Source organism: Schistocerca nitens, chromosome 6 (assembly GCF_023898315.1).
Source record: "Schistocerca nitens isolate TAMUIC-IGC-003100 chromosome 6, iqSchNite1.1, whole genome shotgun sequence".
In the NCBI taxonomy this organism is placed as follows: domain Eukaryota; kingdom Metazoa; phylum Arthropoda; class Insecta; order Orthoptera; family Acrididae; genus Schistocerca; species Schistocerca nitens.
In genome coordinates this window covers 26230134-26302222 of record NC_064619.1, presented here as the reverse complement: position 1 = coordinate 26302222, position 72089 = coordinate 26230134, and positions in this window count along the sequence as shown.

Genomic DNA, 72089 nt, shown 5'->3' with positions numbered 1-72089 from the left:
ACTATCGGTCGCTCCAAGGACGGTACGACAGTGCGCTTATCAATATGCGCTGCTGCTGCCACTCATGGGCAAGTAAGTTAGTGACGCCAGTAAATGGAATAAGAAAACGAAGCGGTACTACCACAATGGAATATGACGAACAGTTAATGTGATAAACACGAGCCGTGCACGGATCAAGGCGTTTTGTCGTGTGAATAAAGCTGTATATATCTTGACACTTTCAGTTTTGATTTGCAGAATTAGCCATAGGTTTCTTATGTCTTTTGTCTTCTCTGATTTTTACTTTATTTAGGAAATAGTATCTTGAACTTAATACCAGCGAACTTGTTTCAGTGGCACTATTTTCCAGCTTGTATAGTGAGTTATTGGCAGGCTTGTTGATTTCCATTATGCTGCTCTCTTATTGTTAAGATTTGTTTCAAGTATTAAGAATTATGTCAAGTGACGTTAAATGTAAGATATATTGTTTGGTTTTTGTTTGTTTCGTTTGCACACAAGTAATAACTCTTTCTTTTGTATTTGATGTGCTCTGAATGGCGGCATTGTATTATAAATAAATACTATGGAAGTCGACTACTACACATGCCCCATATCCCTGATACACTCATTCTCTGCGCTATACGAGATATTTCGGTAGTTGGTCCAATATAGGTATGTTCTTAATATGCTGATTTGTTTTATGGAGACATAAAAACATTTGACATTTTTGTATATTTGAGAATAGTCTTTCTCGGAAGTTCCATGTGTGTTGTAGTAGTGACGTAATAAAAATTACGATATTCATTTCGTCATCGTGATACGATTTTTACGCGCACCCACTGGAATGGTAAGGACGTGAGGTAGCAGAGCTGTGTTGTAATGTACTAGTAGAGGGAAGACAGCTGAAGTTTGAGGTGTTACACTGAAACACCATTAATATTATTACAATATGACGAAAGAAATTTGTTATATCAATTTACTGCACCGAAGAACCATGCGTTGCTACTGACTTCAAAGCTCTGCTGCAATTTATATAAAGTCATTTACTCCATTCTGCAGTCAATGGGTATCCTTCTAATATTTGTCGAGGTTGAGAAGTACCAGTCTTTCCACTTTTTTCGAGTTAGTATTATGCAATCATTACTTACAGAAACGTTTTTCAGTAATATTGGCACCTTTTTCAGGTGCTTGCGTCCTTGGACCTGGTATTATTAGACTCTACCTGAAATCTAACGATATACTCCTTGCACTATAAACAGAAACACGTGGCTTATGCGTGATGGGCCTCTAGCAAATTTCACGTTATTTTGTGATATCACACTGGTTGACATGATTTTAGGAACGGCTGCACTAAAGGCAATATATTTATGATTTAAATATTCCTAATGAAAATGTAGTGTGACTAAGGTATCCCGTCGGGTGGACCATTCACTGGGTGCAAGTCCCTGAGCGGAGAAAATCTCCTACTCAGCCGGGAATCGAACCTGGGCCTTTAGTATTGACATTCTGTTGCGCTGACCACTCAGCTTACGGGGACGGACAATATTTCCAAGGCGTAGATGCTTGTTCAGTTTTTCACAGAAACGTGTATATGTGTTCGTCATAGTTCAGAGGGTTTCACATTGGTTGTGGCAGTCCGCGTCTTCTTCCCCCGAATCTCTCGCCACGGCAGCAGTAGAGTGGGAAACGGACGGTGGTGCAGAAATTACTGTCACCCCTGTCACCCACACATCTTAAGGTGGCTTGCTGGTTACTGATATAGAGACAGATAACTTTGCAGGATATTTTTTTGTAAATTACAGGTGGTGTGGGAGAAAGGAAGGCTTGCTCGGCACATACGTAGACATAGATCACTTTGCAAGATCTTTTTGTAAATTAAAAATGGAGGGGAGGAAATAAAGAAAAGGGAACGAATTATACATGTCATTTGCATCGGGACTTTATACAAAATCAGCGGCGGTGAGTGAAAGTTTGTGTGGAACCCGGCTTCGAACCCGGAATCTCCTCCTACCTAGGCAGTTACGTCAACCGCTGCACCAGCAGGACACAGCTTTTGTCGTAATTTTGCGGACTGTCTCGTCACGCCTACCACTCAACCCACACTCCCACCAGGCGGCACTTATCCGCAGTCGACCATGTCCTCCATGGTCGCTACTTTGAGACAGATGTAGGCGATTGAAAGGAACTGTGAATCCGCAATAAAGGTGGCGGATTCATGTCCCGTCGAGGTGAATCAATTCTATGATTGCGTGGTGTGTGTCCACTCAGACAAATCGAATGAACAGACACGACGCATTCACATAATGCAAAATACTCCGGTTTTAATATCTCAAAAAGGATTATACAACATACCTTATAAGCACCCTTATTGTTGTTTTGAAGTCATCAATCCCACCAAAGATTTTAAAAATGATTGTAATGCAACCTACATATCGTATACCACCTCCACCCAGAATTTCAGATTCCTGACTTTCCTATTATGACCAGATCATTTTGAATTCGCAGAAGATCAGCCTATTAGTTTTTTTAACCTAAAATGGAAAGGAGGGATAATTATGTATAAGATGCACATTAGAAAACGCATGGAACATTAATTTCGGATAAAAACTTGAAGACCAACACAATAATACTCTAACTGATGGTGCAGAGGTGAACTGACGTGTAAGTGTGAGCCATGACTTACGTTTCAGTAAATGAAATGTATCGGTTGTAGATACTACGTAATTTAGATTTTTACTGCTTCCGATTTAATTTTTATTCATATACAGTCAAAGATTTTCTAACAGATATTAATTTAAAATTCATCGCAAATTACGAAGCTTGAAAATATTTGAAATATTATCGATGTGCATACCAGAGGAAGGTTTTCGTTTGGAGACAATATCAAAACGTAACTAACAGTGCCTCCTAATTACGTCAGACGAATGAGATGAATTCTTTACACACATGGTTTTGTACTTGGAACGAGCTGTAAGCGAGCATTATGAGCCATAGAGGAATTCTTTGCATTCCAAAAGCACTGTTTGTCACAGATGCATCCCTGTTTTTTGCGACTCTAGGCGTTACTGTTTCGATTCCAGAGTGAGGGGAAACATTATCACGAAACCAAAACATAAAAGTACAGTGTTACGAACTGTTCCACTCGTTGAAAAATTTCGGCAGACCTGTGGAAATCCGCATTTCGTTAAATGACACTAAATTATCAGCACCTTAGAAAACGTTATATAGTGCTTGTACAATGTATTACAGGTTTTCTTGCTGTTTCTGTTTAGAGTACGTAGTCGAGCTTTAAAGATAACGACAAAGAGCAACGGACTGTTGTAAGTGCTCCTCCGAGACTTTTCTGTTACGAATAATATATTGTCCCCTGATCGGTCGACTAATCTCACATAACGCTACAGCGGAACTTGTCAATGTCTGCGACGCTAGCAGAAGCACAACTCCCGTTGTAACTTAAACGTCTCGGCGAAAATCTGAGTAGCGTCTCTACGTCGAGAGGCCTCTTCTACGTACCACTTAGATCAGGGCCGGCCAGAAATTCTGCACGCCGCAGCCGTCAGCGTTCATGTAGTGCATGTTTCTACGCACAGATGTCGCTTTATCCACTTGCTGGGATACTCTGTACCGGCGAATTCTAGTGCTCTTTCCACAGCTTGCAAGCCAACGTATTAAACATTACTGTCACTGCTCATTGAGACGTCTACTTTTATGTTAACAGCTTAACCCAGTAAGACAAGCAATACAGTTAACAACCGTGGGTTTTTATTAAGGCAGCTTGACTGACGGCACGTAAATACGTGTAATGTTTTTGAGCTAGTATTTAAGAAAGAGAGCACTTAGCGACTTCCAGCGAACCTTATTCTTGATTTCAAATAACATTAAACTAATGCAAGGTCTCCTATAACTAATTCTCAGTGCCCTGAGATACACCCACATAATTTCTGTCTCACTGATCTTTGAACAGAATGATAACCGCACACCTCTCGATGATGACCTGTTATTTCGGTACCATTATTGCTATATCCTTCATCAGTTACGTATGAAATCAGCATAATAACCGACAATTAGATGAATGTTACGTTTTATCGACTTCAGTTGAGCGTAGCCCTTCACACATTAATAAAAACCCCTAAATGTAAGTATACATTGGAACAATCGGTTTAATGACCAATTTTCCTTATAATAATGTAACATGAAGCAGAATGAGGCAATAATGCACAATTAGTTAACAGTAATTTTTAATTATGAAAAGAATAAATCCGAACACGCTTATCACTGGTCATGAGAAATGATATAGTTAAAATCGTGCGCAAAAGCACGGCTCATTGACAAACGCAAGCAGTTGCGAAGATTTTCATCACTTATGCTTCATCGAAACCTTGATTTATTCATTTTCATCACCGAGAAAAATCTTTCACAAACAAGCTCTTGCTTGTACCACATAATCAGGGAAGTGGAGCCGCCGCCGTTCATTTAGGATGCATGTCTAATAACAGATGTCGCTGTCGCACACGTGCAGCACTTCCGCACGTCTGCACACTGTGCAGCGTTTGGCCGGCACTGACTTAGATTATCGCTGCCGCTAGAATCAGAAACACTAAAATATCTCAGCCAGCACATCACAATGACGTACACTAAGAAATCATATGCTTTTTTTTCTTTATATTTTAAGTTATCTGTCTTGTGACAGGTTTGGTGCGGCTCACCACAGGAGGCAGGCAGTTTCTGAAAGAAGAAGGTTTCTGTTGATGGAGTCACGATTGATGGTCCCTGGAAACGCGAATGGTCATAGTATTCCTGTTTGGGGCTCCCGCAAGACATTGTGGAGGTCATACACGATTCACATAAAGTTGACGTCTTTCCTGTCATGCTCTCTTCAAAAGTTTGTACACTTGATTTATTCTTATGAGATTTTCCTGTTTCACCTAATATGTAAATTACAAATTTTGCAAAGAATGGCAACTGACGCAGTCGATGTGTCGACCGTGGCGTGTTCGAACATATATGATAGGAGTTTGACTATCGTCTTGAGTTTTCGGCGTGATGAACTGTGAAAATGTTGAGCGCCTGAAATTTGGCTTAAAATCTTGGAGAGTAGCTCTGCGTATTGACGTGTGCCTATGCCTTGTAGTTTTTGTGCAGTCTTCTTCTGAAACCTTGGACTTAGGGATGACACTACATATGTCTACATATGGAGAACAGTAGTGGCTCTTTGGCGCTTGGTTATGGTACCGCTTCCAACTATGCCTCACCATTAAGAAAGACTTACTGTGTTCACCTTACTGCAAGGTATCTTCATAACAATAAAGCTTTGACTGGCGTATTGTACGAGGTGCATTCAAGTTCTAAGGCCTCCGATTTTTATTCTAATTAACTACTCACCCGAAATCGATGAAACTGGCGTTACTTCTCGACGTAATCGCCCTGCAGACGTACACATTTTTCACTAAGCTGACGCCATGATTCCATGTCAGCGGCGAAGGCTTCTTTAGGAGTCTGTTTTGACCACTGGAAAATCGCTGAGGCAATAGCAGCACGGCTGGTGAATGTGCGGCCACGGAGAGTGCCTTTCATTGTTGGAAAAAGCCAAAAGTCACTAGGTGCCAGGTCAGGTGAGTAGGGAGCATGAGGAATCACTTCAAAGTTGTTATCACGAAGAAACCGTTGCGTAACGTTAGCTCGATGTGCGGGTGCGCTGTCTTGGTGAAACAGCACACATGCACCCCTTCCCGAACGTTTTTGTTGCAGTGCAGGAAGGAATTTGTTCTTCAAAACATTTTCGTAGGATGCAACTGTTACCGTAGTGCCCTTTGGAATGCAATGGGTAAGGATTACGTCCTCGCTGTCCCAGAACATGGACACCATCATTTTTTCAGCACTGGCGGATACCCGAAATTTTTTGGGTGGCGGTGAATCTGTGTGCTTCCATTGAGCTGACTGGCGCTTTGTTTCTGGATTGAAAAATGGCATCCACGTCTCATCCAATGTCACAACCGACGAAAAGAAAGTCCCGTTCATGCTGTCGTTGCGCGTCAACATTGCTCGGCAACATGCGACACAGGCAGCCATGTGGTCGTCTGTCAGCATTTGTGGCACCCACCTGGATGACACTTTTCGCATTTTCAGGTCGTCATGCAGGATTGTGTGCACAGAACCAACAGAAATGCCAACTCTGGAGGCGATCTGTTCAACAGTCATTCGGTGATCCCCCAAAACAGTTCTCTCCACTTTCTCGATCATGTCGTCAGACCGGCTTGTGCGAGCCCGAGGTTGTTTTGGTTTGTTGTCACACGATGTTCTGCCTTCATTAAACTGTCGCACCCACGAACGCACTTTTGACACATGTATAACTCCATCACCACATGTCTCCTTCAAGTGTTGATGAATTTATAGTGGTTTCACACCACGCAAATTCCGAAAACGAATGATTGCACGCTGTTCAAGTAAGGAAAACCTCGCCATTTTAAGTATTAAAACAGTTCTCATTCTCGCCGCTGGCGGTAAAATTCCATCTGCCGTACGGTGCTACCATCTCTGGGACGTATTGACAATGAACGCGGCCTCATTTTAAAACAATGCGCATGTTTCTATCTCTTTCCAGTCCGGAGAAAAAAAAATCGGAGGCCTTAGAACTTGAATGCACCTCGTAGAGCGTGGTAGAGGGCGAGGAATGGCCCTAGACCTTTCGGCCCCGCGCGGAAGATGGAGCTACAGGGAATCGGCGCCTGGCATGCTGACGGCAGTCGGAGGTGGAAGCGAACCGCCATCGACCGACAGCCGGCGTTCGGCGTTATCTGCCTGCGGCCGCGCGGGCCTCGGTCGCCGGCAACTTGTGGGCGGGCGCGCCGCCTCTGCCTCCGCCGAGAAACGCCTGCCGCGCGCGCGCTCGGCTAGCAAGTTGTGCGGTCGCCGCCTCTGCCCGGCAAACTCAATTCCGGCGTCTCTCCGTGACCAGCGGCCGTTCCGTGAGGCCAGCGTAAACCGTGGCGCCTCCCGCGGGCGTCAGAGGTGCCGAGTTGAACTGAATTCTCGATTTACTATCGATCCTTTCAAACACGTGTTTCAAAGCCCCTGCCTCAGACGTCTAGAGACGACAGATTACGGCACGGGGAACAGCTTTCCTTTCAGACTGAATGTTGGCTGGCGCTTACGGGTGGCGCTAGGCGTCCTTTTATTCAATTCACCGTCCCTGGGACTGTGAGATTTCTTCGATCCAGTAGGGTCTACTAACCAGATGTGCTGCATCGTCGTACGATCTACTCCAGTGAATTGCTAATTCTCAACAAGAGAACCTTTAGACTGAGTACGATATAACAGCGCCCGTGTTTTGAGAAATACGGCGCGGATATGCCTGTCGCAAGGAACATTGTATACTACATCTGAGCAAAACAGGCACTGCTGACAACTGCGACATTCGATTAAAATTTGTCGCTTGTACAGGAATATACTCAACAACCGAGCTAGGTTAATAATTGGCTCCTTTTATCACCCTCTCGACTCAGCAGCATTAGTGGCAGAACAACTGAGAGTAAATCTGGAAAACATTTCACATACATTTTCTCAGCATGTTATAGTCTTAGGTGGAGATTACAATTTACCAGATATAGACTGGGACACTCAGATGTTTAGGACGGGTTGTAGGGACAGAGCATCGAGTGACATTGTACTGAGTACACTATCCGAAAATTACCTCGAGCAATTAAACAGAGAACCTATTCGTGGAGATAACATCTTGGACCTACTGATAACAGACGCACGCGAACTTTTCGACTCTGTAAGCGCAGAACAGGGAATCAGTGATCATAAGGCCGTTGCTGCATCCCTGAATATGGAAGTAAATAGGAATATAAGAAAAGGGAAGAAGGTTTATCTCTTTAGCAAGAGTAATAGAAGGCAGATTTCTGACTTCCTAACAGATCAAAACGAAAATTTCTGTTCCAACACTGACATTGTTGAGTGTTTATGGAAAAAGTTTAAGGCAATCGTAAAATGCGTTTTAGAGAGGTACGTGCCGAGTAAAACTGTGAGGGACGGGAAAACCCACCGTGGTTCAACAACAAAGTTAGGAGACTACTGCGAAAGCAAAGAGAGCTTCACTGCAAGTTTAAACGCAGCCAAAACTTCTCCGAAAAACAGAAGCTAAACGATGTCAAAGTTAGCGTACGGATGGCTATGCGTGAAGCGTTCAGTGAATTCTAAAATAAAATTCTATGTACCGACTTGACAGAAAATCCTAGGAAGTTCTGGTCTTATGTTAAATCAGTAAGTGGCTCGAAACAGCATATCCAGACACTGTGGGATGATAACGGCATTGAAACAGAGGATAACACGCGTAAAGCTGAAATACTAAACACCTTTTTCCAAAGCTGTTTCACAGAGGAAGACCGCACTGCAGTTCCTTCTCTAAATCTTCGCACGAATGAAAACATGGCTGACATCGAAATAAGTGTCCAAGGAATAGAAAAGGAACTGGAATCACTCAACAGAGGAAAGTCCACTGGACCTGACGGGATACCAATTCGATTCTACACAGAGTACGCGAAACAACTTGCCCCCCCTTCTGACAGCTGTGTACCGCAAGTCTCTAGAGGAACGGAAGTTTCAAAATGATTGGAAAAGAGCACAGGTAGTTTCAGTATTCAAGAAGGGTCGTCGAGCAGATGCGCAAAACTGTAGACCTATATCTCCGACGTCGATCTGTTATAGAATTTTGGAACACGCTTTTTGCTCGCGTATCATGTCGTTTCTGGAAACCCAGAATCTACTGTGTAGGAATCAACATGGATTCCGGAAACAGCAATCATGTGAGACCCAACTGGCTTTATTTGTTCGTGAGACCCAGAAAATTTTAGATACAGGCTCCCAGGTAGATGCCATTTTCCTTGACTTCCGGAAGGCGTTCGATACAGTTCCGCACTGTCGCTTGATAAACAAACTAAAAGTCTACGGAATATCAGACCAGCTGTGTGGCTGGATTGAATAGTTTTAGCAAACAGAACACATCATGTTGTTATCAATGGAGAGACGTCTACAGACGTTAAAGTAACCTCTGACGTGCCACATAGGAGTGTTTTGGGACCATTGCTTTTCACACAATATATAAATGACCTAGTAGATAGTGTTCCATGCGGCATTTCGCGGATGATGCTGTAGTATACAGAGAAGATGCAGCATTAGCAAATTGCAGCGAAATGCAGAAAGATCTGCAGCGGATAGGCACTTGGTGCAGGGAGTGGCAACTGACAATTAACATAGACAGATGTAATGTATTGCGAATACATAGAAAGAAGGATCCTTTATTGTATGATTATATGATAGCGGAACAAACACTGGTAGCAGTTACTTCGGTAAAATATCTGGGTGTATGCGTGCAGAACGATTTGAAGTGGAATGATCATATTAAATTAATTGTTGGTTATGCGGGTACCAGGTTGGGATTCATTGAGAGGTGGCTTACAAAACACTCGTTCGATCTATACTTGAGTATTGCTCATCAGTGTGGGATCCGTACCAGTTCGAGTTGACGGAGGAGATAGAGAAGATCCAAAGAGGAGCGGCACGTTTCGTCACAGGGTTATTTGGTAATCGTGATAGCGTTACGGAGATCTTTAGCAAACTCTAGTGGCAGACTCTGCAAGAGAGGCGCTCTGCATCGCGGTGTAGCTTGCTGTCCAGGTTTCGAGAGGGTGCGTTTCTGGGTGAGGTATCGAATATATTGATTTCCCCTACTTATGCCTACAGAGAAGATCAAGAATGTAAAATTAGAAAGATTCGAGCGCGCACGGTGGCTTTCCGGCAGTCGTTTTTCCCGCGAACCATACGCGACTGGAACAGGAATGGGAGGTAATGTCAGCAGCACGTAAAGTGCCCTCCGCCACACACCGTTGGGTGGTTTGCGGAGTATAAATTTAGATGTAGATGTAGAACCTTCAGAATGAGTACGACATTACAGCGTTCATGTTTTCAGAAATACGGTGCGGACATGCCTGTCGCAAGGAACATTGTACAGTACATTTGAACATAACAGGGACTGCTGACAACAGCGACTTTAGATTAAAATTTGTCGCTTATAAATGAATATACATATCGGAATTACGAATGCAGGTTGTAGAAACATGTTTGATGTCATATGGAAGTTTGTATCTGGCTGTGAAGCGTGCGCAGATAGCTCTATTGTGTGACGAGGAATCCACGGTTTCTCACAAATTTTCATTGCCCTCATTCAATTATGCAGATGATGGCTGTTGGTACTGAGAATCAATCTCTGTAAGCAGAGAAAGATATTTTGTAAGTGAACAAAGGAAGTTCAGTTTTGCTCGGCCCACGCACTTTTAACGTGTATAAGATGACTGGATCGTAGGCACATCACGCTACTTACAGACATCGCAGAGCGCCTACACCCTGCTGCCTCTCCGGGGCATACCCATAATAAATGACGCCTATCTTCGCAGTGAAGCGTCAGCGAACATTTTCTCTCGAACAAAACTTGTTAACCATGATGTGATCCATCCCCACTACATACACTTTGCAAATACTTTGAAATGCCCCGTGCAAAGAGAAGAAATAAAATCGAGAAAGTGTGACTAGCTCTCACGACCAGAGAATTGCGTAGGAAACTTAATCATTTATGTAGATAGTTCATCAATATGTTCTGATGAGTTTTCGATTTTCAAAATACGTTAAATAAATGACCGTATATCTTGACTGCACTTAAATTTTATTACATCACCCAGAACCGTAGACCGTAATACTTTCTACTCGATACTGCTACCAATTCCAGAGTAAAAGGGGTCTTAACATATGGACATACAGAAGGACAACTAAGTGACTCTAAAAGAGTTTCGCTTTTAGTGTTCGAGGTACGGAAGTCTAATGAAAAAAACGTTTATACAATCTTCATGACTTGTGCGGTAGGTTCGTTTTGTCTCCAGCGGCGAAGGGAAAACTGTGACTTGCGTACAGTGTTGAGCCTGTTACCACACTTCGAATGGATATCTCAAGCTTAGACCTTAACGAATATCGTCAGTTTAGGGGAAAAAATGTTTTCAGTAAGTGGACCACCGAAATCATTCACACCACAGAGACATCACGCGAACAATATCAGCTACCTACATATTACTGTTCACAGCTCTCCAGAGCATAATGCAACAGGTACCCGGGCGCAACCTTTTTGAGCATTTTGTATCAGAGCCGAACATGATAGAAACTGTATGTACACTTTGTTTTCCTGTTGTGTCGATGTCATTGGCGACAATTAGAAATGATTTTTTGTACTGGTTAGCATCGGCTATGACTTGCGGAACACCTAAGGGAGGTCAAAACGAGTGTAAGGAGACAAACGTTAAATGGATTCGAGAGTAAAGGTTTGCAGATCGGTGAAATCAATTCTCCTAAAAGTTTCCGTCCGACGTAAAACAAGCAAAATGATTAAAATCGTCCATCATATCGCTCACTGATCTTAGTGGAACCTAAACAGAAGATGGCAGACAGAGGGCTGGTTATTGCATCCAGTCTACGGAAATGACATCACTACTAAAATCTGTTACACGGGTTCCACTTTGCAGTTATCACAAGAGTATCGAGGTAAATAACCAAGAAATACAGAATCAAATAAAATCATTTCACAGAGACTTCTGGACCTGATGCGGTACCTGTCTATCTGTTGTTTTATTATGCAGCAAGTTCGATGCTTTCGTGGTATATATGTATTACCGGTATTGTGTGAAATCCCTGTATTCGACAGAATGCCTAGATAATGTATCGAAAGCGTGATGGTTTTAGACAAATTGTGAACCATACGTTTTTTGTGGATATGTTACACACATTTCCTATACATTCTGTACAATTCCTGTGCATTATAGAGAATGGTCAGTACCATTTACGCAGAGTGCTAAAAGTCTATAAGTTGAAAAACCTTTATTAATTAATATTAATTTGAAACTGAAAGAAAAAGCTACGAAATACGGCACTAGATATTCTTACCCGAAAACCGTGAAAGCAGACTGAGATTGAAGTACTTGTTACACTAAGCACTCACTTTCCTTCTTCACAAGAAAAAACTTTACATTTTGACAATTTCATCTTGTATATACGAGAGTTGTTCGGAAAGTAAGGAACCATCGGTCGCGAAATAGAAACCACAGTGAAAATCAAAACTGTTTTGTTTGCACTTTTAGCTACACATTCCAGATACTTATATTTCGTGTAAAAATACAGCAACCAGCCACTTTTTAATGCGTTTTTATTTATGCCAATATGCATTTCGGGTTTGCACCCATCTTCAGCTGGCAAATTACATGGATCTTCAGTTACTACAGTAGTACAATCTCGACAGCAGTTTGGATGCTGCAGCACGCCTGTGCAAAAGCAACGATTCCAATCATTTACTTCCATTTCACGAGTTTAAAGTTATGCACTATCAGTTGTTCATTTTACTTACATTCTCCTCTCCTTGTTTTTTCTTGGCTTTTCCTCTTTTTTGCAACAACACAAACACTTTTTATCACGCATTTTACACAGGCGCACTGCGTTATCCGCCATGTTGTCGACTGACAGTTTTTGTTCACATACAAACGGTTTATCTATGGACAGAGTTATATTTTATGAGAGTTTTGAGGTTCTAAGATAAGCTACTGTTTTCTAAACATTGACTTGGGTGATAGAAGTATTCTAAGTACGATGTATACAATTTTTTTTTTGCTGTATTGAAGATAATAAACTAACATAACACATTTATACAAAGCAGTAATTCATACATTTACAATACAACAAAGATAGAATTAAGATTTTTATGTTTTATATTATTACATGCATTTGTTGGGTTTATATTAGATTATGTTATTTCTTGATTGTGCTTAGTAAGTGGTTTGAGAAGTAGAGTGTGGAAGTTTTTCAGAAATATTCGGTTTGGCAGCTCTGTTTGGTCGTTAAGTATGTCAGAAGGGGATGCGTGTTTATGTGAATAAATTTCGATTTCTTCTAGGAGGTTCATTCTTTTTCTTTGTTGGCTAGGTGGAGAACTTGTAGGTTATGGGATATGTCTGTTACTTGATGTTCTTCTTTTGCTACTTGTTGGGAGAATGTGGATTTATTTAAGTTTTTTAAACGAAGAGCATCTATGTGTTCTCGAAACCGTATGCTGAAGTTTCTCCCTGTTTGGCCTATGTATGTTTTTGGACATGAGTTTCAGTTAAGTTTGTATATTCCTGATTGATTGTACGGTTTGGTATTATTTTAATGTTATGGATAGCTTTGTCCTTTATTTTGTTATTTGTATAGTAGCTGATTTTGATATCTGTTCCTTGGAACAGGTTTGCTATTTTATATGACAGCTTTCCTACAAATGGCAGCTTACATATTTTTCCTTTGGCTGTGTTGTGGTATTCTTTAATGATGTTTTGTTATTGTATTTGTTTATGTGTGGATTTATCTTAGAGTTTAGTTCATCTGTTAATTTTGGATTGTAACCATTATTGTAAGCAATTGCTTTGATGGTGTTTAGTTCTTCTATTTGGTCAGCTGGTACTTCTCTAAATAGGCGCCGCTCAGACATCTGTCGGAGCGTTATACCAAATTTCCAACACCATCCTCATAGACAGCAGCCGCCTGTGCTTTCCGATAATTCTTTACGCTGGTCTACAGCGCGTAGCCTGCACCAGCTTTCATGTGAACAGAGATGATAATGAGGACGAGCCATTTATGGCTGTATTGTGGGTGATCGAAGACTTCCCATCGGAAATGCTGCAGGAGCGTCTTCACTGCCCCTGCAGAGTGCGGCCGAGAATTGCTGTGAAGAAGGAAGTGCGTGGCAGTTGTGTTCGGTGGGCTGCATTCATTAAGGCGAAGCCTTTCAGCTGGCCCTACTACTTGGAAGGAGACATTGTTGTTCTAGGCACCTTCACTCGCTCACAGTGCGCTCACAACGGAAGAGAGCTTCTTGATGCGATCGATGGGCATACTAGAGTCACTGCCCAAAACGTCTGTGACAAGCGTTGTCAGGTTTTCACAGTGGTTTCCATTTCGCAACCGATCGTTCCTCACTTTCCGGATAGTCCTCGTACATTTCACAACTTAAAGAAGAAAGCGAGCAGAATATTGCTACCGGTAAAACACAAAGCAGAACTGGTATAACCTGCTAGTTGCATGAGGGAAGGATAGAGTCACACTTTTAATTGCACTTGCTCTCCTTTTCGACACAAAGGCACCTCCTATTTTTTGCATTTTGTGTTGCACATAGACGTGAAGAAACCTTAGCCAATTCCCGTGGACTGCAGATCGGAGAGGTATTTTGTGGTCAGGAACATTTTCAGTTCTCATTAAGGGGCTCCGGAAAGGCTCAAAATCATGAAAGGTTCAATTTTTACTTTTTTGCGTTTTCTGAATCTGCAGACTATTACCTTTTAATAGATATAAAATTTATTCAATTCCGAAGACTACAACTATTTTTTAATTTTTTTTAAAAATGAGTTCTACATGGGCGTGACCAACTGTGGTGCTGTTAAACTGCTGTCAAATGGTGTTATTATTAACGTCCGTGTTCATCAGGTACATTTTAGTGATGTGAGATAAAGTATGTGTTGTGGCTAACCTGTGATGGTTCAATATATATCGCTGGTGTGATTGTCGATTGTTTCATGTTTATTTACTCTGTCGTTATCTCGAAAATATTCGTAATTAATTCTGTTTCTTAAGTCTCTGTTTTGTTGAAGTATAATAATGAGTTAAAGTAAAGTTATTAGAAATCCTCTGAAGGCTTTTAAGAAAAGGAGAATTGTTGGAAAGCCAAAGGTATTTAGAAATATGGGAATGAAGGTAGGTTCTAACATGGTACGAGCGATGCTTGCTTTAGACAAGGAACGCCTTCGGGTTGCAGACAGGGCTGTAAAGAGTCTAGAAATACAAGCAAGAGTAAACAGGAGGAGGAACAAGAGGAAGCTGGAGGAGGAGTTTGCAGAGGATGAAGATAATCCATCCTATGGACCTGGAATGCACTAAAAAGTTAATCCAATCTTTGTCGCTCGATTCCGAAAACTTTTAATTTCTCATACTAATTACATGTTTTCTAAGGATCTTCCAAACATATTTGTTTCAAACTTTCAGTAAATGTTACACAGTACCTTCTGCATAATTTAACACAGCCTTTTTCCAAAAAACTGTATATTTTTGAATATATAAATAAAAAATTGCAAAAAAATGTTGTGAATTTTCATTACAATTGAAAAAAATCATCTTTAATAACTGAACTAAAATTTTGTAAAATCCCTGTGTTAAGTTGTAGCCCATATTCCAATTAATAATCTGTAAAAAGTTCAACTTCCTACCTCAAATACTTTGTGAGCAAAGATGTAATTTATAAGCGTTATTTTAACATTGCAAGTATAGGGCGTTCCGGAGCCCCTTAAGTTCTTTGCACATCCGGCGAAGTATGATCTTGCGTAGTACTCCTTCAAAATTCCTTCTGCAGTTCCCAGCCAGTAAAAGTCATCATCTGCTTAATTCATAATGCTAACGTGAGACACATCGCCCTTTCTCGACGCCGTGAATCGAAACCCGCACAGTGGCACGGAAGGCACAGGAGGATTTTTTTTAATCAGAATGTCTTTTCATTTTTTAGCCTGCATGTCAAGGCTCAGGTTCGATTCCACTTTACTTTGGGTAGCTTCTTCAATATTGAAGCATACACTGCACAAATGCTAACCCCATAACCTTCTACTTCGTCGCCGTCAATGTCTTTAGGAGAATGTCCTCAGATGGCATTAACGTTTCACACTTTCCACATGTATGAGCACCTCTGGTTTTTCTTAGCAGACCCTATAGCTATCAGAAAAAGAAGGTTTTTTCGGTAACCACAGGAACGGAAGGCTCGTCGGTAGTTGTGGCTTCATCACTTTTTTTGTTTCCTCCATCATGGATTGTATTCTTATCTATGTCTTCTGCAGGAATCTGTGCCTCCTGTAGCTATTCACCTCGTCTTCCTTTCTGCTGTTTATTACTTTTTCAGCTCTTCTTCAGTCTCAACGTCTTCTAAAACATCGTCAGATAGGGACAACATAGATGGATCTACTCTAGCTTTGCACCCGAAGAGATCTTTTAGAATGAAAAAGTTTTGTTGTTCGCACTTGGACGAATCGCAGTCCGCCACTCTAGCAGCTAGATTTTTCGTTTTGCATCCAACCACGCAGCATATTTTAAATGTTCTGATTTGCTCTTTCGACGTTCCCCTAACTTTTGAAGAGGCGCGGCTTACGATCTACGAGGTGGGCTGAAACTCCTTTAGGCTGCTTATCACATTGCTTGCAAATTCCCTGCCGTTACCAGACTGTAGAATCGTAGGGGAACGAAGCAACGTAATCATGCCGGTGAGACTGTAGGCTACTTCCTTCGATCTCTTTGTTTTCAGAGCCCTGATTACTACAAACGTAGTGAGATTATCTTGGTAGACCATTATAAACTTGTACTCTCTATCTAGATGGAACTGAAAACCGAAGAGATCGACCTGAGAATGGGAACGAATTCCGGAAAAATGATAGGCTCGACTTCAGCACCTATTTAACACATTTTTGCTGCTTCTGGCAAGGTTGACAATGGTGAATATGCAGCTGAGTATCATGAAGGGTAATTTTCTTATAGTTGGGTCAAATTCCTTTCAATATGTTGTCCCGTCCTCCATCACCAGTAGCTAAATGGGCCATGTGGAGTACGTCAAATAATTCAGAGTCCGCGACGTACAACTGAGTAGCACACGTAACTTCTGTAACAGTATATATCAACTTATTCTTCTTCGCGACCACCTTTACGTTATTTTGTTTCAGCAGCCAATAGTCGCATGGTTCCTTCTTAATGGTCATCTTAGAATTTTTCACATCGTTGACTGACTTTTGGTAGCTGGATTCGGTTAGGAAAACACAGTTTTTAGCAGAATTGTATCTTACTTGAGATAATTCATCGCAGAAGCGTCGTCGCATATCAGCATGGCGTTGTACCTATCTTGGCAGTACAGTCCCTTCTAACATGATGAGGCAACAACAATGGGAAAAGACAACGTGAGAGCATCTGTGAAATTACAGGCGGATGATACACATTAGACAACTATTATGGCCATATACGTGGCGTGATAGCTGAAAGTCTTCTCAAACATTAAACAAAGACCCGATCGTCACAGATAACAGAGGCGGAGAAAAAATGGCAGGATTAGCTGTTTTATATGGTTTGCCAGCAAACAGTCTGGTGAAGTACACAATGCTTAAGCAATGTGTAAAATACTAACATTTTCGTAATATGAAGTTCGGTTTTAGACATTCTATACATTACCTAGGCATTCTATAGGCTGAGCGATTTCACACAATGCCGGTATATATATACATTCACCTGCACACAAAATGATACTAATGCAAACCTGCCTTGCGTCAACGTTTGATCGAAAACTGATTCTGACCATATGTGGTTAATGTTTTCATTTATTTTACTACAAGCTGAGAAACCCAACGTCACCTGATAATTTATTGGCAGCTACGCCCGAGACATCGTACGCGTTTACTTTATTTTTGAACTACAAAGCTTTTTGTATACAATATTTGACGTACTATGAATGGGGATCTGAACGAAGAGCATGTTTGCTTCAATAGCACCTCTTATTTGTTTCTTACACGGGTCACTGCGAATTGTTGACGTCAGCTGTATTATATATTAACATATAAGGTTGGAAGAGGATGTAGATGAAGATGAAATGGGAGATACGATACTGCGTGAAGAGTTTGACAGAGCACTGAAAGACCTGAGTCGAAACAAGGCCCCGGGAGTAGACAACTTTCCATTAGAACTACTGATGGCCTTGGGAGAGCCAGTCATGACAAAACTCTACCATCTGGTGAGCAAGATGTATGAGACAGGCGAAATACCCACAGACTTCAAGAAGAATATAATAATTCCAATACCAAAGAAAGCAGGTGTTGACAGATGTGAATATTAACGAACTATCAGTTTAATAAGTCACAGCTGCAAAATACTAACGCGAATTCTTTACAGACGAATGGAAAAACTGGTAGAAGCGGACCTCGGGGACGATCAATTTGGATTCCGTAGAAATGTTGGAACACGTGAGGCAATACTAACCTTACGACTTATCTTAGAAGAAAGATTAAGAAAAGGCAAACCTACGTTTCCAGCATTTGTAGACTTAGAGAAAGCTTTTGACAACGTTAAGTGGAATACTCTCTTTCAAATTCTGAAGGTGGCAGGGGTAAAATACAGGGAGCGAAAGGCTATTTACAATTTGTACAGAAACCAGATGGCAGTTATAAGAGTCGAGGGGCATGAAAGGGAAGCAGTGGTTGGGAAAGGAGTGAGACAGGGTTGTAGCCTCTCCCCGATGTTATTCAATCTGTATATTGAGCAAGCAGTAAAGGAAACGAAAGAAAAATTCGGAGTAGGTATTAAAATTCATGGAGAAGAAGTAAAAACTTTGAGGTTCGCCGATAACATTGTAATTCTGTCAGAGACAGCAAAGGACTTGGAAGAGCACTTGAACGGAATGGACAGTGTCTTGAAAGGAGGATATAAGATGAACATCAACAAAAGCAAAACGAGGATAATGGAATGTAGTCAAATAAAATCGGGTGATGCTGAGGGGATTAGATTAGGAAATGAGACACTTAAAGTAGTAAAGGAGTTTTGCTATTTAGGGAGTAAAATAACTGATGATGGTCGAAGTAGAGAGGATATAAAATGTAGACTGGCAATGGCAAGGAAATCGTTTCTGAAGAAGAGAAATTTGTTAACATCGAGTATAGATTTAAGTGTCAGGAAGTCGTTTGTGAAAGTATTTGTATGGAGTGTAGCCATGTATGGAAGTGAAACATGGACGGTAACCAGTTTGGACAAGAAGAGAATAGAAGATTTCGAAATGTGGTGCTACAGAAGAATGCTGAAGATAAGGTGGGTAGATCACGTAACTAATGAGGAGGTATTGAATAGGATTGGAGAGAAGAGAAGTTTGTGGCACAACTTGACTAGAAGAAGGGATCGTTTGGTAGGACATGTTTTGAGGCATCAATGGATCACAAATTTAGCATTGGAGGGCAGCGTGGAGGGTAAAAATCGTAGAGGGAGACCACGAGATCAATACACTAAGCAGATTCAGAAGGATGTAGGTTGCAGTAGGTACTGGGAGATGAAGAAGCTTGCACAGGATAGAGTAGCATGGAGAGCTGCATCAAACCAGTCTCAGGTCTGAAGACCACAACAACAACAACAAGGTTACTCTTCCCTTACATCCCGTATTTCTGTGAAAACATCCTTAAAATAAAACTTTAGTGTTCAAAGAAGACAAGTTAAAAAGAATTGATATTATGCGAAACATTAAATAGATGACCATTCATATCACGTATTAATGCACTATGTGATCAAAAGTATCCAGACACCGCCAAAAACATACATATGTAATATTAAGTGCATTGTGCTGCCACCTACTGCCAGGTACTCCATATCAGCGACCTCAGTAGCCATTAGACATCGTGAGAGAGCGGAATGGGGCGCACCGCGTAACTCACGGACTTCGAACGTGGTCAGGTGATTTGGTGTCACTTGGGTCATAGGTCTGTACGCGAGATTTCCACTCTCCTAAACATCCCTAAGTCCACTGTCTCCGATTTGATAGTAAAGTGGAAACGTGATTGGGCACGTACAGCACAAAAGCGTGCAGGCCGACCTCGTCTGTTGACTGACAGAGACCGCCGACAGTCGAAGAGGATCATAATTTGCAATAGGCAGACATCTATCCAGACCATCATACAGGAATACCACACTGCATCAGGATTCACTGAAAGTACTATGACAGTTAGGCGGGAGGTGAGAAAACTTGGATTTCATGGTCTAGAGGCTGCTCATAAGCCACACATCACGCCGGTAAATGCGAAACGACGCCTCGCATAAACTTTGGACAATTGAACAGTGGAAAAACGTTGTCTGGTGTGACGAATCACGGTACACAATGTGGCATTCCGATGGCCGGGTGTGAGTAAGGTGAACGGGCATGTGTAGTGAAAACAGTAAAATTTGGAGGTGGGGTTGTTAAGATGTGGTCGTGTCTTTCATGGAAGGGACTTGCAACCCCTTGTTGTTGCTTTGTGTGGCACTATCACAGCACAGGCCTACACTGATGTTTTAAGCACTTTCTTGCTTCCCGTTGTTGAAGAGCAATTCGGGGATGGCGACTGCATCTTTCAACACGATCGAGCACCTGTACATAATGCACGGCCTGTGGTGTAGTGGTTGCATGACAATAACGTCCCTGTTATGGACTGCCCTGCACAGAGTCATGACCTGAATGCAATAGATCACGTTTGCGATGTTTTCGAACGCCGACTTCGTACCAGGCCTCACCGACGTACATCTAACCTATCCTCAGTAAAGCCCTACGTGATGAATGGGCTGCCATTCCCCAAGAAACCTTTCAGCACCTGACTGAACGTACCCCTGCGAGAGTGAAAGCTGTCGTGAAGCCTAAGGATGGGCCAACACCATACTGAATTTCAGCATTACCGGTGGAGGGCGCCACGAACTTTGAAGTCATTTTCAGCCATGTGTCCGGATACTTTTCATCACATAGTGTATATTTATCGGTAGCAAAGTACCAACCCTATTTGTATACTATATTGCATTCACATGATTTATCGGAGATAAATGTTTTATTGAGATGTGGGACACGCCAAATATGTAATTCAGCTGAAATGATATTTCCTTTCACTAGCAACATTATTTTTATACCGATTTACTACTGTCATTTCAGGAAAAACTCTGCAAATTGTTCCAAATATTGAGATGTGGGGCATATTTAAACAGTTTGTGGGGTGACTGGTTGGTTAATAGTAAAATATATTGTATATAAATATTATGCTTCGCCGTATTTTGCGAGAGCTATAAAACTATTTTTGCGGTCAGCTATAAAGCTACGGGAAACGTACCATAGTTTCCAGTCTATAAGACTACATTATTCCTTTGCTCTTCGGAATAAATGTTTCTACTCTCTGTTGTTGTTGTGGTCTTCAGTCCGGAGACTGGTTTGCTGCAGCTCTCCAAGCTACTCTAACCTGTGCAAGCTTCTTCATCTCCCAGTACCTATTGCAACCCACATCCTTCTGAATCTGCTTAGTGTATTCATCTCTTGGTCTCCCTCTACGATTTTTACCCTCCACGCTGCCCTCCAATACTAAATTTGTGAACACTTGATGCCTCAGAACATGTCCTACTAACCGGTCCCTTCTTTTTGTCAAGTTGTGCCACATACTCCTCTTCTCCCCAATTCTATTCAGTACTTCATCATTAGTTATGTGATCTACCCATCTAATCTTCAGCATTCTTCTGTAGCACCACATTTCGAAAGCTTCTATTCTCTTCTTGTCCAAACTATTTATCGTCCATGTTTCACTTCCATACATGGCTACAGTCCATACAAATACTTTCACAAACGACTTCCTGACACTTAAATCTATACTCGATGTTAACAAATTTTTCTTCTTCAGAAACGATTTCCTTGCCATTGCCAGTCTACATTTTATATCTTCTCTACTTCGACCATCATCAGTTATTTTGCTCCCCAAATATCAAAACTCCTTTACTACTTTAAGTGCCTCATTTCCTAATCTAATTCCCTCAACATCACCCGACTTAACTCGACTGCATTCCATTATCCTCGTTATGCTTATGTTGATGTTCATCTTATATCCCCTTTTCAAGACACTGTCCATTCCGTTCAACTGTTCTTCGAAGTCCTTTGCTGTCTCTGATAGAATTACAATGTCATCGGCGATCCTCAAAGTTTTTATTTCTTCTCCATGGATTTTAATACCTACTCCGAATTTTTCTTTTGTTTCCTTTATTGCTTGCTCAATATACAGATTGAAAAACATCGGGAGAGGCTACAACCCTGGCTCACTCCCTTCCCAACCACTGCTTCCCTTTCATGCTCCTCGACTCTTATATCTGCCATCTGGTTTCTGTACAAATTGTAAATAGCCTTTCGCTCCCTGTATTTTAGCCCTGCCACCTTTAGAATTTGAAAGAGAGTATTCCAGTCAACATTGTCAGAAGCTTTCTCTAAGTCTACAAATGCTATAAACGTACGTTTGCCTTTCTTTAATCTTTCTTCCAAGATAAGTCGTAAGGTCAGTATTGCCTCACGTGTTCCAATATTTCTGCGGAATCCAATCTGATCTTCCCCGAGGTCGGCTTCTACTAGTTTTTCCATTCGTCTGTAAAGAATTCGCGTTAGTATTTTGCAGCTGTGACTTATTAAGCTGATAGTTCGGTAATTTTCACATCTGTCAACACCTGCTTTCTTTGGTATTGGAATTATTATATTCTTCTTCAAGTCTGAGGGTATTTCGCCTGTCTCATACATCTTGCTCACCAGATGGTAGAGTTTTGTCAGGACTGGCTCCCCAAGGCCATCAGTAGTTCTAATAGAATTTTGTCTACTCCCGGAGCCTTGTTTCGACTCAGGTCTTTCAGTGCTCTGTCAATCTCTTCACGCAATATCGTATCTCCCGTGTCATCTTCATCTACATCCTCTTCCATTTCTATAACATTGCCCTCAAATACATCGCCCTTGTATAGACCCTCTATATACTCGTTCCACTTTTCTGCTTTCCCTTCTTTGCTTAGAACTGGGTTTTACATCTGAGCTCTTGAACTTCATACAAGTGGTTCTCTTTTCTCCAAAGGTCTCTTTAATTTTCCTGTAGGCAGTATCTATCTTAACCCTATTGAGATAAGCTTCTACATCCTTACATATGTCCTCTAGCCATCCCTGCTTAGCCATTTTGCACTTCCTGTCGATCTGATTTTTGAGACGTCTGTATTCCTTTTTGCCTGCTTCATTTACTGCATTTTTATATTTTCACCTTTCGTCAGTTAAGTTCAATATTTCTTGTGTTACCCAAGGAGCTCTACTGGCCCTTGTCTTTTTACCTACTTGATCCTCTGCTGCCTTCACTACTTCATCCCTCAGAGGTACCCATTCTTCTTCTAGTGTACTTCTTTCCCCCATTCCTGTCAAATGTTCCCTACTCTCTATATGATTATAATTGTAAGGTTTCAGTTCTAAGTGATTAATGTATTTAGTGAAGTTCAAATGCACAAACATAGCAGTATTCCTGATATTAATAATAATGATGTCTCTATCATAGGCAGCACTACAAGGCGTTCAGAGGCGACCTGTACGGAAAGTTCCAATTAAAAAGGTCTTTCGCCCTGACTTCTAAGCATAATAATAATTGCTCGTCACAAAAATGGAAAATAATCTCAGCAGTTGCCACGCGATTTTGTTAACGTTACGAGCGGCACACAAACAGTCACTTACACGAAATCTAAGGGATCCAGTAGCGTGTACAGTCCTCGCGAGTTCACTTCCTATTTGTACCGAAAACATACATTTAGCTGCAGATTGGCTGCGATATCACCCGACGCAGCGCGTAAGCAGGCGTATGACTGATGCGGGCGGAGTGATAGCTCGGTGCGCAGTGAGCCCATCTCTGCCTCTCTGGCCGCATTTATATACGGGCGCAGAGGATGGCCAAAGGGAACATCTGCTGTCATGTGCTGTATGCCCAGGTAGCGGCATCTAAATGTCCGTTTCCTAGGACACACATTATTTAATAGCTGGGTAATGAAACAATTTACAACCTTCGTAATTTTTGTACGAATGGAGTTGTGTTGGCTTTAATTGCTGGACTGCTATTAAACTTCGCCGGCAGGAATTTATAGAACGGAATCGACGGTAGCACTTGACTTCTGAGCTACTTCTTTAAGAGACCTTGTATCGATTATTATTTACATTAAGGTCTTGAAATTTCTTACAACTTTATTATTTAATAGTTGCAATCAAGTGCTGTAGTCAGAATTTTCTATCATTAATGTAAACGATACTTAATCTACACTCCTGGAAATGGAAAAAAGAACACATTGACACCGGTGTGTCAGACCCACCATACTTGCTCCGGACACTGCGAGAGGGCTGTACAAGCAATGATCACACGCACGGCACAGCGGACACACCAGGAACCGCGGTGTTGGCCGTCGAATGGCGCTAGCTGCGCAGCATTTGTGCACCGCCGCCGTCAGTGTCAGCCAGTTTGCCGTGGCATACGGAGCTCCATCGCAGTCTTTAACACTGGTAGCATGCCGTGACAGCGTGGACGTGAACCGTATGTGCAGTTGACGGACTTTGAGCGAGGGCGTATAGTGGGCATGCGGGAGGCCGGGTGGACGTACCGCCGAATTGCTCAACACGTGGGGCGTGAGGTCTCCACAGTACATCGATGTTGTCGCCAGTGGTCGGCGGAAGGTGCACGTGCCCGTCGACCTGGGACCGGACCGCAGCGACGCACGGATGCACGCCAAGACCGTAGGATCCTACGCAGTGCCGTAGGGGACCGCACCGCCACTTCCCAGCAAATTAGGGACACTGTTGCTCCTGGGGTATCGGCGAGGACCATTCGCAACTGTCTCCATGAAGCTGGGCTACGGTCCCGCACACCGTTAGGCCGTCTTCCGCTCACGCCCCAACATCGTGCAGCCCGCCTCCAGTGGTGTCGCGACAGGCGTGAATGGAGGGACGAATGGAGACGTGTCGTCTTCAGCGATGAGAGTCGCTTCTGCCTTGGTGCCAATGATGGTCGTATGCGTGTTTGGCGCCGTGCAGGTGAGCGCCACAATCAGGACTGCATACGACCGAGGCACACAGGGCCAACACCCGGCATCATGGTGTGGGGAGCGATCTCCTACACTGGCCGTACACCACTGGTGATCGTCGAGGGGACACTGAATAGTGCACGGTACATCCAAACCGTCATCGAACCCATCGTTCTACCATTCCTAGACCGGCAAGGGAACTTGCTGTTCCAACAGGACAATGCACGTCCGCATGTATCCCGTGCCACCCAACGTGCTCTAGAAGGTGTAAGTCAACTACCCTGGCCAGCAAGATCTCCGGATCTGTCCCCCATTGAGCATGTTTGGGACTGGATGAAGCGTCGTCTCACGCGGTCTGCACGTCCAGCACGAACGCTGGTCCAACTGAGGCGCCAGGTGGAAATGGCATGGCAAGCCGTTCCACAGGACTACATCCAGCATCTCTACGATCGTCTCCATGGGAGAATAGCAGCCTGCATTGCTGCGAAAGGTGGATATACACTGTACTAATGCCGACATTGTGCATGCTGTGTTGCCTGTGTCTATGTGCCTGTGGTTCTGTCAGTGTGATCATGTGATGTATCTGACCCCAGGAATGTGTCAATAAAGTTTCCCCTTCCTGGGACAATGAATTCACGGTGTTCTTATTTCAATTTCCAGGAGTGTATTTCAAACATGGTCGTCTTTGTCCCACATCTAGTTTTCAGTAGCTTACTTGACAAGTATTAGACGTAGCTTAATGGGGTCAAATAGTTATTGTTTTTACATCAAACTGAAGCTTAATAGGAAATTTCATATTTCTGAGTCTACTGTTTAATGCTCTCAGTTTTTCTTAAAAACGCCGATTTTGATCAAGATATTGCTCTGTGCAACTTGAGGCTTGTAAAGGTTGATTGCGACATACATATTCATGTTCTGAACAATATTTCGCTTTCTGTCTTTATTTTTAATGCCACTTGCTTTATATTTATTGCCATGTATTTAGGGAAATATATTCATATGATCAGTGTGATATTGAACATTTTAAACATTAATATACTGAAGCATATATCGTTAAGGTTAGAAAAAGCTACTTTCATTTTTAATTTCACTCTTACATATGGGGCAATACTCTGTACGCTACGCACAGGCGTGTTATGGTGATGTGGCGCTCCTAGCAGTGAACTTGGGTAAGTCCCGGCACACTCACTCGCCTCTGTATCTCTCAAATGATACAGCGCTTGTTTCGCCACAAATTTATGTATAATCCTTCTTTCTCATTGTTAATTGTATCTGAATTATTAGATGCTATGTATAGTAACTGTTCTGGCTACAACTCGAAGCAGTATGGAAAACGCTTTAATTTTACTCTTCCCGCGTATTTTCCTCACTACAGCAGATATTTCAGACTATAAGCTAAACTAAACAATCAACCAGTAGTTGTTATTAATTGTTGTATTCTGTCCTCGGCAACTCGAAAAGGCTTCAGGATGTACCTTAGTTTCTCTACTCAGAAGTACTTTCTGTACAGCAATATATGCCTGAGATTTCAAATGATGTAAAACAATGTGTATGTAACTTACTTATCATCTTATTTTATTAACTTCATTTTAACCACCCCTTCATGAACTGTTGTTTGCTACTCTATTAAATCCTGGTAAATAATGCCAGTTATTTATTGAATCTAGTCACCTAATTGTGTTCTTTGACAAATTATATTATTTACATTTATTTAATCTTGTAATCGCTCTGAGACTGACCTTATGGAACAGATTAAGCTAGCCCAAGACAGCTGTGGAAGAGTGTGTCAGCAGTGATAGGTGGTTCGTGTGACGTTCGTGCCCAACCAGAAGCCTGCCACATCAGTTGAAAACAATCTTGGACTATCAAAACTGTCAAGATTGTACGGAAATTTTACTAGTTCGCGAGAAGAGAGAAAACATGGAAACAGTAATCTTGTATAACAGTTTCTGTTACACAACGGTGGAATGCAATTACATTTCATGCCTTGTGTGATACGTCTTGACATTTTCTTGGGTTATGTAAGTCCGATTTACGTATGGTGACTAAAAACCTCTAGGATCAATATTTTGAAGATGATGGAATATCTAAAGTTGACTGCCTTCATTTAAAGGATGAATGGTCGCAGATGAACATTTAGATTCCCATTCATGTAAGGAACTGGCGTATTAAAGTACCAACTTCTGATTTTGGTAACTGTTCAAAATGGTGCCTGTAATTCTTAACGTGTGTTTTACAACGACATTTAAATATAGCCACACACTGTCAAATATCCTTTTTTTCTGTTTTATAAACAACCACAATCTAGATCTCAAACAACAAGTTCCTCATGAGGTTCTGTTTTGTTTCCTCACATCAACGACTTCGTGTAACCCTATAGGGGAAAAAAACCAAGACTCTGAGATAAGTGGAATACATTGACCATGGAGGAAAAACCTCTCTTCCCAAATCAATGACTATAGCATCTGGTTTTCGAGGGTTCACGAACATTAACGTCGAAACAAGGTATTGTACTGTCGTTTTCACACCACATCTTATAGTGGAGAAGATTTGAAGTCTCTAACGAGACAGGGAGAGTAATTTGGATAAACGCCAGGTATAGCATATCGTTCAAACTACATGGTGTAAAATAGGTTCCTGTTAGTTCGTCTTGAACAAGTATAATTAATAGTTTGAGTATTTTAGCAGAAGATCTGAGATGAGTGGTGAAAGCGTATTCATTACTTCACACTTCGCTAGTGTGGCACCTGGAAATACCATTTCTAATATAACAGATCTACTTGACAAACAACATAAATTGTAGGAAGGTGTAGGATGTCCGGCACTGCAGTACTTTGTTGGATAATGACTTCACATAACTGAACTATGGTTTCTATATTATTTGTGCATACCACTCGCTCACATTGTTTATGATGCTGAGACGTAATATCTCTTCCCTCATGTAGTAGTATTGTTCAATACACTTCTTTATCTAGGCGATTCAGTCTGGAACCGCGCGACCGCTACGCTCTCGCAGGTTCGAATCTTGCCTCGGGCATGGATGTGTGTGATGTCCTTAGGTTAATTAGGTTTAAGTAGATCTAAGTTCTAGGTGACTGATGACCTCAGATGCTGTCCCATAGTACTCAGAGCCATTTGAACCAACACTTCTTTTTCCTCAAGAATCAGAGAACCCGATATACCATAATTAAGACACTATCCTAAGAGATCGACATTGCGTATTTTCTACAACTTCGATATAAATGCACATTAACAATTACTTTTGCATTTCTAATGAACACTATTGGCCATTAAAATTGCTACACCACTAAGATGACGTGCTACAGACGGAAAACCTGACCGACAGAGAGAAGTTGCTGTGACATGCAAATGATTACCTTTCCAGAGCATTCACACAAGGTTGGCGACGGTGGCGACACCTACAACGTGCTGACATGAGGAAACCTTCCAACCGATTTCTCGACACAAACAGCAGTTGACCGGCGTTGCCTGGTGAAACGTTGTTATGCCTCGTGTAAGGAGGAGAAATGCGTACCATCACGTTTCCGACTTTGATAAAGGTCGGATTGCAGCCTATTGTGATTGCGGCTTTTCGTATCCCGACATTGCTGCTCGTGTTGGTCGAGATCCAATGACTGTTAGCAGAATATCGAATCTGTGGGTTCAGGAGGGTAATACGGAGCGCCGTATTGGATCCCAACGGCCTCGTATCACTAGCAGTCGAGATGACAGGTATCTTATCATCATGGCTGTTATGGATCGTGCAACCACGACTCGATCGTTGAGTCAACAGATGGTGAAGTTTGCAAGACAACAATCATCTGCACGAACAGTTAGGCGACGTTTGGAGCAGCATGGACTATCAGCTCGGAGACCATGGCTGCGGTTACCCTTGACGCTGCATTACAGACAGGAGCGCCTGCGATGGTGTACTCAACGACGAATCTGGGTGCACGAATGGCAAAACGTCATTTTTTCGGATGAATCCAGGTTCTGTTCAAAGCATCATGATGGTAACATCCATGTTTGGCGATATCGCGGTGGACGCACATTCGAAGCATGTATTCGTCATCGCCATACTGGCGTATCACCAGCGTGATTGTATGGGGTGCCACTGGTTACACGTCTCGGTCACCTGTTGTTCGCATTGACGGCACTTTGAACAGTGGACGTTACATTTCAGATGTGTTACGACCCGTGGCTCTAACCTTGATTCTATCCCTGCGAACCCTACATTTCAGGAGGATAATCCACGAATGCATGTTACAGGTACTTTACGGGCCTTTCTGGATACAGAAAGTTTTCGACTGCTGCCCTGGTCAGCACATTCTCTAGATCACCCACCAACTGAAAACATGTGGTCAATGGTGGCCGAACAACTGGCTCATCACAATACGCCAGTCACTACTCTTGATGAACTGTGGTATCGTGTTGAAGCTCCATGGGCAGCTGTACCTACACACGCCATCCAAGCTTTGTTTGACTCAATGCCCAGGCGTATCAAGGCCGTTATTACGGCCTGATGTGGTTGTTCAGGGTACTGATTTCTCAGGATCTATGCACCCAAATTGCCAATAGGCAGCTGTACCTATACACGCCATCCAAGCTCTGTTTGACTCAATGCCCAGGCGTATCAAGGCCGTTATTACGGCCTGATGTGGTTGTTCAGGGTACTGATTTCTCAGGATCTATGCACCCAAATTGCGAGAAAATGCAATCACATGTCAGGTCTAGTATAATATATTTGTCCAATGAATACCCGTTAATCATCTGCATTTCTTCTTGGTGTAGCAATTTTAATGGCCAGTAGTGTACTTCACAGTTTTGTTCATTTGTGAAGTCGGGAATATTTAGATTTAGTGTTATAATTATACTTGATGTTTTCCATTCCAAAAAAATATAAATTTAACGAAATGTATTTCCTTTCGTGTTTGTGAAATATTAATTAAAGTTTCATTATTGGGTCAAGAATGTCGACTGTATTGAAGTCGTCATATCCTTGCCCTTTTGTCACTTGCAGATTATGATACGTTTTTTGCGTGAGCCAGTAGTAATTTTTGTGAAGTACCGTAGCTGTAGATCAGTTCTTGCTAAGAACGGTGTTAAATTGTGGATACTATAAAATCTAAATTAAATTAATTTTTCATATAAAATACATACGTGCTTCATGTTATTACAAATTAGATGTATTAACTAACATACTCAATACATTTTCAGCATGAAGGAATCATTAACCTATGACGACTGTGCCAAGAGAAAGAAGAACTTATAACAAATAATGGGGAGCCATTGAAGTGCAAAACACTTTTTGCTGATTCTCTTGCTCTCTAATTCATGCTATTAGTAGATGAAGACTTATAATCTCCAGTATACACGCAGTAATTGCGTAAAAATTTGTGTTATGTAACAACATTTTAGTTCTCATTTGGTACTTTTGAATATTATAAAGAGAATATTCTTGATACTGTTCATTAAAATGACGAGTTGATGATTTTAATTGATAAGACTTCCCCCACACTATCCACATAAATTTACCCCGAGTGAAAATGTCTTTGTTGAGAAACCTGCCACTTTTTGCGGCTTAATCGCTACGTTTCTTCCATAAAGGATACAGCTCGTTGAAATTTACTTCTCTCTGCATTAATTCCGCATTTCGGACACTGTATTGATTAGCACCACACATTAAAAGGATGTTTGCAAGCTACTCCGACTAATAATATATTGACATTAACAGTAACTCTTGACCTGCAATCAAAGTTATATGACCATGTAGTGTGGTTGAAGATAGCACTGCCAACATCGTTGTGGGAGGCAGCTGCTTGTTGTGAAACACTGTATGGTGTCTGTTAAATTGAATTTGATTACACTAGTAGCAGTGTGTAATGTAGCTGAACAGGACAATATTTAACGAAAAGTTCGATTCCATACACAGTGGTGAATGTGATACTACCATTTCATATTCACTTGCAGTTGCACAGATATAAGAGCTTGAATTTAACGTTATCAGATAACTGTATTGTAGAGAATGAACCGACTTAAGATGAATTGTGATCAGTTGACTGTAATTCTAATTAAGTACAAACTAAAAATTCGTGAAATAAGAAGTAAAGAAATGTCGAGTTTATTATTTGAGTAATTTATACGTAGGATTAAGGTAGTAATGACGATACAGCTCAAAAGGCAGAATTTATGATAGTAACAAATCTCACACTTGAATTGGTAAGTAATTCACAAAAAAATAAGGTCTATGTTACATTTTACATAACTGTAATGTGATAACTGTAATGTATTGGCACGCTAACTGTTTCAGAAACAATTTGGTGAATTGTACAGTCAAATTCCATAACCAGTTCCTGAAAGCATTCAAATATTAATAGTAATGTCAATTAATTTCAGTTTACACAATGCATACTGTATCTCTATAATAGTTTAATTATATGTAAGCAACAGCTATAGACAAACTGTTTCATTGTTGTTTCAGTTTTGGAGAGCAGTCTTGTCACACTTTTAGAGTCACTCTTACGTTACATTTTGGGCAGTGAACCCATGTAAATTTTATCTGTATTGTGATACAATAAATAAATTTAAAAAAGTAATATGAGTCTCTCGACTATGCAAATTTTTCGTTAAAATAATTGAATGACATAAATTGCATGATATATGCAAATTTTAGATGGAAGAACTTCAAGAAATTTGTGTTACACTTCTCAATCAAGTAGTTGAATCAAGTACTTTAAATTACTTAACCGATTTGTTTTGTTTCAAGTATACATATATAATGAAAAGCTAAAATGCAAAGTTACGGGCACACTGGTGTCAACCACATTATTGGCCGATAATGAAATGGGAGGATGGACTAGGGAAGTGAAGAACCTACTAACAAGAATTAAGTTATATGAAACATGGACATCATATGCATTGTGGACAACAGAAAAAGATATATGCTATGATAATTCCATTTCTTGTTGTACTGCAGTGAAAAACAGTGGTTTGGTTGTTTGAACTGTGAATCGAATATTTGGTATGTTAGACAATTTGTCAACACGAAAAGTCAGTTCAAGGAATTAGTCCATTTTTACAACAGGTTTCAACATCTTTAGAAGAAATTACGAAGGTTTTAATGAAAAACTTAAGGAACCAAATGAGCCGTGGGTGGTTCGTGTTCGTGTCATATCTCATTTGACATCCTCTTTTTACTGTACTACCACCTCGTTATGTTAATTTCAATTACTGGTGTCACTGAGTTGCCGCTTTGCCGGCCCGTGGGCGGCAGCAGCTGCGCTTATCGATACAAGCCCTGCTGATTGTTATTGCTTACCAGCTGTCGTGTGTTGGGATTGAGTTCGGATCTGCCAGTGAGTTGGGAGGCGCTAACAGTGCAGTTCTGACCTGGCAGTCTTTGACTTAGGACCCGGCAGAATTTCAGTCGGGGCGCGGCTGCAGTAAGTTCCGGACAGCCATGACTCACCCGTCAGTTGCCGATACACACCACTTGAGTGCGGACCACGTTAGTAGGTCGTCGGTCGGTCGTCTTGTCGGACGACGTGTATGTCGGCCGGCGGTCGATTATAGGTTGGCTGCGTGTGCCGACTCGTGATTCGTCTTTGTTACTGCACAGTCACTGCCGTTAGTATTGTCTAGTCCTTCGTGCAAGTGCTCGTGAAACTGTGTGTAGCTTGTGATGTCGACTGCTCAGGTATTTTAGTGCTGTCTCCATGCTGATGTGCGGCAGTCGTTCGGGTGGTGTGGTCAGCCAGGACATCTCCGCGCGGCACGGTGGGCTGGGATCGCTGGCGGTCTCTACGCAGTGTCGGAGTGTGTGGGAGCTGTTCCGACTGCTGCGGGGTTCATGGCTCACCGACCCAGGTCATCAAAGATGAGTGGTGATTTAATTACCGAACCAACACTGTTCACTTTGTGCCGCTGGTTTTCATGGTTGGCTGTTGGGGGTATTCCCGTGAGTAACAGCGAGTGTTCGACTTGGCGAAAGTTTGACCACCATCCAGTGGAGTTTAAATGTATTTTGGTTATTTGAAGTTCATGCGCACCAGCGAAATTTTCTGCCTTGTGGCAGTTAGCGTTCCGGCTACCTGCCATGGCCGCTGACGTATAATTCAGGCAGTGTCCTTTCCTCACCATGCAGTCGCTGTCCAACACGTGTGTGTAGTTTTGATTGTTTATGCGTACTTGGTTGTGGGGGGCTACGCTTTTCACGTTTTGGCTTTGGAGTTCCTTGTGCTCTGGTCGGGTGGAAAGCACATCGTCTTGTCTGTGGGTCCGTTGACTGTCTCTTGGTTGGGTTGCCGGCGGATCGGATGTAGTTGGGCCTACTACGTGCCTCCCCTAAGTGAACGTTAATATTTCAAGTGCATACCGACACCCGGAAACTTCTGAGCGCCGCTGGCTGTACTGCCTTTTCTTATTGGTGTTTGATTGCGTATTTTAATGGCTTATAGTCGGTTGTTTGAATTTGTATGCTTTTAGTTGGGTTTTAAATAATGGGCCTTCAGCCGTTTTTAAACTGAAATTGTTTGCTTCTCAAGTATTAGATTTGTTGAGCCTTCAGCCAAATTACAGATCCTACTTACGTGAGGCCTTCTGCCTTCTAAATATCCTGTTTCGAGTCTGAATTTTAAGTTAATGGCTGTCAGCCGTTTTTAAATTTAATTGGTTATGCCCTTAAGGCATAAAATAGTGTGTCCTATTCAGCCGATAACTAAGTTCAATAATTGTTGTTGCATTGCTTGGACAACTAAATAAAGTTACACGTGTTTGAGTGTGACTGTCAGCCCCTTTTGGCCACTTTGCACAGTTCCAACTACCTGATCTGTCCTGCGGAAGTAAGCAGGGCGTTTCACCAAATAACGACTTAACTAATCAGAATTAACCTGAATAAAGTGCTCTGTGTTAGAATCGAGATGTCAGAAACCATTGTAAGCGGTAAAACTCAGCTATCAATACGTTATCTATGTTAACGTTTTTCGATTTGTGTATGTGAGTAATTTCATGTAAAATGAAGTGTATTCAAACAGTATTACATTAATTGTAGAAGCACATTATATCAAAATAATTGACGACTGATGTACACCATAATGTGTATTAAGTGACTGGCAAACACAGAGCCACGATGAAATGTGGATTTTTCTTACAACTGATCGATTTCTAAAGCCACATTCATTATATGAATCTTTCAAATTATCCTCTGCTGTCATGGTATCCTTCTTAAGTAGGTAATAAGTGTAAATACGTATGTTTCGAAAAGAAGTTTGTGTCTAATTTGTTAATCTGAGAATATTCAAGACACGATTACAATCAACGTATATCGAACTGCTATGATTGTTTTGATGCTTACATAGTCATCAATTTTCTTGCATTTTGAGTTGATATGTACGTATAGTTTTGCCCCATATTTTAAGTTATTTTTTTCATTTAATGACATTAAAATATTTTAAATCATTGTGCTGTTAGAATTTATGAAAACTACATAGACATAAATTTCAGAAGCATTTGGGAAACCTTTGTGCTACGCTTGTAGCTGGGCAGTTAACAGTTGTCATTTTTAAGATACAGCCAGCAACTGACAACTGTTACAGTGAACATACTGACAAAAATGTTATGAGAAGGAGAAGCTGAAACGTGAAACATTAATAACTCTCATCCATTAACTCACACACATTTAAATGAGAAAAAATTATTAGAATGAAGAGATTACTTTTCACACCACATATGTAACTTTCGTAAGGTTTAGCAGTTAAGAACAATGTTCTACGTGAGTGACTTTACATGTCAACTGGAACAATGTTTGACTTATGTTGGATAAGAGGTTTTGTCATTTTTAAAAGTATAGAGCATGTGTTGGTGATAATTATTTGATAATATACTGTAATCAGGATATTTTGCAATGTGCAGAAAGAATGCTTTACATGTATATGTTGAAATATGAGAATTTGTGTATGAGAACTGTGATGATATGATGAGTTGGAACTATATATGCTGTGACGATGATACATAGGATTGTCAGAAAGAATTTAAAAAGCCTATACGAGTGTTGCAGGATAGCTTTTGGTGCGTTATAACTGTTAAGAAAAGACTCTGGAACACTGTGCCTCTTCAGTATTAATTCTCACTGACCTTAGCCCATGAGATTGTTGAACACGCGAATTCAAGTTTTCCACCAGAGACAGTACCACCAAAGATGTCTTTGGTTTGTTTCCTAATACAGAGCAAGATAGCCATACAAAATATGGACATGCGATGGTAGTAAGATCAGATCTGAGCCCAATTTTCAACAGTCTCCTATCGTCTACAGTATGAGAAGAACTGACAGTATTTATATCGGGCAGTCTGCTTGAATTTGCGTCGACAATGTCCGTATTAACTATCTTCAAAGCTGATTAACTCAAAAGCGGTACAATGCATCAAATATTTTTCTTAACAACCATTTATCAGCATGAACTATCCAGCAAGAGATTCACATGTTTTTACACCTAGTATAGTAATTTTCTTCATGATTTAATAAGATATTGATGAAGTATAGGATATGTTGTACTACTTCGGACATGACGAAGAATATCACATTGCTTTGTGTTTGGGTACTTTAACCTGGACTGTTGTGCTATCGATCAGTTGAATAATATACAGTATCGTAGTACCTGAAAATATGTTGAATTTTTTTACTGTGTTTTACCGTGAATCTGATGGTTATGTGACGAAATACACTAACTACATCTGACTGATCTACAACAGAACATTTCTTGAGATGATGAAAGTATTGGAACAGTTACTTGCGGAAAATGCCAGGGATAAAGTGATGCTGGTGATTAGTAATTCGTTACAACTGAGTAATTTCTCGTAGCAAGTCCAGATTATTTAAAGTGTATAATACCTAAGAAGGAATGAGGGATTGTTGAAACTGTAATGAAACGGGAAAACAGCTATTGATGTAGAAAAGTTGTGAGGGATTACAGTGTAGACCACGTAAATTATTTTATTTCAAAACGGTGACATTTTACGACCAGCATCTGATCATCCTCAGACCGTTAAGCACTCCTCGCTGACTGCTGGAGCTGGTGGTATGCAGCACTAACTACTCTTAGCTGCAGTGAGATCAATTGCACTTGCCACTCTTTTACCCTACGTATACAACAGTTTTATTACACTTGTAGAGCTAAATACAGCATGAGAACGTATATTATTACTGAATTATACTTTTCTAAGAGAAATACCAATATAAATCTGTATTAAGTGGAAGAGAAATGATTTAAACACTAATTTCTGTGTATACACACTTGTCTATATTTGTGGGATAATTTGTAGCGTAAGGTATTATTACACAAAAGAGGTGACAGAAAATTGTTACCAAGCAGTGACAACTTATACTAGCTGTGGATGATGCCTCTAATGTAATGTTATCAAACTAGCATTACACTACAGTCATTCTTGATATGTTAAGGGACTTATAGCTATTCAAAAAACAAATCGGCGTTTTCTAGATTAACAACCTGTTTGAAGAATACTTTATAAATATGAAACCCTTTGGATTTCAACAGAAATATATGATTTTCCTAATGATGGCTTGAGTGTAGCAAGTGTTGCATGTCATTCACATGTATGAAATGTCATGCACAAAACGACAGTTATCTTTGTAAATGATTTACGTAGATGATCGATACTTGCATGAATTCACTTTCAAGGAAGATTGTAAAATGATAACCTGTTTACACTATGTGCTAGTTATCGTTGCATGAGACGAATGTGTATCCACTTGTGTATTCTCTGTCCAATAAGGGACAGCGGTGAACATATGCTACAAAGTGTATAATTGCTGAAACTAATCGAATTTATATTTCATTCGACACACTGGCTGCTATATTATGAATGCAACATGATCAGTTAACAGAACAGTTGAACCCATTCTAACTATTACTACAGTTAATAAGCGTCTTATTTTGTTAACTTGGGCTTCACATACACAACATACGTCCCCAATACAAGAGCCAATACTCTAATTATTAAAAATTTGTATGTGTGTTTTAGTTTTGATATATGAAACATGAGTACTCAAACAATAAACTTGTACTATTTAGTAATATCTTTACCCGAGACATTTAACTTTCAATTGTATAATGTTAGAAACTATAAGGTTTAACTGTGCACGGATCGTTTAGAACAGTCCACATTTCTGTAGTTGTCCTCAGACGGAACTGTTAGTAAAGGAGAGTGTGTGTTACAGAAATGAAATACACCTGAATGAGGATTTTTGCTTCTGTGGTGATCCACAGCCTCTATGTGTTTAATATAAAAATACGTTGACAGTTGTAGGCTGTACTGTGCTTTATTAAAATTGTGCTGTTACGAAATTTCGGCCGTGAGCAATTATCAAACACACTTGCTATGTCAGGTATTACATTTTGTGCTCATCACAGTCTTGTCACATGATATATGTCATGTACAGAAAACCAGGAGTCATACTCCATCTGAATGAAATTGTGGAGAACTGGGGCACTAAGACTTGATGCTTCGAGTACACAGTTTGTCAGTGCTTGAGAGTTCACAAAGTAAGGAAGAGCACTGATAAGATATCTGTAAGAGAAACATATGTTAATGATCTACTGTGTGTGTGTGTGTGTGTGTGTGTGTGTGTGTGTGTGTGGTTGTGTGTGTGTGTAAAAGGAATTGTTTGTATACAATATATATTTAAAGAAAATAACAGAACAAATTCTGTCATTACTCTACATCACAAAAAGATACAAACATGACAATCATTTTTTTTAACGATTTTCCTATGCTGGTGCATGCATCCTCTGACAAAGTATGATACTTATGTGGGTATGTAATGTAGCAGAATAGGACAATATTTAATTAAAGTACGATTCCAAATGCATCTGGGACTACGATACCACCATGCAATGTTTCTTCGAAGTAAAATAGGTGCAAGAGCTTGAACTGTTGCGAAGTCGGATTATTAAACTGTCGAAATAAATCGACTTAAGGTGAACTATGAACAGTTAAGGTGAATTTTAAATAATTTGTAGAGATAGGGAAGTAAAAACCAAAAGTATGTGAAATATAATTTTAAAAAAATGCCAGTCTATTATTTGAAGAAGCTGTACATAGAAATCGATAGTAATTACGGATAACCCGCTATTTAAGATAGGAACGACAGTTGCACTGTATTTGTGAAGTAATTAAGAGAAATAATTAAAACGCTGTAATGAATACACTTCCATGCCACTTTTTATATGAGCACTGTAATATTTGAACATTCTAACTGCTTGAGAAACACTATAATGAATTATGAAGGCAAATTCCATTACCAGTTTTGTGGGAGCGTCAAAATAATAATTTTAAATTCAGTTAACTTCAATTTAAACAATGCATAATGTAACTTTGCAGTTGTTGGAATCAATATAGGCAGCAAAATTGGCTTTGTTTCCGTTTTGGAAGTCAGTTTTGTCACAGTTTTAAGGTGAGTCTTATATTGGAATTTGGGCACTAAACATGTCAGTTTTATCTGTGTTGTGGGTTAACAAAAGTACTAGAAAGCAATATGGCTGTTCCGACTACGATATTCTTTTCGTTCACTCAACGTAAACTGGGTTCAGATGTTAATTTAGGTGGAGGAATTTCCGAAAACCTGAGTTACACAACGACGTTTATCATCAAGTAAAACAGGTGCAATGCAGCCACGAAAGTGGGTTACGATTTAAGTGAACACTGTGGTTCCACTTGTAAATGCACTGGTTAAAGATCCGCCACCCACATCCCCACATCAACAAAATTAAAACGAGGATAAGGGAATGTAGTAGAATGAAGTCGGGTGCGCTGAGGGAATTAGATTAGGAAATGAGACACTTAAGGTAGTAAAGGAGGTTTGCTATTTGGGGAGCAAAATAACTGATGATGGTCGAGGTAGAGAGGAAATAAAATGGAGAATGGCAATGGCAAGGAAAGCGTTTCTGAAGAAGAGAAATATGTTAACATCGAGTATAGAGTTAAGTGTCAGGAAGTCGTTTCTGAAAGTATTTGTATGGAGTGTAGCCATGTATGGAAGTGAAACATGGACGATAAATAGTTTGGACAAGAAGAGAATAGAAGCTTTAGAAATGTGGTGCTACAGAAGAATGTTGAAGATTAGGTGGGTAGATCACGTAACTAATGAGGAGGTGTTGAATAGGATTGGGGAGAAGTTTGTGGCACAACTTGACTAGAAGAAGGGATCGGTTGGTAGGACATGTCCTGAGGCATCAAGGGATCACAAATTTAGCATTGGAGGGCAGCGTGGAGGGTAAAAATCGTAGAGGGAGACCAAGAGATGAATACACTAAGCAGATTCAAAAGGATGTAGGTTGCAGTAGGTACTGGGAGATGAAGGAGCTTGCACAGGATAGATTAGCATGGAGAGCTGCGTCAAACCAGTCTTAGGACTGAAGACCACAACAACAACAACAACCCACTAGTGTAGCAGCGGCAGTTAACATGACCGCTTCTGGGACGATGAGGTTCGCCGGCCCTTGATCGATTCTACTTGGCGGGTTAAAGAGGTATCAGTGTGCCAGTCAACCTCGGACGCGATCTTCATATGGTTCACCATTTACCACCAAGTTAATCTCAAACCGGATCCCATGTTCCACATCTGATACATGCTACGCAAGCGTTTAGAACACTTTGTTAGAGTTGCAAACGGACAGAATGGGTATACTGCTTCTCGTCTGTGAGTGAGTAGGAAACTGGTGACCTAATCTGTTTGGTCTTCTTCAACACTTAACCGGCAACAGCAAAACTGTCCTCTTTACAATAGAATGAAACCCAAAGAAAATAATATTATTAGGTTCAAATGGCTCTGAGCACTAAGGGACTTAACTTCTGAAGTCATCAGTCCCCTAGAACGTAGAACTACTTAAACTTAACTAACCTAAGGACATCACACACATGAATGCCCGAGGCAGGATCCGAAACTGCGACCGCTGCGGTCGCGCGGTTCTAGACTGTAGCGGCTAGAACCGCCCGGCCACACCGGCAGGAGATATTATTAGGCGACCTGACTATTCCCAGGAACAATTCATCATATGTTAAGGAAGAGAAATTCTCTTGTCATCCAAAGTGCTCTACTGTTAATTATACCCTCTTAGTAACGTTCCGTTGTTACAGAGCAAAAAGTGAAGGCGGAACAAATGTTGTCCAGGAGTTCTCGACGCAAACTTACTTTCCATGATCTCAAAATAATTTACTAATGCTAGGATGTGATTAATTTTAGAACGAATTGCTCCGATTAGGTGGGGTTCCAACTGAACTATAAAGCGAATTAAAGCACGATAATTTTCTTGTAATAACGTGTACATAAGGCATTAGTGCAAGCTCTGGAACTACTTAGTGCAACTGTTTCCCTGTCGTTGTTTAATAATTTTTTAAGTAATTGGTGAAAGAAATTAAATTATGTTTAAGAAACGATAATTTCTTTTTAACTTCAGAGTTATTATTTGATCCCAGAAAGCACAACGATTCGACTCAGAATAATCAAATTTATGTCACATCATTTACAGTGCTCTCTCAGCAGAATGATAGAAATATATCCGTAACGTGTATTTCGAAAAAATACATAAATACGAGTAAATGACAAAGCGTTCTTGGTGAATGAGTTATCGGCTTCCTAAAAACGACCACTAATCAAAAACCACAACAGAATTCGATATGCCCCACATCGATCAAACCGCGACTTTTACTCTCCTACTGTTTCGACAACATTTCCTAGGCAACCACACTTTTCCGGTATAGCTCACAAACTCGTAGAATACAACAACACGTTACCTGCTGTTTAGTCGGCCTACAGAAAATATTAATTTTGATTGTCAGCACCTCTACACCGTGGACTGCTATTAGTTATCACTCGCCACCTTTCTCGGTGTAATGTAATGCAGCTTTATTTAAAAACACACCATATTGTATACAAAACAAAACACTGCTTCACTTCACAGCAGTCCAAATAAAAGAGACCGAAGCAGAGCGCTTCGTCTTCCTTCCCAACCAGCAATCCATGTGCGACACCACGCACTCTCTAGACATTGGCCGAACCACTCTCACTGCAAAGACCTCAGGCCTATACACTCGTCTAGCCGAAGCTGCTGCTAAAATGTAGAAGTCGGTCAACGGACCAAAGTGGTAAAAACCAAGATTGCTCCTAAGACGAAACTACGTGGAAACAGAATATATGGTAGATAGCCGGTTATAATGAACATCTCTCAACATGCATCACTCATTACAAATTCTCTGCCACCCGTAACATTCAATGCCCGACCATACTCAGCCTGTTTTGGGAGTCGCTTACTAGTTTGCGCATTTTTTGTGTAAGAGGCTACCTGACGACAGAGTGTCTCATAAGTTACTCAAAAACTATCTATAATACAATGAACATTACATTACAGTGCGCCAGCACGTGACAGTTCAACCTAGTTGAAACTACAACGTCTTCTTTTTTGACAGCTTTTTCTCTTAATAAATAGTTTATGCACATAACATTTTCATAGGAATACTATAAAACCAGTGCAGTGTTCAGAATATCTACATTACATTAGTATGTTTGTGTAGTGGGACTGGTTATGGTTCAAAACTCAAAATTAATACTCTCTGGAAATTGAAATAAGAACACCGTGAATTCATTGTCCCAGGAAGGGGAAACTTTATTGACACATTCCTGGGGTCAGATACATCACATGATCACACTGACAGAACCACAGGCACATAGACACAGGCAACAGAGCATGCACAATGTCGGCACTAGTACAGTGTATATCCACCTTTCGCAGCAATGCAGGTTGCTATTCTCCCATGGAGACGATCGTAGAGATGCTGGATGTAGTCCTGTGGAACGGCTTGCCATGCCATTTCCACCTGGCGCCTCAGTTGGACCAGCGTTCGTGCTGGACGTGCAGACCGCGTGAGACGACGCTTCATCCAGTCCCAAACATGCTCAATGGGGGACAGATCCGGAGATCTTGCTGGCCAGGGTAGTTGACTTACACCTTCTAGAGCACGTTGGGTGGCACGGGATACATGCGGACGTGCATTGTCCTGTTGGAACAGCAAGTTCCCTTGCCGGTCTAGGAATGGTAGGACGATGGGTTCGATGACGGTTTGGATGTACCGTGCACTATTCAGTGTCCCCTCGACGATCACCAGTGGTGTACGGCCAGTGTAGGAGATCGCTCCCCACACCATGATGCCGGGTGTTGGCCCTGTGTGCCTCGGTCGTATGCAGTCCTGATTGTGGCGCTCACCTGCACGGCGCCAAACACGCATACGACCATCATTGGCACCAAGGCAGAAGCGACTCTCATCGCTGAAGACGACACGTCTCCATTCGTCCCTCCATTCACGCCTGTCGCGACACCACTGGAGGCGGGCTGCACGATGTTGGGGCGTGAGCGGAAGACGGCCTAACGGTGTGCGGGACCGTAGCCCAGCTTCATGGAGACGGTTGCGAATGGTCCTCGCCGATACCCCAGGAGCAACAGTGTCCCAGATTTGCTGGGAAGTGGTGGTGCGGTCCCCTACGGCACTGCGTAGGATCCTACGGTCTTGGCGTGCATCCGTGCGTCGCTGCGGTCCGGTCCCAGGTCGACGGGCACGTGCACCTTCCGCCGACCACTGGCGACAACATCGATGTACTGTGGAGACCTCACGCCCCACGTGTTGAGCAATTCGGCGGTACGTCCACCCGGCCTCCCGCATGCCCACTATACGCCCTCGCTCAAAGTCCGTCAACTGCACATACGGTTCACGTCCACGCTGTCGCGGCATGCTACCAGTGTTAAAGACTGCGATGGAGCTCCGTATGCCACGGCAAACTGGCTGACACTGACGGCGGCGGTGCACAAATGCTGCGCAGCTAGAGCCATTCGACGGCCAACACCGCGGTTCCTGGTGTGTCCGCTGTGCCGTGCGTGTGATCATTGCTTGTACAGCCCTCTCGCAGTGTCCGGAGCAAGTATGGTGGGTCTGACACACCGGTGTCAATGTGTTCTTTTTTCCATTTCCAGGAGTGTATATTTAAGAGTAGGTAGTCTCCCAAATGTCGTTGGATTTAGAACAAAAGGGATGTGCAAAGCCTGCTCCACCGCCATTTTGAAGAATGCGCTGGAGATACGCAGCAGTCACTATTGCGTGCGAGGCATACTGGTACAACTGCGTGTCATGTCAATACAAGGCACGCACGAATACTCCGCACAGCCAAGAGTCACGCACTTTATGTCAGTCCAGGCATAACTAACATACGCAGAAGGCTTCTAGCTAGATTTAAACTGAAGCGCGAAGGAAACTGGTACAGGCATGCGTATTCAAATACAGAGATATGTAAACAGGCAGAACACGGCACTACGGTCGGCAACGGGTATACTATATAAGACAACAAATGTCTGCGCAGTTGTTAGTTCGGTTACGGCTGCTACAATGGGAGGTTATCAACACTTAAGTGAGTTTCGAACGTGGTGTTATAGTCGGCGCAAGAGCAAGGGGACACAGCATCATCGATATAGCGATGAATGGGGATATCACCGTTTACCATTTCGCGAGTGTACCGCGGATATCAGGAATTCTGTAAAACATCAAATCTCAGACATCGCTGCGGCCGGGAAAAGATCCTTCAAGAATGGGACCAACGACTAATGAAGAGAATCATTCAACGTGACAAAAGTGTGACCCTTCTCCAAATTTCTGCAGATTTCAATGCTGGGCCATGAACAGGTGCCAGCGTGCGAAGCATTCAAGGTAATACCATCGATGCGGGACTTCGAAACCGAAAGCCCACTCGTGTACCCTGGATAACTGCACAGCACAAAGCTTTAAGCACCGCCTGGGTCCGTCAGCACCGACATTCGACTGTTGATGAATGGGAACACGTTGCCTGGTCGGACGAGTCTGGTTCCAAATTGTATCGAGCGGATGGATGTGTACGGATATGGAGGCAACCTCATGAATCCATGGACTCTGCATGTCAGCAGAGGACTGTTCAAGCTTATGGAAGCTCTGTAATGATGTGAGGCGTGTGCAGTTTTAGTGATGTGGAATCCCTCATACGTTTAGATACGACTTTGACAGGTGACACGTACGTAAGCATCCTGTCTGACCACCTGCATCCTTTCATGACCATTGTGCTTCACAACGCACTCGGGCAATTCCGTCAGAACGATGCGACATCCAACACGTCCGGATTTGGTGTAGAGTCGCTCCAGGAACCATCTTCACAGTTTAAACACTCCCGCTGGCCACCGAACTCTCCAGACACGAACATTATTGAGCATATCTGGGATGCCTGTTCAGAAGAGATCTCCACCCTGTCACACTCTTAAGGATTTATGGAGAGTGCTGCAGGATTCGTGGTGCCATTTCCCTCCAGCACTACTTCAGACATTAGTCGAGACAATGCCACATCGTGTTGCGGCACTTCTACGTGCTCGCGGGAGCCCTACACGACATCATGCAGGTGTACCAGTTTCTTGGCTCTTCAGTGTATACACAGTACCCGATCGACAGTATCCGTACAAGCTCTATGTAACGCTGAACTGACCACTAGATGGTACCAGAGGCGGCTGCGGCTGTATAAAAGAGGACAGCAGAATGAGTCAGTTAGGAGGACTCATTGGAACGTGAACTAGTTAAAGGACGTCATTTAAATATAAATTGATCTAGAGCATATCAGTCATTCTGAGTTTACCTCTGCGGACTATTGGTGACGTGACTGTGAAATGGAAACACCAAGGACCAACATCAGCTTAAACAGTTTCAGGCAGACTTCGTGCAGTGACCAACACCGACCGTCGAACACTGCGGACGGTGGTTAAAAAAATCGCATTAGACATGCGGTAACAATCACTGGTAAGTTCCAAACTGCTCCGAGCAATCCAGCTAGCACAATGACTGTTGGCAGGGAACTAAAATATTGGGGTACAATGGCTGACTCTAAGCCAAATATTTTTGTAGGTAATGGTAAGCGACACTCGAAGTGGTATAAAGAGGATCGCCACTGGTCGGTGCATCACTACAAACGAGTCTTTTTAGAGTCGTGAATCACGCCATAAACTGCAATCCTATGGAAGTGTTTAGATTTGGTGAATGCCAGCAGAACACCGCCTGCAATCATGAGTAGTGCTGACAGTGAAGTACAGAGAAGGTGGCATTACGACATTGGACCGTTTTACGAGATTATTGCGAGGTCCTCTAACTGCACTTGAGAGAACGCTAAAAATTGAGGAATGATATGAAGACATTTTTTAGCATTGTATATTGCATACACTAGAGGATCAGTTGTGAGACGCTGAATGTTTTTATATAGTCAGTCAAAAAGGAGCCTCTTTGAGGCAATGGTCTTTAGACAGCAACTTTCCTGTAATGGACTGGCCTGCTCACAGTCCCTACTTGAATCCAATGAGACACATTTGTAATAAGTTACAGCGTTGACCTCGCTCAAGACTTCTGCGTCCAGCATCGTTAACTACTCTGGTTTCGGCTCTCACAGACGTTCACATACATCTTTGAAAGTGCCCCCAGCCGTCGTAGAGACGAACTGTAGGCACCTGATATTGACACACATTAACAGGTGTCAAGTACCTCTTATCAGATAGTGTAAATGGAATTTCGAAGTGGTTTTGAAAACGATCAGCTTTCGACGCCACCATCAACTAGACGTCGACGATTCGTAAGGAAAGTCGAGTGGTTAGTACTTAAGAGGTAGTTACAGGCTATATTTTATTTAAATTATGACAAGGAAACTCTTGTAACTGCGTAGCTAGTGTCCTCAAGTCATCATGCCTGGCGTAAGGTCTCATATCTATTCTTAATTAAGATAGAGAAAAAAAAGTGAAATTTGTGGTCAAGTCTTATGGTACCAAACTGCTTAGGTCATGGGTCCCTGAGCATAGGCACTACTTAATGTAACTTAAACTGACTTACGCTAAGGACAACACACACACCCCGTGCCCGAGGGAGGACTCGTACCTCCGACGGGGGAGCCGCTCGAACCGTGAAAAGGGGAAAGAGACCGCTCGGCTACCCCGCGCGGCTACGCTAGAGGATCATTGGGCTGAGGAAGTGAAAAGCATAATTATAATGAGTTACTTATTAGTTCATTAGTTGTATCTTCAACTGATTATCTGACTGATGCTTTTGTCAAAATGATGTGGAAAACATTATTTTGGGCGATAAGTACACATCATCACTGTTAACATTAATGAGGACATTATGTTTTAGTCCTGCTCGTGCAGCTACAATTAAAACCAAGGTTCCCTCCCAGGCTACAAGTTCAAAACTAGATATTTTTTCATAAAATGGAAGAAATGGGGTAGAGAGACTGTTTAGACTAGATTTTACATTAGATTTAAGACTTGCTTTCTTACATTACAGACCTTTTATGTTATTGGGCAAATGATCTAAAATTTTTGTTCCTACGCATGGTCCAGTTCAAATGTTTAACTCCTTGAACGTGAACTGCACGTGTTATTTTTACGGCTCGCTTTTTCTCGATGAATGTCTTCTTTCTAACTGATCAGTTACCCCGGAAAACTATAGCGTGAGACGTTACTGAGTGGAAAAGTGGAATATATGTCAGTAGACTGATTCGTTTATTTCCAAGACTAGCAATAATAGAAAAACCAAAAGTAACTAAAATTGTCTGAGAAACTCAGTAATAATGTTCTTCCAGTTCAAATCTTCGTCATTGTGAACAATCAAGAATATGGAACATTCTACCTCAGTTACCAACTCCTGTTCACGTGATACCTTAAATGCTGGCATTCCTATGTGTTGTACAGAACTGCATGTAGTGTGTCTTCTAAAAAGTGATAGGGGTTCCATGTTCAGGAAACCACTTACAAATTCTTTGGAAAGCAGTATTACTAATCTCGGAAAGGATTTATTCCAACACTAGTATCGTCTGCTAAACCAACCAATTCTGGCTGTCGAATGTTAACTGAAAGATCATTCACCTATATCATGGATAGAAGTGGATCAAAAATTGAATCAGTGAAGTTGTTTGTAATATTAAAATTGCAATAGTTATTAGATATTTAACTTTCATCCTAATTAAGTTAGCTCCAAATTAATAAGTTTGCTAATGGCGTCCGCTCTTGAAAAGAAAAAATAATCAGTGTCATAAAAGGAGTTTTAAACATGGCTGCGTTGTTAGCGACCTTTACAAGGTAAAATTAAAGCAATAATAGCGACCGAGGGCTTTTATTGCTTTAATCCGATTCCGAATTACTTAAAATGGTTCAAATGGCTCTGATCACTATGGGACTTAACATCTGAGTTCATCAGTCCCCTAGAAATTAGAACTACTTAAACCTAACTAACCTAAGGACATCACACACAACCATGCCCGAGGCAGGACTCTAACCTGCGACTGTAGCCGTCGCGCGGTTTCAGACTTTAGCGCCTGCTACGGTAGCAGGTTAGAATCCTGCCTCGGGTAAGGATGTGTGTGATGTCTCTAGGTTAGTTAGGTTTAAGTAGTTCTAGGTTCTTGGGGACTGGTGACCTCAGACGTTAAGTCCCATAGTGCTCAGAGTCATTTGAGCTTAGTGTATTTCCACTGTTCATGCAGTAAAATTGCCGCATCAGACACAACGTCTTACTACTAACGGTATTCGTATCATATTCTGCAGATGTTATTCACATATACCAAAGAATATACCTACAAAATTACATCAGTGTACTATTCATAGTTCAGAAGATATGGCGTCCTAAACACTGAGATGGACGAAAATTTGCTTCACAATCCGCGACTTTTAATTTTATTACTTCCCTGCTGCTAACTCTATTCGCCACACATTTCCCCGACAGTATCCACGTATGCTGCTGAATGTACTTAGGAAATTATATCATTTTACGACACATAGTTGCATGGGGGCTTAATAAAAATATTAATGCAAATAATTTTAATTTTTTTTTTTTTTTTTTTTAGTAGCTGTCTGTCCGATTACGAAGTCTCGTAACGGTTGGCCCTGACTGTTATTGTTACGCAATCTGACTGCTTAGAACAATAACAAAGAATGAAATGGAAATTTTCATTAACACAGTTAATTAATTAAGCCCCCAGCAACTATAAAACCAACGCAACAACAAGCACAAGAGTAACTGTTCTGTGTGTGGGAGTGTGACTCAACGTACGCATCTGGCACGGTTCTTCTTCAACAACACAACAATTTTTAAATAACATTATACTGAATTAATTAAAGAAAATACAAATACCATAATTACTCAAGAGAACCACAATTACACTCTAATCCAAGAACCCAAGCCAGATGCTTTGTTGACTGAACCTGTAGTGACACATTATTTAAAACATGGAAATAATGAAAAATAAATCAAGTTTCGTTACCTTCATATATTGACCAAAATCACTCTCATAATTACAATATATCTCCACATCGCCTCGCTATTACCACATCTGAACAAGAACCTTTCAGTATCACATCTCAGCAAGCACTCCCTACTAGCACATCTGAACACCAACTGACTACTACGAGCTCTCCCCAAGCAGTGACCTCTAGCACATCTCAATAATGACAGCCCGTGGAGGCGGCGGAACAATGCTCTCTACCGATCTCTGGCGCTGTGGCTCAGTGTAGCCACCTTTCATATGCCCTTCCTCCACGGCTAGAATTTGATGGTATTTTTGCCAGCATTGGTGGTGAAAATACCACCAAATTCGTCAAAAAAATACAGACAAAAATAAAAGATAATATTAATACGTAAATATCATATAACTAGATAAAATTTTGGCTTTGCACTGACCTTTCAATAACCTATTATATAGAATACAGTAAGCAATACAAATTCTTTCATACATGTGACTTTACATAACAGTTTATACAAGTATTATGTGGTTAAACAGTTCAATCAATAGCGTCAGCAATGACGAATATGTGCAGGTAAGAGTCTCATAACTTTTCACAACCAGTAATACACAAAAAATCTGTTTATACAAATATTCACATAAACGCTTTCCATAGCCCAAGAAACAAGTAGTTGACAGTTCCAGCAGTAGCACCCAGCAATGGTCAACAGGTGCAAAAACCAACAAGTGAAATTTTTTCAGTAGAAACAGTCCATCAGTGGCACCCAGTAATGTTGAATAGGTGCAGACACCAACAAGTAACACCATTTCAGTAGAAGCAGTCCATCAGTGGTACCCAGCAATGTTGAGCAGGTACACACAGCAACAGGTGACATCTTTTCAGTAGAAACAGTCCATCAGTGGTACCCAGCAATGTTGAGCAGGTACACACAGCAACAAGTCACATTTCTCAGCAGAAGCAGTTCAATAAAATACACTGTCACTGATCACACTGTTCATCAGAGTTTATAAGCAGAAATTAAACATGTCCTAGTGGCACCAATATTGTAGAAAAGGTACAAGTAACAGTCCATAATTTTTTTTTACAATCACTGATCACACAGTTCATCAGCAGAAAATAAACATGTCCTTGTGGCACCAATCATGTAGAAAAAGTGCAAGTAACAGTCCATACTATTCACCATAACTACTGAGACAGTTCAGTCATGAACAATAGTTTGAATGCACATACAATTTCTTTAACAAAATATAATCAATGCTCTTACACTAAACATACAAATCATAATAAACACACAAATGATATCAGTTAATTGTCACATTAACTATTACAGTACACAATAACAGTTAACCTATAATATTTATGGGTGTCAGTGCAAGCCACTACCAACAAATAAAATAATATTTAGGAGATAGGTGGGTAGGATTAGGAAAGGAAAACACACAAAACACATCCACTCATCTTTCATTTTCATTAAGTGCTACTGTGTAATTGAATAGTGTTAACTGTGTAAATGTAACTCTGTCCAAGATTTGATGTTCATCATGTGTACCAAGTAGTAGTGGCAGCAATGTATAACAGTCAATAATAGTTAGTCAACGTCATAGTCATCATGTCAAGACCAATGTTTGCCAAGCCAGATCAAATTGTACTGTTGCTGAACAACTGTCAGTGAGCCAAGATATGCAAATACTTCCTCTCTTCAAAAAAAAGTGTATACTGCTTAGTGATTTAACAAAATGTGTGTATAGACAATCTTCCTTCCACTTTAGTGTTCTAGTCTGCCATCTTCATCCTCCTTGTTCCATATAAACCAACAAAAACAATATGCTCCTCATTTACTTTACCTCTTATCCACCAAAACTCCAATAATCATCACTAATCTCAATACTTCACTAATACCTCATTTACCTTACCTCTTGTCCACGAAACTCCAATAATCATCAACTTCACATAATCTCAATACCTCAATAATACGTCGTTACATATAAACCTCAGCACCAATATCATTTCACTTCCATAACAACTCTTTCCTCTAGTCAGTCTCCTCGAACAAGTACAGATAAAATCCTAGTGCTAACTTCAGTTCATCATCCCATACAATCCGAAGACACAGTGTCCACACACAACCTCTGTATAATCCATCTGACCCAAATCTTCTACTCATTATAAATTATAAGATACATTTTGGTTCCTTGTCCATCATTAAATAAAAGAAATGCATACATGACCTCTAACAGACTTTAGTTCGAATAACTCTCAGTAATTAAGTGCGATTACGGAGTGTGACTGATCATAATATTTCACAGTGTGTACACCACTTCAAGAATCATAGCAGACGCAAACATGTGGAGTATTTTTTGTGTCAAGTGTCACTTCCTATTTCAATTGCTCACGAAAATGCAGTGTAATACTGTCAATGGTCTAAACCTAGTTTTGGTCTGTCATGTCGTTAGCTTCCTTCCTATTAGCATAAATTTATACAGCTTCCATAAAACCTCAGCTCATGTGACTTCTATGACTTTCTTGTACTAATGTCGTTCGTCGAATTACTGCAGTTCATTTTCTTATCTTAAAAATATAAGGCACTGAGCGTAAGCAAAACAAGCAATAGCGAGTAAATATACCAGTAGAGAACAGAATGTCAACAAGTGGATGCAGCACAATCCCTACAACGAGGCTCTGCCAAGTGAACAATCTATAATTAATACCACAGTGTAACCTAAACTCTATATTTGTACACAGTATATCAGCATTTCTATATACTAGATTGAAGAGTAGTTATGACAACAAAACAGAAATGTGTAAATATGCAATCCATACGCACAGCAGCAAACATGCCTTACACAATAAACAGGTCATTAGAATCACATCGCCATAAGCAAATAAATCTTCATATGTAATCTTAATAAGTAAACATGAAGGCGCAAGCAGATAAATCACAAAGTATAACTTACATATCTAACCACATCAGCACAATTAATCAGGTGACAATTATAATTTAAATAACTAAGCACAGCAGGCACATAATAAAAAAAATATGACGTCAGTGAAAAAGCATAGCAGCCAAGCGATGCATAATATACGCAAGTAATAACACTGTTCATTAATCAATAATTGTCAAAATCAGTAAATGTACACAAGCACGTCGCTTCACAAATAATTTCATAGAACATAAAATTTAGCACAAAGTATGAGTCACGTAATCGCGAGCAGCAAATTACGTCTAAAGTACGTACCTAAGTGAAATTATGTTACCTGAAAAATAAACTCAATTAATAGTTACCCTTTTTAGTTTATTAGTTTCATCTTCGAAATGACCTTCTTCCTGAAAATTTTCTCCAAAGCAAGTCGTCTTAACGTCGGACACGCACAGAATTTACCTGAAGGTCTTAAATACTTTATACAACCGTATCCTGAAAAATACTGAACGTTAATAACATAATTTATGAAGTCCTTATAGCTTTATACAGAATTTATTCGGAGAAATTAAACTGTGTATTTATTTACGTCTGTCAGTGCATTCGCACTGAGCGCTCGATCAGCTGTAGGCGCGTGACGTAGGAAGGTAATTGTTTGCGGTCAACGACTGCCTTGTGCGGCGCGCAGACTGACTGTTGCTTTGAGTATGTGCCGCCGCCAAATACAGCGCGGTATCCTTGTACTCTCTCCATGTTTACGTAAACTGTTGGTTTCTCACAAGTATGTCATTCCACAAAAATTTTTACGTTAGATATGTGATGTATTCCCTTAGAGCGTCGAGATTTAAGAGTTTCTACTTCAACAGTGTTATCATGTATAATTTTGCGAACTCTATATGGACCGTTATAAAGCAGAAAAAATTTGCGACACAAGCCTTTTCCTTTATGAGACAAACGGTGGGACTTAATTAACACCTTCTGGCCAACTGACAAGATTTTTAAACGACCAGGACGTTTCGCTGATTTCTCTCTTCTAGCAGCCGCCGATGCAATATTTTGTAGAGCCAGGTTGACAACTTCAGAATGCCGCAGTTTCCGTGAAGGCGGAAAAGGAACGATTTCAGAAATGCGATTTGTCGGTGCTTTATTCTTTAATATCAGTGTAGGCGGTAAAGAAGTTGAATCATTAGGAAGTTCATTCAGAATGTTTTGAAAAAGATGAAGATACTGATCCCACGTTCTGTGATTCTGATGACAATAAAGACGACACAATTTATTGATTTCCTTCATCCATCTCTCTGAAGGATTAGATTGAGGGTGAAAAAGTGAAATGAAAATTGGTTTAATTTTACGACGCCGTAGAGTACGAAGCCAAATTTTAGAGCGAAACTGTGATCCATTATCTGATATAACCTTATCAACATGACCAACTTCCTTAAGAAAATGTTTGATGAAAGCATTAGATACTGAACGAGCTGTTGCTTTGCGTAAAGGTGTAAAACACACATATTTTGATGTTAATTCCACTGCTACGAAAATATACGCAAAACCATTAGTAGAACGAACCACTGGACCGAACAAATCGACTGCAGCCATCTCCTTTAATTTCGCTGGAATGATAGGAAACAACGGTGCTCTGTGAGAAACTGTTGGCGGCTTAGCCTTTTGACATAATTTGCATTTGGCAAGAACAGATCGAATACGTTTTTCCATATTACTGAAGTAGCAATTTTCTCGTAATTTATGAAAGCATTTTCTGGGACCAAAGTGCGCATAACTGAAATGTGTGTACCAAATCAATTTATTGACCCACTCATCAGGAATACAAACTAACCAAACAGAGTTGTCGACCGATTTTCGTTTGAAAAGAATATCATTGCGAACTAAATAATACTGTCTGATCGCTACGCTTTCCTTTCTCCTCCACTTCTCCTTAATGTCCTTCCAGATTGGATCCTTATTTTGCTCCTTAGCGATGTCCTGGAGCGAAGATGAAATAAAGTTCTCAAACGCAACACCTTGAATGTACATCAAACAATAATGGCTTTCTTTGCCGTCCTCTTCGGCACATTGTTTCAAACCCATAGGTGCACGTGATAAAGCATCAGCAACAATATTTGAAGATCCCTGTATGTAAACAATACTAAAATCAAATTCCTGTAGGTACAACGCCCATCGTGACAATCTGCCATGAGTTAATTTTGTCGACATAAGAAATTCCAGAGCTCGATGATCGGTGTAAACCTTAGTATGTCTGCCAAACAAAAATGTGCGAAATTTTGTGAAGGCCCATACAACAGCCAAAGCTTCAAGTTCCGTAATCGAATAATTCTTCTCTGATTTAGAGAGAACACGGCTTCCAAAGGCAACAGTTTTCTGTACTACAACGCCGTTTTCTTCTATCTCTTGAAATAAATGTGCACCTAGGCCTTTGTATGATGAGTCCGTCGCCAAACAAAAATCTTTAGATAAATCCGGATGTGAAAGAAGTGGGGCAGCAACTAAAGCATCACGAAGTTGTTCAAATTCTGACTGAGCTTCCTCATCCCAACACCAATTAGAATTTTTTCCAGATAATTCACATAAACGAGGTGTGGCCAAATTGTCCAATCTAACAAAGCGTCTAAGAAAATTACAGACACCAAGGAAACTACGAACATCACGTTTTGTGGTAGGAACAGCATAATTATGAATAGCGTCTAGTTTCTCTGGATCAGGGAGAATACCTTCTGTAGAAATAATGTGACCGAGAAATTTCACCTGAGAACGACCAAATTCAGATTTTTCCAAGTTCACTGTCATGCCAACTCGTGCAAAAATACGTAATAATGAATCCAAAATTTTGTTATGCTCACTCCAAGAACGTTTAGCAATAAGAATGTCGTCAACATAAGAAGTAATATTGTCACGAAGATAAACAGGTAAAATTTCATTTAAGCTACGAATGAATGCTGCTGAAGATACAGTAAGTCCAAACGGTAATTTCCGAAACTGGTAACAGTTACCAAAGGCTAAAAAAGCAGTATATTTTCTACAATCAGGGTGGAGTTCTATTTGCCAAAAACTTGCGCGCATATCAATCGTGGATAAAACTTTAATTCCATGGAAATGTTGAAGAAGTTCATCTAAATTTTGTGGACGGTCAGTTTCAGTAATAATAATATTATTTATCTGTCTGGAATCCAGAACCAAACGAATTGACCCATCCTTTTTAAGAACAACGTGTAATGGGCTCAACAATGCCCTGATCTAACATGTATTGAAGTTCATTCTTAACCTTGTCTCTGTAAGCCAAAGGAATAGCGTACGTTTTTCCGCGAAATGGTGTGTGTTCTTTTACTTTAAATAAATATTGTAAGCCTTGTATAGTTCCTGTGTGATGACTAAACACTGTAGCATGTGAAGTCAAAATATGGTGCAGCTCTTCTCTTGCAACGTCATCTGGCACTTCAGCTTTCTTAACCTTTTCATTAATTAATTCTTCGCTATTAATTACATCATCCATCGCGTCCCTGTATCTATTGTCATTGTCATGAATAAACACACTGTCGTCATAATGCTCAACAAAAGCATCAGAAGTAAGAAACCTTAAACATTTTGTATCTGATTCAGATCTTGCTAAACACTCGAAAAATTTCAAACATTTCAGCATTCCGGCAACAGTCAAATTCACACTTCCTTCTTTAAAGTTCAAAATTGCCTTATGTGCGTTAAGAAACTCCATACCTAAAATAATCTGTGTACTGAGTAATGGAACAATAATAAAATTAGCAGAAAATTCGTATCCTTGACAAATGAAATTTAGGTTGGTCTGTTGTTTAACTTCCACACCTTTTCCAGAAATCGCTCCTCGAATTGTAGTTTTAGAAATAGGTAACACGGGACAGGCAATAGTTCTTTCACATATACGAAAAACTGATTCACTAATGACGTTCAATGGGCTCCCAGAATCTAAAACTGCAGTGAACTTATTCTTACCCACACATACTTCAATAACAGGATGTAAAAATGCGTCTACATTAGTTTCCTTTTCGTCTAACAAAATGTCTCTCATGTCTTCCAGTCGTACGTAGTGTAAAGTCGAAGTGTCATTACTTTCTGAACCGTCTATATTGCTGCCAGAAGCCGAAGCTGCTAGTCATTGTCGATTGTTTGCGTCACGTCTTTGATTATTCGCGTCATTTCGCGGATCAATTTCGACTAATTGCACTTGTCTCTCTGAAGTTCTGTCACGTGGAGGATGCCAATTAGGTCCTTCCTGTCTGTTAGATGCAAATTCTTGGTTGTGTCTGTTATTAAAATTTCTGTTTTCCTGTCTGTCTGCATAACTACTTCTTGTGTAATTTCGACTGTCACTTCTGAAATTATTGTTGTATCTACTACCCTGGTTATTTCTGTAGTAAGAATTTCTGTTACTGTATGAATAATTTCTATCTTGATGATACCGATTACTGTTTCCGTATGGTTGATCATTCCGGTAGGAATTACCGTTATTATAATTGTCTGTGTAATTTCTGTTAGAACGTCTGTTATTGTCATAAGGCTGGTATCTATTGTCCTGTCTGTTACGTCTGTCATTCTCAAAGTTACCCAAATAACGTCCGTTCCGATCACTATCCCTTTTCTCTGAAAATGTATTGTAATTACTGCTACTGAAAAAATTACAAGAAGTCCCGTCGTCGTTGTCATACTCAAGTTCTTGTAGCAAAGTCTTAAAAGTCTCAATGTCGTCTTTACATCTTCCGGCTAAAGCAATTTGTCTTATGGATTGTGGCAGCTTAGTTAAACAAATGCGAATTAATTCAGTCGGACTGTAAGGGTTGGAAAGGAACTGATTCTTTCGAATCATGTCTTCAAAATATTCTGCTGGCGTGCGGAATTCAGACTGTTTGAAATTACGCTGCATAATAAGACTGTGTTTGACTCTGTCTTGCGTGTTTTCGGACCAATATGCCGATAGAAATGCATGATAAAAATCATTCAGATTATTACAATCTCTAATGAGTGCACGCATCCGCGTCGCCGGTTCGTTTTCTAAATATCCACACATAAATTCCAGTTTGTGACTTAGTGGCCAATTTGGTGGGAGTGCATACATAAATTGATCTAACCATGCACATGGATGTATGTCATTTTTAGAATTGCGGAAGATCTTAAATTTCCGAACAGTCAAAAAGTGTTTATAGTCAAAGTTTTCGCCTCGTGGCGACAAAGACCTACCGCGTCTGTCCCAGTTTGAATGTCGATTATTGTCAAGTTCGCGCGCCTGGCGCTCTCTTGTTGTGTCCCGTAAATGAAATAAATTACTTTCTTCAAACCCCTCTGCTATCTGTGATTCTAAATTTCTTCTGCTGTCTTTTCCTACGATTTCGCCTTCAATTTGTTTGACTTGCTTTCGTAATGCCTCAACTTCCCTTTTAACGCGTTCATTAAATTTTCCCTGATTTTCAACATGCTTATTTATGTTCTGGTACTCTTCGGTTTCTGCAAATGTTAATGGAGCTGTATCATCTGAATCTCTATCCCCATTTAAACTAAGACTTGTCAATTTATCTGAAATCTCCTCAACTCTTTCCGATAAATCACCTATTTGTTCTTTCTGTCTATTTACGTCTTCCGTAAGTGTCGCGACTCGGGTTTCAGTATTAACACATTTGGTAGTTAACTGTTCATATTGTTGTGTTAGTTTATTTATTCTGTCATTTGGTACGGATTCCTCGATTCTCTCAAATATTTCTTCCTTATCGTGTGCACGTTGTATATTTAACTCTGAAAATTTCTGTACTATCACGCGATCTCTCTCCTCCTGTTCTCTATCCTGTTCCCTTTGTCTAATCTCTACTGCAATTAATCTATTATTGTGAGCATTCAAAATCGGTTGTACTTCTTCTCTGATTTCTTTCTTTAATTCATCTTTCATATTTTTGAAACATGTCCCTATTCGTGAATCTAACCGTGTTTCCATTGTTTCCATCTCTGTTTTAATTGTGCCTATTTGTGATCCCAACTGTGATCCCAGTGAGTCTAACCGTGTTTCCATTGTTCCCCTATCTGTTTTTAATTCAGATCGTAACTGTGATCCCAGTGAGTCTAACCGTGTTTCCATTGTTCCCATCTGTGTTTTAATTGTTCCTATTTGTGATCCCAAATTTAATATTGCACCCATCAACTGCTCCATATTAGCTTGTTCGCAATTCCTTTCGCCCCTAACATTTCCCGCAAAACCAGTTTCATTCGTCATAGCTGTAAAGCTATCTGTGTTTGATGCTATTCCAGAATTTTCTATCGTTAATCTCGTATTCTGTGAATTTTCTGATTGAGAAAAATTTTGAAATGGTTCCGGACTACTTTCCCGACTTATTAAATTGATTTCCACTTCATTATTCAACATACTGTTCTCCTGTGTTGGCGAGTTCGCCATGTCAACAATTTCGTCATTCTCACTATTCATCATTTTTGCCTTTTTCATTGATCGCGTAATCATTTACAAAATATACAAAACTCGTCACTATATGAAAATTACACACAATGACTCTTTATCTCCAACAATACCCTTCACACGAAATGCTTCCCTCAAACACGATTAACGAACAATTGAAATAATTGCATTAAATTGTCAAACGCGTATACAAGGCAATAAAAATTAAATTTTGAAAAATACCATTAGAAGAATGCTAATTACCAAATCTACACATGCAATATAGACTACAATTACTAACTACAAATTACTACAACAATCCTACTGTCTACTATTTCTACAATCAGAAGAATTCCAAGGGACGATCCGAAGCAGTGGACGCCACGTGCATGGGGGCTTAATAAAAATATTAATGCAAATAATTTTAATTTTCTTTTTTTTTTTTTTTTTAGTAGCTGTCTGTCCGATTACGAAGTCTCGTAACGGTTGGCCCTGACTGTTATTGTTACGCAATCTGACTGCTTAGAACAATAACAAAGAATGAAATGGAAATTTTCATTAACACAGTTAATTAATTAAGCCCCCAGCAACTATAAAACCAACGCAACAACAAGCACAAGAGTAACTGTTCTGTGTGTGGGAGTGTGACTCAACGTACGCATCTGGCACGGTTCTTCTTCAACAACACAACAATTTTTAAATAACATTATACTGAATTAATTAAAGAAAATACAAACACCATAATTACTCAAGAGAACCACAATTACACTCTAATCCAAGAACCCAAGCCAGATGCTTTGTTGACTGAACCTGTAATGACACATTATTTAAAACATGGAAATAATGAAAAATAAATCAAGTTCCGTTACCTTCATATATTGACCAAAATCACTCTCATAATTACAATATATCTCCACACCGCCTCGCTATTACCACATCTGAACAAGAACCTTTCAGTATCACATCTCAGCAAGCACTCCCTACTAGCACATCTGAACACCAACTGACTACTACGAGCTCTCCCCAAGCAGTGACCTCTAGCACATCTCAATAATGACAGCCCGTGGAGGCGGCGGAACAATGCTCTCTACCGATCTCTGGCGCTGTGGCTCAGTGTAGCCACCTTTCATAGTTCAGAAGATTTCAGGTCATAAGCATTGAGATGCGTGACATTACCTACAAATACTCTAAATCGATATGAGTGATACGTCCGTATATTGTCAAAACTATAGATGAGAAGCAACTTCTCAAGCCTTGGATCGATTTCATACAAACTTGGTACAGATACTGCACACTATCTGGAAATAAATAATGTGGAAATAAGAATCAGTAACGTCCTATTTGGTTATACTGGCAACGTGGAGAGAGGAGGACATGGGAGAATATAATCACCTAGTTTGGTAGTAAAATTAGTACTAGCTGGACAATTAGGAATCTTTTCTCATTACCCAATTCACAAAGGAACCGCCACACTTTTCACGTATTGCATCTTTCCTTCTAATCGCGACTACCACCTATAATGCTGTCAATGTAGCTTGAGAGTCGGTCGCAAGCGTTAACAGGCGAGTAAATAGACTATACGAGGGGGAAAGAACGCTGGGTCCAACAAAATCTGCTTTTCTTACATGTTGTTGTTGTTGTTGTGGTCTTCAGTCCTGAGACTGGTTTGATGCAGCTCTCCATGCTACTCTATCCTGTGCAAGCTTCTTCATCTCCCAGTACCTACTGCAACCAACATCCTTTTGAATCTGCTTAGTGTATTGATCTCTTGGTCTCCCTCTACGATTTTTACCCTCCACGCTGCCCTCCAATGCTAAATTTGTGATCCCTTGATGCCTCAAAACATGTCCTACCAACCGATCCCTTCTTCTAGTCAAGTTGTGCCACAAACTTCTCTTCTCCCCAATTCTATTCAATACCTCCTCATTAATTACGTGATCTACCCACCTTATCTTCAGCGTTCTTCTGTAGCACCACATTTCGAAAGCTTCTATTCTCTTCTTGTCCAAACTGGTTATCGTCCACGTTTCAATTCCATACATGGCTACACTCCATACAAATACTTTCAGAAACGACTTCCTGACACTTAAATCTATACTCGATGTTAACAAATTTCTCTTCTTCAGAAATGCTTTCCTTGCCATTGCCAGTCTACATTTTATATCCTCTCTACTTCGACCATCATTAGTTATTTTACTCCCTAAATAGCAAAACTCCTTTACTACTTTAAGTGTGTCATTTCCTAATCTAATTCCCGCAGCATCACCCGACTTAATTTGACTACATTCCATTATCCTCGTTTTGTTTTTGTTGATGTTCATCTTATATCCTCCTTTCAAGACACTGTCCATTCCGTTCAACTGCTCTTCCAAGTCCTTTGCTGTCTCTGACAGAATTACAATGTCATCGGCGAACCTCAAAGTTTTTACTTCTTCTCCATGAATTTTAATACCTACTCCGAATTTTTCTTTCGTTTCCTTTACTTCTTGCTCAATATACAGATTGAATAACATCAGGGAGAGGCTACAACCCTGTCTCACTCCTTTCCCAACCACTGCTTCCCTTTCATGCCCCTCGACTCTTATAACTGCCATCTGGTTTCTGTACAAATTGTAAATAGCCTTTCGCTCCCTGTATTTTACCCCTGCCACCTTCAGAATTTGAAAGAGAGTATTCCAGTTAACGTTGTCAAAAGCTTTCTCTAAGTCTACGAATGCTAGAAACGTAGGTTTGCCTTTTCTTAATCTTTCTTCTAAGATAAGTCGTAAGGTTAGTATTGCCTCACGTGTTCCAACATTTCTACGGAATCCAAACTGATCTTCCCCGAGGTCCGCTTCTACCAGTTTTTCCATTCGTCTGTAAAGAATCCGCGTTAGTATTTTGCAGCTGTGACTTATTAAACTGATACTTCGGTAATTTTCACATCTGTCAACACCTGCTTTCTTTGGGATTGGAATTATTATATTCTTCTTGAAGTCTGTGGGTATTTCGCCTGTCTCATACATCTTGCTCACCAGATGGTAGAGTTTTGTCATGACTGGCTCTCCCAAGGCCATCAGTAGTTCTAATGGAATGTTGTCTACTCCCGGGGCCTTGTTTCGACTCAGGTCTTTCAGTGCTCTGTCAAATTCTTCACGTAGTATCTAATCTCCCATTTCATCTTCATCTACATCCTCTTCCATTTCCATAATACTGCCCTCAAGTACATCGCCCTTGTATAAACCCTCTATATACTCCTTCCACCTTTCTGCCTTCCCTTCTTTGCTTAGAACTGGGTTGCCATCTGAGCTCTTGATATTCATACAAGTGGTTCTCTTCTCTCCAAAGGTCTCTTTAATTTTCCTGTAGGCAGTATCTATCTTACCCCTAGTGAGACAAGCCTCTACATCCTTACATTTGTCCTCTAGCCATCCCTGCTTAGCCATTTTGCACTTTCTGTCGATCTCAGTTTTGAGACGTTTGTATTCCCTTTTGCCTGCTTCATTTACTGCATTTTTATATTTTCTCCTTTCATCAATTAAATTCAATATTTCTTCTGTTACCCTAGGATTTCTATTAGCCCTCGTATTTTTACCTACTTGATACTGTGCTGCCTTCACTACTTCATCCCTCAGAGCTACCCATTCTTCTTCTACTGTATTTCTTTCCCCCATTCCTGTCAATTGTTCCCTTATGCTCTTCCTGAAACTCTCTACAACCTCTGGTTCTTTCAGTTTATCCAGGTCCCATCTCCTTAAATTCCCACCTTTTTGCAGTTTCTTCAGTTTCAATCTGCAGTTCATAACCAATAGATTGTGGTCAGAATCCATATCTGCCCCTGGAAATGTCTTACAATTTAAAACCTGGTTCCTAAATCTCTGTCTTACCATTATATAATCTATCTGATACCTATTAGTATCTCCAGGATTCTTCCAGGTATACAACCTTCTTTTATGATTCTTGAACCAAGTGTTAGCTATGATTAAGTTATGCTCTGTGCAAAATTCTACAAGGCGGCTTCCTCTTTCATGTCTTCCCCCCAATCCATATTCACCTACTATGTTTCCTTCTCTCCCTTTTCCTACTGACGAATTCCAGTCACCCATGACTATTAAATTTTCGTCTCCTTTCACTACCTGAATAATTTCTTTTATCTCGTCATACATTTCATCAATTTCCTCATCATCTGCAGAGCTAGTTGGCATATAAACTTGTACTACTGTAGTAGGCATGGGCTTTGTGTCTATCTTGGCCACAATAATGCGTTCACTATGCTGTTTGTAGTAGCTAACGCGCACTCCTATTTTTTTATTCATTATTAAACCTACTCCTGCATTACCCCTATTTGATTTTGTATTTATAACCCTGTAATCACCTGACCAAAAGTCTTGTTCCTCCTGCCACCGAACTTCACTAATTCCCACTATATCTAACTTTAACCTATCCATTTCCCTTTTTAAATTTTCTAACCTACCTGCCCGATTAAGGGATCTGACATTCCACGCTCCGATCCGTAGAATGCCACTTTTCTTTCTCCTGATAACGACGTCCTCTTGTGTAGTCCCCGCCCGGAGATCCGAATGGGGGACTATTTTACCTCCGGAATATTTGACCCAAGAGGACGCCATCATCATTTAATCATACAGTAAAGCTGCATGTCCTCGGGAAAAATTACGGCTGTAGTTTCCCCTTGCTTTCAGCCGTTCGCAGTACCAGCACAGCAAGGCCGTTTTGGTTAATGTTACAAGGCCAGATCAGTCAATCATCCAGACTGTTGCCCCTGCAACTACTAAAAAGGCTGCTGCCCCTCTTCAGGAACCACATGTTTGTCTGGCCTCTCAACAGATACCCCTCCGTTGTGGTTGCACCTACGGTACGGCCATCTGTATCGCTGAGGCACGCAAGCCTCCCCACCAACGGCAAGGTCCATGGTTCATGGGGGAAGTTTTCTTACATAGGACTAGAAATTTGCACCAGTGTTCCGTGCTTGTGAGGAAGCAGAAGTGAAATATCACCGCCCCTTCTGGTGTTGCGAGAGTCGGGCTGAAATGTTGATTTTTGAATAATTAACAAAATGTGCACCACAGAAGTGTCATTAATACTAAGAGGCGTTAAGAATAAATTCATCTGTGTAAATAAATCTCTGAAGTAAAGAGAAAAGGTCATGATTTAATACAGGGGATGTATTTTTGTGCTGTTGCGATAAAGAATGTTCCAGAGATATGTTTATATGTCGAAACTGGATTAAAAACAATCTGTAAAACAAGTTGAAGGCAGTCGCCGTAATTTGTTTTGGACCAGATAAAATCAGGGACAGTGATCCCTCTCTCTCGCTCGTTTGTTTACGACGGTTGTTTAATAAAATATAAGTGTGGCTCTCGTATCTGTGACTTTTGGTTAAATAATTGCTTTAATTTGATTATAACAGCCGTGTTTGAATCAGGGAACCTACTTTCCTCTTCCATTAATGCTACCTCTCAATTTGTTATGTCAGAAATTTTTCAGCTGCTGCTAAGGAGAGTTGCCTTCGAATTGTTTGGTGGCGTGGCCACAGCTGAACGCTACTTCTGTTCAATTGGCATTTACTTTATCAAACTTTTATTTCGGCGTCCCTCAAATCTCTTTTACGAATCTTTTCTATCAGTATGTAATGGGCAGTGTAATTACGCAAACTGTGTGATTTTGAGATCGGTCACTAGTCTCTAAACAATGCCGTCGGTCAACGTTCTCGTCGATCTGATGGGAATCTGATGCAGGATGGCGGAATGCAGTTTTATCATCGAATAAGTAAAAATTTTCTAAGCATCATTCTACCATTTTAGGAGCTTTGCGACCAACAGAAGTGATGAAAAAGTTTTATAACACTACTGTTTTCTTAAATATAAATAATATTATATTGGCGCCCAACGTGGGGCTCGAAAAAAATTGTATGATGTTAATTGTTGCTTGTTTGTTCCAATTTTCATGAAGCAATTGTGCTCTCGGAGTCTGGTGAAAACTGATGACAGCTACATGAAACGTAAATGAAATTAAGTGACGTAACGAGAATTAAAGCAGATTCCAAGCAGCAAAACAGAAGAACAAATATGATTATCAGCATGTTAACAACTGCGTCTGCTTCTGTAGTCTGCAACGTATAGCTCTTTTAATTCATGGTCAGTGTTCGATTTTTTGCACTTTGCGTAGTCTGCATCTTAGTAATTGCATTATGTATTGTTGCTAAATGCTGTACTAAGAGGGCTACATTCGCGCTCCCTGCAAGCAAGATGAAAACGAGTGATAGTGCTTTGTTTTAGTCTGAAGCATCCATCTTGTCATTTTGTAGCGGGACTTTGAATTTTGTCGCGCTACACTCGTTCCCTCAGATATAAATTATACCGTCTCAGCTGTATGAGCGCTCGACGGCAGAGAAAATATTTATAAGAAAATTAAGGTACAAAAATTGTAACCCTTTTTGTTTTCTACCCGCTCTTGTCTCTTGAGAGCGGAAGCTTAACCTCAGTTATTCGCTAGTCTTGGTATGATTCAGACGTATAAACTTATTCGTTAGTTTTGGTCTGATTAAGGCGTAAAAACTTATTGATGTGCAGACTTATTGTATTGTGGAAGCTTGTATGAAACTTGTAGGATGGAAGCAGCCGTAAAATAAATTGCATTCGACATCAAGATGGTTTTATTTCGTAGACATTAGTAATTCCTGGACGATGAAATTTACTGCAAGATTTAGGAGCAGCTACGACTTTTTCATGCAGAAATGAAGCAGGAGATTGTTGGAGAACAAGACCTGGACGCCGCACGAGAGAAGACATATTAACTTGGTAATGAATGAACTCTTATCTACGCTATTTCCCCCCTGTTAATCACATTTTGTTATTCTCTGTTCTCTTTCAAATAATTTTTGTTCTGATAATTGGTTTGACTTTTGCTCAGAAACACCACAAGGACCACCCCAACAATAGCTTTTCCGAATCACGAAGTCCAATAGCTTTTCTGTAACACGAAATCCGATTTGCATTTCATTCTTTCCCTTTTTCACGGTCATTAACGATTTTAAAACTCCCTTTTTATTCGCCATTTCTTCCGACATTTTCAAACCTCTCTTTTCTTCTCTTTTTTCTTTTTTATTAACCACTACATATTACACGAATTCTTCAGTGTGTTTTCAAGAGAATATTTCGAACTATATTTTCAATTTGTGTTATGGCAATGATAGGTAAACTTGAAAACATGAATTTTGCAGATGGTAGTGCTTCAGAAAGTAACGTCGATGGGAGTGATAATAGTACCGATCCGACGGTGGCAGAATCTGATGCTCAAAATGTGGAGGCAAAAGTTAATTCCCATGTACAACTAATTGAAAGTACCTAGCAAATATCTCCTCCCGTCGTAGATCACTTTCCTGTGTTATTCAATAAAATTGCTGAGATTATTAACGCACCCAATGAAGCGCTTGCATCACGCAGAAACAACACGCTTTCTGTAAGGGACAAACAATTTGCTCCAGAAATCTCTGCTGAGAGTGATGTAGCGCTGACATCTCAAATAAATAATACCATGAGTGAACGTGACAAACAGCTGGTCACTCAAATTTCCACTTAGTAAAAGAAGACTTAGTAAAAAAATAAACACTGGTTTAGGAACAATAGCACCCGAAATTACCAGCCAAAAGGAGGCATATAAGGATTTACCAGAAACAGTTCCCAAACTTTCAAAAGCTGTGGAAACAATACGCTCAACACTGAAGGCGATGGAAGATACAGTGCATGAATTAGCGAAACGTATTGACAGCCTGTCCACAGAACAACAAGAAATGTTGAAAATCCTGATAGATGAGCAAGGTGAAAAATTAAATATCGAATTCACCAAATTACTTGAGCAGAAAGACGAAATGTTCACCGATAAAATAAATTCAGTGTGGAAAGGCACAAACGACGCGCTGGAATCGAAACGGTGGCCGAAACAAACGCTCCGCTCGGAAATAGATCACATAAAGCACATGATACATCACGACCATCCACATTGGCGAGACGAAGTTTTTTCACAGGTGAAAAAAGTGCGCCGTTCGGTGGAAACAATACCAGAGCCGTCATGCGAAGTATTGCCTATCGAAATGCAAGATGCATACCATACTGGTCCACAAGGCCCAGGGCCATACTTCGAGACCTATCAACCTACAAGCCCTGAATTATATCAAATGGTTCAAATGGCTCTGAGCACTATGGGACTCAACTTTTCAGGTCATTAGTCCGCTAGAACTTAGAACTAGTTAAACCTAACTAACCTAAGGACATCACACACATCCATGCCCGAGGCAGGATTCGAACCTGCGACCGTAGCGGTCTAGCTGTTCCAGACTGCAGCGCTTAGAACCGCACGGCCACTTCGGCCGGCAGTGGACATAAAAGAACTGCTTGGAAAACAAGTCGTCAGCCAAGATATTTAAAACCCAATATTTCGAAAAATACGTTAATTTAAAGAGATAATGGGACGAGACGCTCAAGCACATAGATACACTACTCATCTTGAAGACAAAGTTACCTATGCACATAAAGGAAAAGTCGATAACATTCCCTGAGTTTGACCTTGAAAACTTTTTGTCAGTGCTCGATACCATGGACCTAACACAAGAAGATGCAAATAGGATTATTGGCTACAACTGCTCGCAGTCCGCGAATAAGAACGGACACATCCACAATAATAGTCATAAAGGAGTGTCGCGGAATAAGGGCGGCACGTCGCAAACCGGACACGCAAATCAGAATGACAACAATGGTAGTTCTCAAAGCGGACAGACATTTTTTCCATGGCAGAGGCGATATAATAAACGGTACCATCCCGGTTGTAAAAATAATCGAAACGGGAGCTAGCGAAACAACAACAGTAATCATGGCCACTATAATCACAAAATAATCAAGGGCAAGGTACCCATGTAAACCAAACTGGAAATAACTACACTCCTGGAAATGGAAAAAAGAACACATTGACACCGGTGTGTCAGACCCACCATACTTGCTCCGGACACTGCGAGAGGGCCGTACAAGCAATGATCACACGCACGGCACAGCGGACACACCAGGAACCGCGGTGTTGGCCGTCGAATGGCGCTAGCTGCGCAGCATTTGTGCACCGCCGCCGTCAGTGTCAGCCAGTTTGCCGTGGCATACGGAGCTCCATCGCAGTCTTTAACACTGGTAGCATGCCGCGACAGCGTGGACGTGAACCATATGTGCAGTTGACGGACTTTGAGCGAGGGCGTATAGTGGGCATGCGGGAGGCCGGGTGGACGTACCGCCGAATTGCTCAACACGTGGGGCGTGAGGTCTCCACAGTACATCGATGTTGTTGCCAGTGGTCGGCGGAAGGTGCACGTGCCCGTCGACCTGGGACCGGACCGCAGCGACGCACGGATGCACGCCAAGACCGTAGGATCCTACGCAGTGCCGTAGGGGACCGCACCGCCACTTCCCAGCAAATTAGGGACACTATTGCTCCTGGGGTATCGGCGAGGACCATTCGCAACCGTCTCCATGAAGCTGGGCTACGGTCCCGCACACCGTTAGGCCATCTTCCGCTCACGCCCCAACATCGTGCAGCCCGCCTCCAGTGTTGTCGAGACAGGCGTGAATAGACGGACGAATGTAGACGTGTCGTCTTCAGCGATGAGAGTCGCTTCTGCCTTGGTGCCAATGATGGTCGTATGCGTGTTTGGCGCCGTGCAGGTGAGCGCCACAATCAGGACTACATACGACCGGGGCACACAGGGCCAACACCCGGCATCATGGTGTGGGGAGCGATCTCCTACACTGGCCGTACACCACTGGTGATCGTCGAGGGGACACTGAATAGTGCACGGTACATCCAAACCGTCATCGAACCCATCGTTCTACCATTCCTAGACCGGCAAGGGAACTTGCTGTTCCAACAGGACAATGCACGTCCGCATGTATCCCGTGCCACCCAACGTGCTCTAGAAGGTGTAAGTCAACTACCCTGGCCAGCAAGATCTCCGGATCTGTCCCCCATTGAGCATGTTTGGGACTGGATGAAGCGTCGTCTCACGCGGTCTGCACGTTCGGCACGAACGCTGGTCCAACTGAGGCGCCAGGTGGAAATGGCAAGGCAAGCCGTTCCACAGGACTACATCCAGAATCTCTACGATCGTCTCCATGGGAGAATAGCAGCCTGCATTGCTGAGAATGGTGGATATACTCTGTACTAGTGCCGACATTGTGCATGCTCTGTTTCCTGTGTCTATGTGCCTGTGGTTCTGTCAGTGTGATCATGTGATGTATCTGACCCCAGGAATGTGTCAATAAAGTTTCCCCTTCCTGGGACAATGAATTCACGGTGTTCTTATTTCAATTTTCAGGAGTGTATAATCAGGACGTGCCGATAATCGAGGTGGTTGAAGCGCCACCAGTGACAACATCCGTGACGTCAAACTAAACGCGGTTGTATCGAGCTCCGTGACGGCAGTCACGGGACGGAATGGGTGCAATAGTTTGAATGAACAGAAAACGTGCTCCGATATAACGATGAGACTGACATCCGTCAAGAGTTGTTTAACCAGATAGGCAGCATTTTAACGAGACTGAAATTCCCTCGGAGTACAATCACGCCGCTGTTCAAGCAGTTGGAGGAGGTCTACCCACGACGTTTGTAACCTCCTCCTCACTTATCGACCTCAGTGACAGTGAAAAATTAAAACGCGTGTACCTAATGGAAATTTGGGAAAAGCAATCGTCACCGAAGTTAATCTGTCGGTAAAGAAGGAGGAAAGGATTACATCTAAATGAAAGGAAAAATGCAAATGAAACTGGTGGAAATTAATTTTGAAAAGGGGTAAAGTTAGTAAAGAAAGTAAACATGCGGTCGTTACGTTAACAATTAACTAGCGGTAATTAGATATTTGAGATTTGGGGGAAATTACGGTCGCCAGTCCTATGGACAATTACTATAGTAACTGAAATTGAAACGTTGTTACACATATAATTAGCAGTAGAAGCATGGTAATTGAAGGTTGACACGTGTAGTATGAAAACTGAAAGTTTGTCAGAATTAATAAATTTCGCTACACTCTGACTTAATTTAGCAAAAGAATTAATAAAACCGGAAAACTGAAAGTTATTTTAGTGACTGAAATTAATAGCGATATTTGTTTCTGAAACACATCGAAATTCAGTAAAATACGGTTATTTTTGGGCTGCCTCAACAATCATTTCAAAAGCTACTTGAATCTACGCAATTTATAAATAAGAGATTTAACTTTGAACTTGAATTAAATGATTCTGAACAATTAACAATAGTAAAATTTAGTACGTACCAAGCTGAACTGCAGTCACAGGTAAGCTAAAATACGGTAACAAAACTCGCACTCTTAATTTGTGCTTGTCTAATTTAAATATTGTAGCCAGCTATGAATACCTTAACTGAACTTAGAAATTAAAGCAGTGAAATCGAATGATATTACTTTAATGCTGGCGTTTGAAATTCAACAACACTAGGGGTTCATTCCGGAAAAGGAATGCAATTGGGACAATGAGCAACAAAGGTTCATGCTACGTTGCTGTAATTTAGTGAGAAAAATTTAACATTTTGAAAAGCTGAGATCTGCCATGCAGTTCTAAAACTTTACGTGCTACCAGTCTTCCTTGTTGGTTGATTGAAGTCACTTATTGTCGGCCGTCGCTGTTGCAGAAGCTGGATGTTGGCGCGCCTTCGTCTCGACACTGTCTCCAGCCGAAACGGGCTCTTGATGTGTGTCAGCTAACGCTTCCCGTCCGCGACACCATGTCAGAAACTAACGTAGCAAGTCGAGAGCAATTACAGCTGCCAAACCCCGAAAGCGCGGCAACTCGCGGAAGCGTCACACAACACGCCTGCTCCACTGCCCTCCTCCAGCCAGACTCCCTCTGCTCTGCCCGCGCTCCACGTGGCAGAGTCAACACTACCAAAGATCCTACACACTTTGGTTCTCCACACGACCTATCGATGTATTCGTTCGATAGCATAGTTTTCCCTAGGCAAGACCCAGCGTAAAACGCAAATAATATTTACAAAACAAACCAATTATACATCGACATTGACGCATATATATAGTAAAACAATTACAATATATAAAGGCACAGAAATGTCATATATTCAGGTAAAAAAATAAGGAAAATAATCATAGTACATTACATGGAAATAGGAGGACATGCATTTCCGGCGTTACACGTGCCCCACATTGTCTGAGGATGTTCGTGTAACCTAAACAGACTCAGAAAATGTCCCAAAAAGGAAGAAAAAAACCGGAAATGCATATGCTCAAAACATCTAGAAAATGTAGCATTAGGCTAATTAACCATAAACCAATTTCTAGACCAAAATAATTGAGTGGAGACACTCCTAATCTTATTCCACTCTGTCATCTTACACAAAAGATAACATACTGACAATATATTAAAATTCATAGAAAACATAGAAAACGGTTTAGCTATTCCAAAATCAACAAAATTTCTAACAGTATCTAGAAATGGAATACTATTTACAAAATTAACCAGAGTACATGGTCATAAAAACAGGTATTTCAAAATAGGCAAATTAATAATTAATGATATAGAATACACATTTTTTATAACTTTTTCATAATTAATATTCTCGTCATGAGAGTCCACTTAGCGCTTCACAATAAAATAATATACAGCAGTTCGAAAAAAACATAAATATTGACAGCAGAATTCTTTCACATCAATTCTTTCACATCACCTTTGTACCCGCAAGTACAAAGAATGCCGACAGCTGCACGAGAGCAGACAGCGGCTCCGTCTCGCTAGTATTGTTGCGCCCGCCTGTGCGGCACGCTTGATCTCACTCGCCCTTGTAACGGCATTTCCAGAACGTCCGTTTCACTGAATTCTTTCCGAAAAACTCACTCCGGAGTAATCTCAAGGAGTCCATTAACACTATCACAGTGGATAACTCGACACTGTCCATCATCACACGCATGTACTAGCCTGAAACTTAAAACAGCGTCTAAGTACATCGGCAATGACTAGTAATTCACATGTTTATGTAATCTTACAGCTAGTTACAAAATCATATTTACATTCCTTAATCTACTGTGACTCAGCTGAAAACTTAAACTAGCAGCTTGGATTTTTCAATTGGTTACTAATCAGTTACTCTTAAATCATTTAATCAAAATTAATTACTTATTAATGACAAATTCTTTAACGACCTCTAGGTCAGGCAAAAGCATCGCAACATGGCACATCCTTAAATCTTACACTCTATATTTACATACTGTACAAATTACCCTTTCTGTGGTATTAATCAATCCTTGGTTGGTACAATTTCAGGTCTACAATGTTCAGTATACCTAATAGCTTTCCAGAGCTTCTATACTCTAAGCAATAAGCATTTGTGTGAGGTACACCAATGACTTTATATGATCCATTATAAACAAACTTAAATTTAGAGATTTCATGGTCTATCTCGCTCGATTTCTCATGAGCTTTTACAAGTACTAAGTCTCCGATTGCAAACTTAGCAAAACGCGCTTTAGCGTCATAACGACGTATGCGAGCATAGGCTTTTAGCTTCATTATTTCTCTAAAAACGATCTTTTTTCACACCAATACTAATGTCAATGCGTGGAGGGAATTTGATTATCTCTTCCACTAAACTTTCCAATTCACTTTCTACACTATTGTCAATGCCGAGATTCCTCACGTTACAGTAATTCAAATTCATATCTACGTCAATAGCACCTGGCCTGTTAACAATGTGTGTAGGCTGGTACTGCCTATGCACACCATCTCCTGCCTCGTTAAAACTAACTACTATTGTTTTATCTTGTGACGTACATGTCAAAGTTTTGCTTTCGCAATTAATCACTGCACGGTACTTTAATAGCCAATCCAACCCGATAATTACTTCCGTAGTTAAGTCAGGCACGACGATAACTCTTGTTCAAATCGTGCCCCACATATCTCGAAGTTGACAAAAATCTGTTTTGTGACCGGTTTACTGGCCTTCCCAGTAGCACCGATAATTTTCACTCCTGTTACTGGCATAACTACGATACAAGGTCTGTCTTCCAAAAACTGAAATATTTTTCCAGATACAGCACCCAATTCTGCACCAGTGTCAATCAACACGTTTAGTTGTAGACCGTGCATATTAACAGACACTACTACCTGTCTACACTTTTCCTACAATAAATCCTCGTCTATATCCAGGTCATTCCAGAAAAAACCATCCGGCTTTGATCCGAAATCCGGCTTATCTGGCGGCCTTTTCAGCCTCTGTTCACATACAGTTTTAATTTCAACACGTTTGTCCTGAGGCTTAGTCTGTAGCTTCGCCTCCAATACCGAAACTTTTCCTGTAACTCGTCAACTAGTGAGTGTTGCTTTGCTATAAATTCACTAATCGTCACCTTCGTTGAATCCTCTTTGGCCAGATTGATCTGATCCGCCAATCTACCTGGAGGAATGTGCCCAGTAGTCTCTGCGATTACTTCCTCTGGATCTGCGCAACCCACACTGCTATCGTCCGACCGTATAACGTCAGCTCTAACCTCATACACGCTGTAATATACGTGCTTTTCTACCAATCGTGTCCGGCTATCACGAAAATTCTTGTAATCTTTCTCCTTAATACTTTCGCAGTTTTTAAACTGGAGTTTTGTGTCGGATGGGTCGGCCACTTCTACCACTATAACTTTCGGTAAGGTCTGCCGGTTAGGGCCAGAACTTTCCGTTACCACTTCAACAT